The 72,089-nt window shown below is 46.0% G+C and overlaps 1 protein-coding gene across 1 annotated transcript; it reads right to left on the bottom strand.

The window, feature by feature from the left end:
• Nucleotides 1-20,804: 20,804 nt before the first annotated feature.
• Nucleotides 20,805-66,808, bottom strand: LOC106564811 (fumarate hydratase, mitochondrial-like). The gene is given in 11 exon segments (XM_045712425.1): nucleotides 20,805-21,027; nucleotides 23,558-23,711; nucleotides 31,103-31,230; nucleotides 35,598-35,801; nucleotides 36,393-36,558; nucleotides 56,373-56,418; nucleotides 56,592-56,749; nucleotides 57,117-57,293; nucleotides 61,166-61,276; nucleotides 62,046-62,174; nucleotides 66,651-66,808. Coding segments are annotated over 11 exon segments (1,536 nt in total). The 5' UTR covers nucleotides 66,771-66,808; the 3' UTR covers nucleotides 20,805-20,884.
• Between the last annotated feature and the right edge of the window lie 5,281 nt (nucleotides 66,809-72,089).

Genomic DNA, 72,089 nt, shown 5'->3' with positions numbered 1-72,089 from the left:
CAGACCAGAGAGGTAGTAGGATAATGGTGCTGATAGACAGGTCTATATCCCCATTAGTTAGTCCAGTCCAGACCAGAGAGGTAGTAGGATAATGGTGCTGACAGACAGGTCTATATCCCCATTAGTTAGTCCAGACCAGACCAGAGAGGTAGTAGGATAATTGTGCTGACAGACAGGTCTATATCCCCATTAGTTAGTCCAGACCAAACCAGAGAGCAAGTAGGATAATGGTGCTGATAGACAGGTCTATATCCCCATTAGTTAGTCCAGACCAGAGAGGTAGTAGGATAATGGTGCTGACAGACAGGTCTATATCCCCATTAGTTAGTCCAGACCAGACCAGAGAGGTAGTAGGATAATGGTGCTGACAGACAGGTCTATATCCCCATTAGTTAGTCATGACCAGAGAGGTAGTAGTTTAATGGTGCTGACAGACAGGTCTATATCCCCATTAGTTAGTCCAGACCAGAGAGGTAGTAGGATAATTTTGCTAACAGACAGGTCTATATCCCCATGAGTTAGTCCAGACCAGACTAGAGAGTTAGCAGGATAATGGTGCTGACAGACAGGTCTATATCCCAATTAGTTAGTCCAGTCCAGACCAGAGAGGTAGTAGGATAATGGTGCTGATAGACAGGTCTATATCCCCATTAGTTAGTCCAGTCCAGACCAGAGAGGTAGTAGGATAATGGTGCTGATAGACAGGTCTATATCCCCATTAGTTAGTCCAGTCCAGAGAGGTAGTAGGATAATGGTGCTGATAGACAGGTCTATATTGACATTAGTTAGACCAGTCCAGAGAGGTAGTAGGATAATGGTGCTGATAGACGGGTCTATATCCCCATTAGTTAGTCCAGTCCAGAGAGGTAGTAGGATAATGGTGCTGATAGACAGGTCTATATTCCCATTAGTTAGTCCAGTCCAGAGAGGTAGTAGGATAATGGTGCTGATAGACTGGTCTATATCCCCATTAGTTAGTCCAGACCAGAGAGGTAGTAGGATAATGGTGCTGATAGACAGGTCTATATCCCACATTAGTTAGTCCAGTCCAGAGCAGAGAGGTAGTACGATAATGGTGCTGACTGACAGGTCTATGTCCCCATTAGTCCAGTCCAGACCAGAGAGGTAGTAGGATAATGGTGCAGATAGACAGGTCTATATCCCCATTAGTTAGTCCAGACCAGACCAGAGAGGTAGTAGGATAATGGTGCTGACAGACAGGTCTATATTCCCATTAGTTAGTCCAGACCAGACCAGAGAGGTAGTAGAATAATGGTGCTGATAGACAGGTCTATATCCCCATTAGTTAGTCACGACCAGAGAGGTAGTAGTTTAATGGTGCTGACAGACAGGTCTATATCCCCATTAGTTAGTCCAGTCCAGAGAGGTAGTAGGATAATGGTGCTGACAGACAGCTCTATATCCCCATTAGTTAGTCCAGTCCAGACCAGAGAGGTAGTTGGATAATGGTGCTGATAGACAGGTCTATATCCCAATTAGTTAGTCCAGTCCAGAGAGGTAGTAGGATAATGGTGTTGATAGACAGGTCTATATCCCAATTAGTTAGTCCAGACCAGAGAGGTAGTAGGATAATGGTGCTGATAGACAGGTCTATATCCCCATTAGTTAGTCCAGTCCAGACCAGAGAGGTAGTAGGATAATGGTGCTGATAGACAGGTATATATCCCCATTAGTTAGTCCAGACCAGACCAAAGAGGTAGTAGGATAATGGTGCTGATAGACAGGAATATATCCCCATTAGTTGGTCCAGTCCAGACCAGACAGGTAGTAGGATAATGGTGCTGCTAGACAGGTCTATATCCCCATTAGTTAGTCCAGACCAGAGAGGTAGTAGGATAATGGTGCTGATAGACAGGTCTATATCCCCATTAGTTAGTCCAGACCAGACCAGAGAGGGAGCAGGATAATAGTGCTGACAGACAGGTCTATATCCCCATTAGTTAGTCCAGTCCAGAGAGGTAGTAGGATAATGGAGCTGATTGACAGGTCTATATCCCCATTAGTTAGTCCAGACCAGACCAGAGAGGTAGTAGGATGATGGTGCTGACAGACAGGTCTATATCCCCATTAGTTAGTCCAGACCAGACCAGAGAGGTAGTAGGATAATGATGCTGACAGACAGGTCTATATCCCCATTTGTTAGTCTAGACCAGAGAGGTAGTAGGATAATGTTGCTGACTGACAGGTCTATGTCCCCATTAGTCCAGTCCAGACCAGAGAGGTAGTAGGATAATGGTGCAGATAGACAGGTCTATATTCCCATTAGTTAGTCCAGACCAGAGAGATAGTAGGATAATGGTGCTGATAGACAGGTCTATATCCCTATTAGTTAGTCCAGACCAGAGAGGTAGTAGGATAATGGTGCTGATAGACAGGTCTATATCCCCATTAGTTAGTCCAGTCCAGACCAGAGAGGTAGTAGGATAATGGTGCTGACAGACAGGTCTATATCCCCATTAGTTAGTCCAGACCAGACCAGAGAGGTAGTAGGATAATTGTGCTGACAGACAGGTCTATATCCCCATTAGTTAGTCCAGACCAAACCAGAGAGCAAGTAGGATAATGGTGCTGATAGACAGGTCTATATCCCCATTAGTTAGTCCAGACCAGAGAGGTAGTAGGATAATGGTGCTGACAGACAGGTCTATATCCCCATTAGTTAGTCCAGACCAGACCAGAGAGGTAGTTGGATAATGGTGCTGATAGACAGGTCTATATCCCAATTAGTTAGTCCAGTCCAGAGAGGTAGTAGGATAATGGTGCTGATAGACAGGTCTATATCCCAATTAGTTAGTCCAGACCAGAGAGGTAGTAGAATAATGGTGCTGATAGACAGGTCTATATCCCCATTAGTTAGTCACGACCAGAGAGGTAGTAGTTTAATGGTGCTGACAGACAGGTCTATATCCCCATTAGTTAGTCCAGTCCAGAGAGGTAGTAGGATAATGGTGCTGACAGACAGCTCTATATCCCCATTAGTTAGTCCAGTCCAGACCAGAGAGGTAGTTGGATAATGGTGCTGATAGACAGGTCTATATCCCAATTAGTTAGTCCAGTCCAGAGAGGTAGTAGGATAATGGTGCTGATAGACAGGTCTATATCCCAATTAGTTAGTCCAGACCAGAGAGGTAGTAGGATAATGGTGCTGATAGACAGGTCTATATCCCCATTAGTTAGTCCAGTCCAGACCAGAGAGGTAGTAGGATAATGGTGCTGATAGACAGGTATATATCCCCATTAGTTAGTCCAGACCAGACCAAAGAGGTAGTAGGATAATGGTGCTGATAGACAGGAATATATCCCCATTAGTTAGTCCAGTCCAGACCAGACAGGTAGTAGGATAATGGTGCTGCTAGACAGGTCTATATCCCCATTAGTTAGTCCAGACCAGAGAGGTAGTAGGATAATGGTGCTGATAGACAGGTCTATATCCCCATTAGTTAGTCCAGACCAGACCAGAGAGGGAGCAGGATAATAGTGCTGACAGACTAGTCTATATCCCCATTAGTTAGTCCAGTCCAGAGAGGTAGTAGGATAATGGAGCTGATTGACAGGTCTATATCCCCATTAGTTAGTCCAGACCAGACCAGAGAGGTAGTAGGATGATGGTGCTGACAGACAGGTCTATATCCCCATTAGTTAGTCCAGACCAGACCAGAGAGGTAGTAGGATAATGATGCTGACAGACAGGTCTATATCCCCATTTGTTAGTCTAGACCAGAGAGGTAGTAGGATAATGTTGCTGACTGACAGGTCTATGTCCCCATTAGTCCAGTCCAGACCAGAGAGGTAGTAGGATAATGGTGCAGATAGACAGGTCTATATTCCCATTAGTTAGTCCAGACCAGAGAGATAGTAGGATAATGGTGCTGATAGACAGGTCTATATCCCTATTAGTTAGTCCAGACCAGAGAGGTAGTAGGATAATGGTGCTGATAGACAGGTCTATATCCCCATTAGTTAGTCCAGTCCAGACCAGAGAGGTAGTAGGATAATGGTGCTGACAGACAGGTCTATATCCCCATTAGTTAGTCCAGACCAGACCAGAGAGGTAGTAGGATAATTGTGCTGACAGACAGGTCTATATCCCCATTAGTTAGTCCAGACCAAACCAGAGAGCAAGTAGGATAATGGTGCTGATAGACAGGTCTATATCCCCATTAGTTAGTCCAGACCAGAGAGGTAGTAGGATAATGGTGCTGACAGACAGGTCTATATCCCCATTAGTTAGTCCAGACCAGACCAGAGAGGTAGTAGGATAATGGTGCTGACAGACAGGTCTATATCCCCATTAGTTAGTCATGACCAGAGAGGTAGTAGTTTAATGGTGCTGACAGACAGGTCTATATCCCCATTAGTTAGTCCAGACCAGAGAGGTAGTAGGATAATGGTGCTGATAGACAGGTCTATATCCCCATTAGTTAGTCCAGTCCAGACCAGAGAGGTAGTAGGATAATGGTGCTGATAGACAGGTATATATCCCCATTAGTTAGTCCAGACCAGACCAAAGAGGTAGTAGGATAATGGTGCTGATAGACAGGAATATATCCCCATTAGTTAGTCCAGTCCAGACCAGACAGGTAGTAGGATAATGGTGCTGCTAGACAGGTCTATATCCCCATTAGTTAGTCCAGACCAGAGAGGTAGTAGGATAATGGTGCTGATAGACAGGTCTATATCCCCATTAGTTAGTCCAGACCAGACCAGAGAGGGAGCAGGATAATAGTGCTGACAGACAGGTCTATATCCCCATTAGTTAGTCCAGTCCAGAGAGGTAGTAGGATAATGGAGCTGATTGACAGGTCTATATCCCCATTAGTTAGTCCAGACCAGACCAGAGAGGTAGTAGGATGATGGTGCTGACAGACAGGTCTATATCCCCATTAGTTAGTCCAGACCAGACCAGAGAGGTAGTAGGATAATGATGCTGACAGACAGGTCTATATCCCCATTTGTTAGTCTAGACCAGAGAGGTAGTAGGATAATGTTGCTGACTGACAGGTCTATGTCCCCATTAGTCCAGTCCAGACCAGAGAGGTAGTAGGATAATGGTGCAGATAGACAGGTCTATATTCCCATTAGTTAGTCCAGACCAGAGAGATAGTAGGATAATGGTGCTGATAGACAGGTCTATATCCCTATTAGTTAGTCCAGACCAGAGAGGTAGTAGGATAATGGTGCTGATAGACAGGTCTATATCCCCATTAGTTAGTCCAGTCCAGAACAGAGAGGTAGTAGGATAATGGTGCTGACAGACAGGTCTATATCCCCATTAGTTAGTCCAGACCAGACCAGAGAGGTAGTAGGATAATTGTGCTGACAGACAGGTCTATATCCCCATTAGTTAGTCCAGACCAAACCAGAGAGCAAGTAGGATAATGGTGCTGATAGACAGGTCTATATCCCCATTAGTTAGTCCAGACCAGAGAGGTAGTAGGATAATGGTGCTGACAGACAGGTCTATATCCCCATTAGTTAGTCCAGACCAGACCAGAGAGGTAGTAGGATAATGATGCTGACAGACAGGTCTATATCCCCATTTGTTAGTCTAGACCAGAGAGGTAGTAGGATAATGTTGCTGACTGACAGGTCTATGTCCCCATTAGTCCAGTCCAGACCAGAGAGGTAGTAGGATAATGGTGCAGATAGACAGGTCTATATTCCCATTAGTTAGTCCAGACCAGAGAGATAGTAGGATAATGGTGCTGATAGACAGGTCTATATCCCTATTAGTTAGTCCAGACCAGAGAGGTAGTAGGATAATGGTGCTGATAGACAGGTCTATATCCCCATTAGTTAGTCCAGTCCAGACCAGAGAGGTAGTAGGATAATGGTGCTGACAGACAGGTCTATATCCCCATTAGTTAGTCCAGACCAGACCAGAGAGGTAGTAGGATAATTGTGCTGACAGACAGGTCTATATCCCCATTAGTTAGTCCAGACCAAACCAGAGAGCAAGTAGGATAATGGTGCTGATAGACAGGTCTATATCCCCATTAGTTAGTCCAGACCAGAGAGGTAGTAGGATAATGGTGCTGACAGACAGGTCTATATCCCCATTAGTTAGTCCAGACCAGACCAGAGAGGTAGTTGGATAATGGTGCTGATAGACAGGTCTATATCCCAATTAGTTAGTCCAGTCCAGAGAGGTAGTAGGATAATGGTGCTGATAGACAGGTCTATATCCCAATTAGTTAGTCCAGACCAGAGAGGTAGTAGAATAATGGTGCTGATAGACAGGTCTATATCCCCATTAGTTAGTCACGACCAGAGAGGTAGTAGTTTAATGGTGCTGACAGACAGGTCTATATCCCCATTAGTTAGTCCAGTCCAGAGAGGTAGTAGGATAATGGTGCTGACAGACAGCTCTATATCCCCATTAGTTAGTCCAGTCCAGACCAGAGAGGTAGTTGGATAATGGTGCTGATAGACAGGTCTATATCCCAATTAGTTAGTCCAGTCCAGAGAGGTAGTAGGATAATGGTGCTGATAGACAGGTCTATATCCCAATTAGTTAGTCCAGACCAGAGAGGTAGTAGGATAATGGTGCTGATAGACAGGTCTATATCCCCATTAGTTAGTCCAGTCCAGACCAGAGAGGTAGTAGGATAATGGTGCTGATAGACAGGTATATATCCCCATTAGTTAGTCCAGACCAGACCAAAGAGGTAGTAGGATAATGGTGCTGATAGACAGGAATATATCCCCATTAGTTAGTCCAGTCCAGACCAGACAGGTAGTAGGATAATGGTGCTGCTAGACAGGTCTATATCCCCATTAGTTAGTCCAGACCAGAGAGGTAGTAGGATAATGGTGCTGATAGACAGGTCTATATCCCCATTAGTTAGTCCAGACCAGACCAGAGAGGGAGCAGGATAATAGTGCTGACAGACAGGTCTATATCCCCATTAGTTAGTCCAGTCCAGAGAGGTAGTAGGATAATGGAGCTGATTGACAGGTCTATATCCCCATTAGTTAGTCCAGACCAGACCAGAGAGGTAGTAGGATGATGGTGCTGACAGACAGGTCTATATCCCCATTAGTTAGTCCAGACCAGACCAGAGAGGTAGTAGGATAATGATGCTGACAGACAGGTCTATATCCCCATTTGTTAGTCTAGACCAGAGAGGTAGTAGGATAATGTTGCTGACTGACAGGTCTATGTCCCCATTAGTCCAGTCCAGACCAGAGAGGTAGTAGGATAATGGTGCAGATAGACAGGTCTATATTCCCATTAGTTAGTCCAGACCAGAGAGATAGTAGGATAATGGTGCTGATAGACAGGTCTATATCCCTATTAGTTAGTCCAGACCAGAGAGGTAGTAGGATAATGGTGCTGATAGACAGGTCTATATCCCCATTAGTTAGTCCAGTCCAGACCAGAGAGGTAGTAGGATAATGGTGCTGACAGACAGGTCTATATCCCCATTAGTTAGTCCAGACCAGACCAGAGAGGTAGTAGGATAATTGTGCTGACAGACAGGTCTATATCCCCATTAGTTAGTCATGACCAGAGAGGTAGTAGTTTAATGGTGCTGACAGACAGGTCTATATCCCCATTAGTTAGTCCAGACCAGAGAGGTAGTAGGATAATTTTGCTAACAGACAGGTCTATATCCCCATGAGTTAGTCCAGACCAGACTAGAGAGTTAGCAGGATAATGGTGCTGACAGACAGGTCTATATCCCAATTAGTTAGTCCAGTCCAGACCAGAGAGGTAGTAGGATAATGGTGCTGATAGACAGGTCTATATCCCCATTAGTTAGTCCAGTCCAGACCAGAGAGGTAGTAGGATAATGGTGCTGATAGACAGGTCTATATCCCCATTAGTTAGTCCAGTCCAGAGAGGTAGTAGGATAATGGTGCTGATAGACAGGTCTATATTGACATTAGTTAGACCAGTCCAGAGAGGTAGTAGGATAATGGTGCTGATAGACGGGTCTATATCCCCATTAGTTAGTCCAGTCCAGAGAGGTAGTAGGATAATGGTGCTGATAGACAGGTCTATATTCCCATTAGTTAGTCCAGTCCAGAGAGGTAGTAGGATAATGGTGCTGATAGACTGGTCTATATCCCCATTAGTTAGTCCAGACCATAGAGGTAGTAGGATAATGGTGCTGATAGACAGGTCTATATCCCACATTAGTTAGTCCAGTCCAGAGCAGAGAGGTAGTACGATAATGGTGCTGACTGACAGGTCTATGTCCCCATTAGTCCAGTCCAGACCAGAGAGGTAGTAGGATAATGGTGCAGATAGACAGGTCTATATCCCCATTAGTTAGTCCAGACCAGACCAGAGAGGTAGTAGGATAATGGTGCTGACAGACAGGTCTATATTCCCATTAGTTAGTCCAGACCAGACCAGAGAGGTAGTAGAATAATGGTGCTGATAGACAGGTCTATATCCCCATTAGTTAGTCACGACCAGAGAGGTAGTAGTTTAATGGTGCTGACAGACAGGTCTATATCCCCATTAGTTAGTCCAGTCCAGAGAGGTAGTAGGATAATGGTGCTGACAGACAGCTCTATATCCCCATTAGTTAGTCCAGTCCAGACCAGAGAGGTAGTTGGATAATGGTGCTGATAGACAGGTCTATATCCCAATTAGTTAGTCCAGTCCAGAGAGGTAGTAGGATAATGGTGTTGATAGACAGGTCTATATCCCAATTAGTTAGTCCAGACCAGAGAGGTAGTAGGATAATGGTGCTGATAGACAGGTCTATATCCCCATTAGTTAGTCCAGTCCAGACCAGAGAGGTAGTAGGATAATGGTGCTGATAGACAGGTATATATCCCCATTAGTTAGTCCAGACCAGACCAAAGAGGTAGTAGGATAATGGTGCTGATAGACAGGAATATATCCCCATTAGTTAGTCCAGTCCAGACCAGACAGGTAGTAGGATAATGGTGCTGCTAGACAGGTCTATATCCCCATTAGTTAGTCCAGACCAGAGAGGTAGTAGGATAATGGTGCTGATAGACAGGTCTATATCCCCATTAGTTAGTCCAGACCAGACCAGAGAGGGAGCAGGATAATAGTGCTGACAGACAGGTCTATATCCCCATTAGTTAGTCCAGTCCAGAGAGGTAGTAGGATAATGGAGCTGATTGACAGGTCTATATCCCCATTAGTTAGTCCAGACCAGACCAGAGAGGTAGTAGGATGATGGTGCTGACAGACAGGTCTATATCCCCATTAGTTAGTCCAGACCAGACCAGAGAGGTAGTAGGATAATGATGCTGACAGACAGGTCTATATCCCCATTTGTTAGTCTAGACCAGAGAGGTAGTAGGATAATGTTGCTGACTGACAGGTCTATGTCCCCATTAGTCCAGTCCAGACCAGAGAGGTAGTAGGATAATGGTGCAGATAGACAGGTCTATATTCCCATTAGTTAGTCCAGACCAGAGAGATAGTAGGATAATGGTGCTGATAGACAGGTCTATATCCCTATTAGTTAGTCCAGACCAGAGAGGTAGTAGGATAATGGTGCTGATAGACAGGTCTATATCCCCATTAGTTAGTCCAGTCCAGACCAGAGAGGTAGTAGGATAATGGTGCTGACAGACAGGTCTATATCCCCATTAGTTAGTCCAGACCAGACCAGAGAGGTAGTAGGATAATTGTGCTGACAGACAGGTCTATATCCCCATTAGTTAGTCCAGACCAAACCAGAGAGCAAGTAGGATAATGGTGCTGATAGACAGGTCTATATCCCCATTAGTTAGTCCAGACCAGAGAGGTAGTAGGATAATGGTGCTGACAGACAGGTCTATATCCCCATTAGTTAGTCCAGACCAGACCAGAGAGGTAGTAGGATAATGGTGCTGACAGACAGGTCTATATCCCCATTAGTTAGTCATGACCAGAGAGGTAGTAGTTTAATGGTGCTGACAGACAGGTCTATATCCCCATTAGTTAGTCCAGACCAGAGAGGTAGTAGGATAATTTTGCTAACAGACAGGTCTATATCCCCATGAGTTAGTCCAGACCAGACTAGAGAGTTAGCAGGATAATGGTGCTGACAGACAGGTCTATATCCCAATTAGTTAGTCCAGTCCAGACCAGAGAGGTAGTAGGATAATGGTGCTGATAGACAGGTCTATATCCCCATTAGTTAGTCCAGTCCAGACCAGAGAGGTAGTAGGATAATGGTGCTGATAGACAGGTCTATATCCCCATTAGTTAGTCCAGTCCAGAGAGGTAGTAGGATAATGGTGCTGATAGACAGGTCTATATTGACATTAGTTAGACCAGTCCAGAGAGGTAGTAGGATAATGGTGCTGATAGACGGGTCTATATCCCCATTAGTTAGTCCAGTCCAGAGAGGTAGTAGGATAATGGTGCTGATAGACAGGTCTATATTCCCATTAGTTAGTCCAGTCCAGAGAGGTAGTAGGATAATGGTGCTGATAGACTGGTCTATATCCCCATTAGTTAGTCCAGACCATAGAGGTAGTAGGATAATGGTGCTGATAGACAGGTCTATATCCCACATTAGTTAGTCCAGTCCAGAGCAGAGAGGTAGTACGATAATGGTGCTGACTGACAGGTCTATGTCCCCATTAGTCCAGTCCAGACCAGAGAGGTAGTAGGATAATGGTGCAGATAGACAGGTCTATATCCCCATTAGTTAGTCCAGACCAGACCAGAGAGGTAGTAGGATAATGGTGCTGACAGACAGGTCTATATTCCCATTAGTTAGTCCAGACCAGACCAGAGAGGTAGTAGAATAATGGTGCTGATAGACAGGTCTATATCCCCATTAGTTAGTCACGACCAGAGAGGTAGTAGTTTAATGGTGCTGACAGACAGGTCTATATCCCCATTAGTTAGTCCAGTCCAGAGAGGTAGTAGGATAATGGTGCTGACAGACAGCTCTATATCCCCATTAGTTAGTCCAGTCCAGACCAGAGAGGTAGTTGGATAATGGTGCTGATAGACAGGTCTATATCCCAATTAGTTAGTCCAGTCCAGAGAGGTAGTAGGATAATGGTGTTGATAGACAGGTCTATATCCCAATTAGTTAGTCCAGACCAGAGAGGTAGTAGGATAATGGTGCTGATAGACAGGTCTATATCCCCATTAGTTAGTCCAGTCCAGACCAGAGAGGTAGTAGGATAATGGTGCTGATAGACAGGTATATATCCCCATTAGTTAGTCCAGACCAGACCAAAGAGGTAGTAGGATAATGGTGCTGATAGACAGGAATATATCCCCATTAGTTAGTCCAGTCCAGACCAGACAGGTAGTAGGATAATGGTGCTGCTAGACAGGTCTATATCCCCATTAGTTAGTCCAGACCAGAGAGGTAGTAGGATAATGGTGCTGATAGACAGGTCTATATCCCCATTAGTTAGTCCAGACCAGACCAGAGAGGGAGCAGGATAATAGTGCTGACAGACAGGTCTATATCCCCATTAGTTAGTCCAGTCCAGAGAGGTAGTAGGATAATGGAGCTGATTGACAGGTCTATATCCCCATTAGTTAGTCCAGACCAGACCAGAGAGGTAGTAGGATGATGGTGCTGACAGACAGGTCTATATCCCCATTAGTTAGTCCAGACCAGACCAGAGAGGTAGTAGGATAATGATGCTGACAGACAGGTCTATATCCCCATTTGTTAGTCTAGACCAGAGAGGTAGTAGGATAATGTTGCTGACTGACAGGTCTATGTCCCCATTAGTCCAGTCCAGACCAGAGAGGTAGTAGGATAATGGTGCAGATAGACAGGTCTATATTCCCATTAGTTAGTCCAGACCAGAGAGATAGTAGGATAATGGTGCTGATAGACAGGTCTATATCCCTATTAGTTAGTCCAGACCAGAGAGGTAGTAGGATAATGGTGCTGATAGACAGGTCTATATCCCCATTAGTTAGTCCAGTCCAGACCAGAGAGGTAGTAGGATAATGGTGCTGACAGACAGGTCTATATCCCCATTAGTTAGTCCAGACCAGACCAGAGAGGTAGTAGGATAATTGTGCTGACAGACAGGTCTATATCCCCATTAGTTAGTCCAGACCAAACCAGAGAGCAAGTAGGATAATGGTGCTGATAGACAGGTCTATATCCCCATTAGTTAGTCCAGACCAGAGAGGTAGTAGGATAATGGTGCTGACAGACAGGTCTATATCCCCATTAGTTAGTCCAGACCAGACCAGAGAGGTAGTTGGATAATGGTGCTGATAGACAGGTCTATATCCCAATTAGTTAGTCCAGTCCAGAGAGGTAGTAGGATAATGGTGCTGATAGACAGGTCTATATCCCAATTAGTTAGTCCAGACCAGAGAGGTAGTAGAATAATGGTGCTGATAGACAGGTCTATATCCCCATTAGTTAGTCACGACCAGAGAGGTAGTAGTTTAATGGTGCTGACAGACAGGTCTATATCCCCATTAGTTAGTCCAGTCCAGAGAGGTAGTAGGATAATGGTGCTGACAGACAGCTCTATATCCCCATTAGTTAGTCCAGTCCAGACCAGAGAGGTAGTTGGATAATGGTGCTGATAGACAGGTCTATATCCCAATTAGTTAGTCCAGTCCAGAGAGGTAGTAGGATAATGGTGCTGATAGACAGGTCTATATCCCAATTAGTTAGTCCAGACCAGAGAGGTAGTAGGATAATGGTGCTGATAGACAGGTCTATATCCCCATTAGTTAGTCCAGTCCAGACCAGAGAGGTAGTAGGATAATGGTGCTGATAGACAGGTATATATCCCCATTAGTTAGTCCAGACCAGACCAAAGAGGTAGTAGGATAATGGTGCTGATAGACAGGAATATATCCCCATTAGTTAGTCCAGTCCAGACCAGACAGGTAGTAGGATAATGGTGCTGCTAGACAGGTCTATATCCCCATTAGTTAGTCCAGACCAGAGAGGTAGTAGGATAATGGTGCTGATAGACAGGTCTATATCCCCATTAGTTAGTCCAGACCAGACCAGAGAGGGAGCAGGATAATAGTGCTGACAGACAGGTCTATATCCCCATTAGTTAGTCCAGTCCAGAGAGGTAGTAGGATAATGGAGCTGATTGACAGGTCTATATCCCCATTAGTTAGTCCAGACCAGACCAGAGAGGTAGTAGGATGATGGTGCTGACAGACAGGTCTATATCCCCATTAGTTAGTCCAGACCAGACCAGAGAGGTAGTAGGATAATGATGCTGACAGACAGGTCTATATCCCCATTTGTTAGTCTAGACCAGAGAGGTAGTAGGATAATGTTGCTGACTGACAGGTCTATGTCCCCATTAGTCCAGTCCAGACCAGAGAGGTAGTAGGATAATGGTGCAGATAGACAGGTCTATATTCCCATTAGTTAGTCCAGACCAGAGAGATAGTAGGATAATGGTGCTGATAGACAGGTCTATATCCCTATTAGTTAGTCCAGACCAGAGAGGTAGTAGGATAATGGTGCTGATAGACAGGTCTATATCCCCATTAGTTAGTCCAGTCCAGACCAGAGAGGTAGTAGGATAATGGTGCTGACAGACAGGTCTATATCCCCATTAGTTAGTCCAGACCAGACCAGAGAGGTAGTAGGATAATTGTGCTGACAGACAGGTCTATATCCCCATTAGTTAGTCCAGACCAAACCAGAGAGCAAGTAGGATAATGGTGCTGATAGACAGGTCTATATCCCCATTAGTTAGTCCAGACCAGAGAGGTAGTAGGATAATGGTGCTGACAGACAGGTCTATATCCCCATTAGTTAGTCCAGACCAGACCAGAGAGGTAGTAGGATAATGGTGCTGACAGACAGGTCTATATCCCCATTAGTTAGTCATGACCAGAGAGGTAGTAGTTTAATGGTGCTGACAGACAGGTCTATATCCCCATTAGTTAGTCCAGACCAGAGAGGTAGTAGGATAATTTTGCTAACAGACAGGTCTATATCCCCATGAGTTAGTCCAGACCAGACTAGAGAGTTAGCAGGATAATGGTGCTGACAGACAGGTCTATATCCCAATTAGTTAGTCCAGTCCAGACCAGAGAGGTAGTAGGATAATGGTGCTGATAGACAGGTCTATATCCCCATTAGTTAGTCCAGTCCAGACCAGAGAGGTAGTAGGATAATGCTGCTGACAGACAGGTCTATATCCCCATTAGTTAGTCCAGTCCAGACCAGAGAGGTAGTAGAGTAATGGTTCTGATAGACAGGTCTATATCCCCATTAGTTAGTCTTGTCCAGAGAGGTAGTAGGATAATTGTGCAAACAGACAGGTCTATATCCCCATTAGTTAGTCCAGTCCAGACCAGAGAGGTAGTAGGATAATGGTGCTGACAGACAGGTCTATATCCCCATTAGTTAGTCCAGTCCAGACCATAGAGGTAGTAGGATAATGGTGAGGTAGACATCCCTATTAGGGACAGATCAAAATGTACTGAGGGGTAGGGTTGGTCCCAGATAGAGGAGTGTTGTGTTTTTTTGCAACACAGGGGAGGTACTGCGTTTTTCCCCCTGGTTAGAATTCGCTCTTCTCCTCGTACTGTCCTTAAAAACAACGGCTTGACTAACTTTTGCTATTACCCTAATAAAGTTTAGAAACATTTGTGAAGGTTTGTCTGTCATTAAGCCGTATCTACTGCAGGTATATGATATGAAGGCAGTACGCCCCGGTGCTACAACTGACTCTCACAGTTTAACTTTTGTTTTTGTTACCTTTATTTAACTAGGCAAGTCAGTTAAGAACACATTTTTATTTATAATGACGGCCTAGGAACAGTGGGTTAACTGCCTTGTTCAGGGGCAGAACGACAGATTTTTACCTTGTCAGCTCGGGGATTCGATCCAGAAACCTTTCGGATACTGGTCCAATGCTCTAACCACTAGGCTACCTGCCTCTGACCACTAGGCTACCTGCTGGTTACTGTCCCAACGCTCTAACCACTAGACAACCTGCTGGTTACTGTCACAACACTGTAAATGTATCTATGTAATTGTATATGTTTCTATGTAATTGTATAGGTATCTATGTAATTGTAAATGTATCTATGTAATTGTAATTATCTATGTAATTGTATCTATGTAGTTGTAAATGTATCTATGTAATTGTATATGTTTCTATGTAATTGTATAGGTATCTATGTAAATGTATATGTATCTATGTAATTGTATATGTATATATGCAATTGTAAATGTTTCTATGTAATTGTATATGTATATATGCAATTGTATAGGTATCTATGTAATTGTAAATGTATCTATGTAATTGTATAGGTATTTATCTATGTAATTGTATATGTATCTATGTAATTGTAAATGTATCTATGTAATTGTATATATGTAATTGTAAATGTATCTACGTAATTGCAAATGTTTTTATGTAATTGTAAATGTGTCTATGTAATTGTATCCGTATCTATGTGAAAAAATAGGGTATATACAGTATATATGTATTTATTACTGACAAATAAAATCAATCAATCCAAACTGTGCAGTAGCCAATTGATGAATAGAAAGAGAAAGCTGTTACAAAACACCAAAAAGTTTAATGACATTCAGAGATTGTCAAGCCAACCCTTAGATACTGGGTAAGTCTACGAGGTAGAGAGGGATGGATTTTCTGTTTATCCACATTTACATAGTCTATTTATTGTGGTGTTAAAAAAACACAAACCGTGATATTTGAAGTCAGTATGCTTTGTTGATTGGTTGTGTGGTGCATTGGCACAGAACCTGTTGGTGGGTAAAATATGTCATCAAAATGTGGAATTTAAATTCTCCCTCGCTGATCGTCTACAGCCGGCTCTGATTTATAGTGTAATGAGACAGATGGAGAGGGAGCTCGTCTGTGGTGGTCGTCGAACCCTCAACCTTCTGGCCCGTAGCCCTGCATGGCATCCACTGGGCCACAAAAGCATGCTGAAATGGCAAAGTTGATATCCACGTATATAAACAAAGGGTTGCGGTTGTTATTTGAGGTTAAACGTTTTAGTTGTAGCCCGTGATAAACACACCTCATTTAGCTCATTAAAGGCTTGATGATTAGTTGACCAGGTGTATTTTTTATTTAATTTATTTTACCTTTATTTAACCAGGTAGGCTAGTTGAGAACAAGTCCTTTGTTAAACCAGGTAGGCTAGTTGAGAACAAGTCCTTTATTTAACCAGGTAGGCCAGTTGAGAACAAGTTCTCATTTACAACTGCGACCTGGCCAAGATAAAGCAAAGCAGTTCGACACATACAACAACACAGAGTTACACATGGAATAAACAGACATAAAATCAATAACACAGTAGAAAAATCTATATAGAGTGTGTGCAAATGAGGTAGGATTAGGGAGGTAAGGCAATAAAAAGGCCACGGTGGCGAAGTAATTATAATATAGCAATTAAACACTGGAATGGTCGATGTGCGGAAGATTAATGTGCAAGTAGAGATACTGGGGTGCAAAGGAGCAAGATAAATAAATAAATACAGTATGGGGATGAGGTAGTTGGATGGGCTATTTACAGATGGGCTGTGTACAGGTGCAGTGATCTGCTCTGACAGCTGGTGCTTTAAAGTTAGTGAGGGAGATATGAGTCTCCAGCTTCAGAGATTTTTGCAGTTCGTTCCAGTCATTGGCAGCAGAGAACTGGAAGGAGAGGCAGCCAAAGGAGGAATTGGCTTTGGGGGTGACCAGTGAAATATACCTTCTGGAGCGCGTGCTACGGGTGGGTGTTGCTATGGTGACCAGTGAGCTGAGATAAGGCGGGGCTTTACCTAGCAGAGACTTGTAGATGACCTGGAGCCAGTGGGTTTGGCGACAAGTATGAAGCGAGGGCTAGCCAACGAGAGCATACAGGTCGCAGTGGTGGGTAGTATATGGGGCTTTGGTGACAAAATGGATGGCACTGTGATAGACTGCATCCAATTTGTTGAGTAGAGTGTTTTGTAAATGACATCGCCGAAGTCGAGGATCGGTAGGATGGTCAGTTTTATGAGGGTATGTTTGGCAGCATGAGTGAAGGATGCTTTGAGGCGAAATAGGAAGCCGATTCTAGATTTAATTTTGGATTGGAGATGTTTAATGTGAGTCTGGAAGGAGAGTTTACAGTCTAACCAGACACCCAGGTATTTGTAGTTGTCCACATATTCTAAGTCAGAACCGTCCAGAGTAGTGATGCTGGACGGGCGGGCAGGTGCGGGCAGCAATCGGTTGAAGAGCATGCATTTAGTTTTACTTGCATTTAAGAGCAGTTGGAGGCCACAGAAGGAGAGTTGTATGGCATTGAAGCTCGTCTGGAGGGTTGTTAACACAGTGTCCAAAGAAGGACCAGAGGTATACAGAATGGTGTCGTCTGCGTAGATGTGGCACAAAGAATCACCAGGAGCGAGAGCGACATCATTGATGTATACAGAGAAGAGAGTCGGCCTGAGAATTGAACCCTGTGGCACCCCCATAGAGACTGCCAGAGGTCCGGACAACAGGCCCTCTGATTTGACATACTGAACTCTATCAGAGAAGTAGTTGGTGAACCAAGCGAGGCAATCATTTGAGAAACCAAGGCTGTTGAGTCTGCCAATAAGAATGTTGTGATTGACAGAGTCGAAAGCCTTAGCCAGGTCGATGAATATGGCTGCACAGTAATGTCTCTTATCGATGGCGGTTATGATATAGTTTAGGATCTTAAGCGTGGCTGAGGTGCACCCATGACCAGCTCTGAAACCAGATTGCATAGCGGAGAAGGTACGGTGAGATTCGAAATGGTCGGTAATCTCTTTGTTAACTTGGCTTTCAAAGATCTTAGAAAGGCAGGGTAGAATAGATATAGGTCTGTAGCAGTTTGGGTCTAGAGTGCCTCCCCCTTTGAAGAGGGGGATGACCGCGGCAGCTTTCCAATCTATGGGAATCTCAGACGATACAAAAGAGAGGTTGAACAGGCTAGTAATAGGGGTTGCAACAATTTCGGCAGATAATTTTAGAAAGAGAGGGTCCAGATTGTCTAGCCCGGCTGATTTGTAGGGGTCCAGATTTTGCAGCTCTTTCAGAACATCAGCTATCTGGATTTGGGTGAAGGAGAAATGGTGGGGGCTTTGGCGGGTTGCTGTGGAGGGTGCAGGGCTGTTGACCGTGGTAGGGGTAGCCAGGTGGAAAGCATGGCCAGCCGTAGAAAAATGCTTATTGAAATTCACAATTATTGTGGATTTATCGGTAGTGACAGTGTTTCATAGCCTCACTGCAGTGGGCAGCTGGGAGGAGGTGCTCTTATTCTCCATGGACTTTACAGTGTCCCAGAACTTTTTCGAATTTGTACTACAAATTCTAGCCTTAGCTTTCCTAACTGCCTGTGTATATTTGTTCCTAACTTTCCTGAAAAGTTGCATATCACGGGGGCTATTCGATGCTAATGCAGAACGCCACAGGATGTTTTTGTGCTGGTTAAGGGCAGTCAGGTCTGGAGTGAACCAAGGGCTATCTATATCTGTTCCTGGTTCTACATTTTCTGAATGGAGCATGCTTATTTAAGATGGTGAGGAAGGCACTTTTAAAGAACAACCAGGCATCCTCTACTGACGGGATGAGGTCAATATCCTTCCAGGATACCCGGGCAAGGTTGATTAGAAAGGCCTGTTTGCAGAAGTGTTTTAGGGAGCGTTTGACAGTGATGAGGGGTGGTCATTTGATCGCAGACCCATTATGGATGCAGGCAATGATCGCTGAGATCTTCATTGAAAACAGCAGAGGTGTATTTGGAGGGCGAGTTAGTTAGGATGATATCTATGAGGGTGCCCGTGTTTACGGATTTAGGGTTGGACCTGGTAGGTTCATTGATAATTTGTGTGAGATTGAGGGCATCAAGCTTAGATTGTAGGATGGCCGGGGTGTTAAGCATGTCCCAGTTTAGGTCACCTAGCTGCACGAGCTCAGAAGATAGATGGGGGGGTAATCAATTCACATATGGTGTCCAGGGCACAGCTGGGAGCAGAGGGTGGTCTATAGCAAGCGCAACGGTGAGAGACTTTTTTCTGGAAAGGTGAAATTCTAGAAGTAGAACCTCAAATTGTTTTGGTACAGAACTCTGCAGGCTCTCTCTGCAGTAGATTGCAACGCTGCCCCCTTTGGCAGTTCTATCATGGCGGAAAATGTTATAGTTAGGGATGGAAATGTCAGGGTTTTTGGTGGTTTTCCTAAGCCAGGATTCAGACACGGCTAAGACATCCGGGTTGGCAGAATGTGCAAAAGCAGTGAATAAAGCAAACTTAGGGAGGAGGCTTCTAATGTTAACATGCATGAAACCAAGGCTTTTACGGTTACAGAAGTCAACAAATGAGAGCACCTGGGGAGTGGGAGTGGAGCTGGGCACTGCAGGTCCTGGATTAACCTCTACATCACCAGAGGAACAGAGGAGAAGTAGGATAAGGGTATGGCTAAAGGCTATAAGAACTGTCCGTCTAGCACGTTCGGAATAGAGAGTAAAGGGAGCAGGTTTCTGGGCACGATAGCATAGATTCAGACAGTTAGCTGGCCGGGGCTAGCAAGCTAGCAGTTAGCAGGCCGGGGCAAGTAAGTTAGCAGAAGGGCCTTAGAGGGAAGTCGCGATGGGGGAAAGCCTGTTTTTGCCACCTCGTGCGGTGACGTTGATAGACCAGTCGTGGAATTAGTAGGGTTCCAAGTAGCAGAGGGGTCCAAGTCCAATTTGCAAAATGGGTATAGTGGTCCAAGAAACTGGCCGATGGATCAGCTAACAGTCCAATATGCTCTAGATAGCTAGCAGGCCGCGGTTAGCAGAATGGGCCTTCAGGGGACGTCACACCTGAGGGGCCTGTTGGGATCCTCGGGCAGATTATGTCGGTATTCCAGTCGTGAAGGATCGACGGTAGAAGGGGTTCCGGATATTGTAGCCGAGGAGTGGGCTTCAGGAGTAGCCCAGGAGCCCTCATAATGCATGACGTAGATAAATGACCAAGATAAATGACCGAGATAATGCAATAAGGATATAAATGACCAGGATAATGCAGGAAGTAGATAAATGACCAAGATAATGCATGAAGTGGATAAATGACCAAGATAATGCATGAAGTGGATAAATGACCAAGATAATGCAGGAAGTGGATAAACGACCAAGATAATGCAGGAAGTGGATAAACGACCAAGATAATGCAGGAAGTGGATAAACAACCAAGATAATGCAGGAAGTGGATAAACGACCAAGATAATGCAGGAAGTGGATAAACGACAAAGATAATGCAGGAAGTGGATAAACGACCAAGATAATGCATGAAGTAGATAAATGACCAAGATAATGCAGGAAGTAGATAAATGACCAAGATAATGCAGGAAGTGGATAAATGTCCAAGATAATGCAGGAAGTAGATAAATGACCAAGATAATGCAGTAAGTAGATAAATGTCCAAGATAATGCAGGAAGTAGATAAATGACCAAGATAATGCAGGAAGTAGATAAATGACCAAGATAATGCATGAAGTGGATAAATTACCAAGATAATGCAGGAAGTAGATAAATGACCAAGATAATAGCTTGAACATCTTTCTAAAAGGAAACCACGTATCCTTATTTTATTTAGATGAGAAACCCTTTTTACCGTAACATCCACTGGCCTTCACTGAAAAGATTTAACTGGAAGTCCAATGTTGAACAAAATACAACAACAAAAAGGTGAAAGATAGTCACTTCCACGATCAGCAGTCATCTGTCCATAGATCAGGTCTGTTCCTGCACTGAGGAACGGAACATATAAATTGGCTCATCCCCCCCTCCTCCTCCTCTCCCCTGTAACTATACCCCAAAATAACGGTTTAAATAAAATACAACAACGCGTTTTCAAAAAAAAAAAATTAAAAAAAAAATTGTTTTATTTGTACAAAGACAAAGACATTTATAACCGTAGACATTCTGCAGCGTGTCGGTGTTCTACTTGGGTCCCAGCATCTCATGCGGCTTGACCCATGCGTCAAACTCTTCTGCTGTCAGGTATCCTAGCTTGATAGCAGTTTCCTTGAGGTTTCCTCCCTCTTTGTGAGCCATCTTGGCAATCTTAGCAGCTTTGTCATAACCTATTGAGAAGATAGAGAAGGGGCTGAATTCAGACGTTAAAATAATGAAGCGTCATTAAGACTGATGACTAACCATGACCTTTCTACTTCCTCAACTACCTCCACGTCTAAAACACTGAAGACCTGAGCCTCAGAGAACACAATTAAGCAACCAATAGCAGACCCTCGAAGACCACAGAGGAGGTGATGTATGTGGACGTGACGGTTGGCGGTCCCGACAGTGAACTCCTGGGTTCTGTAAATGTCCCTATTCAAAATGGAGTGCAAAATGTCTGACCAGGGCCAAGAGGGGGAAACGGGTGCTGCTGGGGCTGATGGGAACAAGAGGCATCTGGTGCTTCCTACGTCAAGCTACTCCTTCAACACCGCTGTTGCCCTCTGGGGGGGGGGGGAGGCATCTCACTAACTCCTGTTAACCACAGGGTCTGACAGGGGGGAGAGAACATGACACTACCTCCACTCCCACCAGGGGACTCCCTACACACTAAGCCACCAGACAGAGGGTGGACTCCCTACACACTAAGCCACCAGAGAGAGGGGACTCCCTACACACTAAGCCACCAGACAGAGGGGACTCCCTACACACTAAGCCACCAGACTCCCTACACACTAAGCCACCAGGTAGAGGGGGGACTCCCTACACACTAAGCCACCAGACTCCCTACACACTAAGCCACCAGACTCCCTACACACTATGCCACCAGACTCCCTACACACTATGCCACCAGACTCCCTACACACTATGCCACCAGACTCCCTACACACTAAGCCACCAGACTCCCTACACACTAAGCAACCAGACTCCCTACACACTAAGCCACCAGACAGAGGGTGGACTCCCTACACACTAAGCCACCAGACAGAGGAGACTCCCTACACACTAAGCCACCAGACTCCCTACACACTAAGCCACCAGACTCCCTACACACTAAGCCACCAGACAGAGGAGACTCCCTACACACTAAGCCACCAGACTCCCTACACACTAAGCCACCAGACAGAGGGGACTCCCTACACACCAAGCCACCAGACAGAGGCTGGACTCCCTACACACTAAGCCACCAGACAGAGGGTGGACTCCCTACACACTAAGCCACCAGACTCCCTACACACTAAGCCACCAGACAGAGGAGACTCCCTACACACTAAGCCACCAGACTCCCTACACACTAAGCCACCAGACAGAGGGGACTCCCTACACACTAAGCCACCAGACAGAGGGGACTCCCTACACACTAAGCCACCAGACAGATGGAACTCCCTACACACTAAGCCACCAGACTCCCAACACACTAAGCCACCAGACTCCCTACACACTAAGCCACCAGACTCCCAACACACTAAGCCACCAGACTCCCTACACACTAAGCCACCAGACTCCCTACACACTAAGCCACCAGACTCCCTACACACTAAGCCACCAGACTCCCTACACACTAAGCCACCAGACAGAGGGTGGACTCACTACACACTAAGCCACCAGACAGAGGGTGGACTCCCTACACACTAAGCCACCAGACAGAGGGTGGACTCCCTACACACTAAGCCACCAGACTCCCTACACACTAAGCCACCAGACAGAGGGTAGACTCCCTACACACTAAGCCACCAGACTCCCTACACACTAAGCCACCAGACAGAGGGGACTGTCCCAGTAGGACTCAATCTACTGCAGTAGACAGACTGACTGTGCTGTAGAGCAAAACATCTCATTTACAATACTCACATTACAGTCTGGTGAATCTCAGCACTGCTGAAACTTGGGACTGTGACTTACTGCCCTCTAGTGGTTATATGTGGTTACAGGCGAAAACAGATGGATAACTTGTTGATTTCTCCTGCAGGTGTATTCTGCACAGTAAATCAAATGTATTTATATAGCCCTTCTTACATCAGCTGATGTCTCAAAGCGCTGTACAGACACCCAGCCTAAAACCCCCAAACAGCAAGCAATGCAGGTGTAGAAGCACGGTGGCTAGGAAAAACCTCCCTGGAAAGGCCAAAACCTAGGAAGAAACCTAGAGAGGAACCAGGCTATGAGGGGTGGCCAGTCCTCTTCTGGCTGTGCCGGGTGGAGATTATAACAGAACATGGCCAAGATGTTCAAACGTTCATAAATGACCAGCAGGGTCAGATAATAATAATCAAAGTGGTTGTCGAGGGTGCAACAGGTCAGCACCTCAGGAGTAAATGTCAGTTGGCTTTTCATAGCCGATCTTTGAGAGTATCTCTACCGCTCCTGCTGTCTCTAGAGACTTGAAAACAGCAGGTCTAGGACAGGTAGCACGTCCGGTGAAACGGTGATGGTTCCATAGCCGCAGGCAGAACAGTTGAAACGGGAGCAGCAGCACTACCAGGTGGTTAGGGGAGTCATCATGCCAGGTAGGGTTCCATAGCCGATCATTCAGAGTATCTCTACTGCTCCTGCTGTCTCTAGAGAGCAGGTATCTAGATCTCGTTCATGACTTTTTGGTACCCTGCTGTATGTCCATACACTACTTTGAAGCACATGCTTTACTACGACACGTACCTATGTGTGGGTTGAGGGCGGTGACCAGCATCAAGGACTCGTTCATGAGTTTGTTGATCCTGTCGATGTTAGCTTCAATGCCCACCACACAGTTATTAGTGAAGGAGACTGAGGCATCCCCCAGCAGCCTCGCTGAGTTCAACACGTTCTTAATCTGGGAGGAAGAGGAGAGGTGGAGTTACAGTATGACTGAAGCATCCCCCAGCAGCCTCGCTGAGTTCAACAATTAATCTGGGAAGAGGAGGAGAGAGGTGGAGTTAAGGTATGACTGAGGCATCCCCCAGCAGTCTGGCTGAGTTCAACACTTAATCTGGGAGGAAGAGGAGGAGAGAGGTGGAGTTACAGTATGACTGAGGCATCCCCCAGCAGCCTCGCTGAGTTCAACACTTAATATGGGAAGGGTAGGAGAGGTGGAGTTACAGTATGACTGAGGCATCCCCCAGCAGCCTGGCTGAGTTCAACACTTAATCTGGGAAGAGGAGAGAGGTGGCGTTACAGTATGACTGAGACATCCCCCAGCAGCCTGGCTGAGTTCAAACACGTTCTTAATCTGGGAAGAAGAGAGGTGGAGTTACAGTATGACTGAGGCATCCCCCAGCTGCCTCGCTGAGTTCAACACGTAACCTGGGAGGAGGAGGAGAGAGGTGGAGTTACAGTATGACTGAGGCATCCCCCAGCAGCCTGGCTAAATTCGACACTTAATCTGTGAGGAAGAGGAGGAGAGACGTGGAGTTACAGTATGACTGAGGCATCCCCCAGCAGCCTGGCTGAGTTCAACACTTAATCTGGGAAGGAGGAGGAGAGAGGTGGCGTTACAGTATGACAGAGGCATCCCCCAGCAGCCTCGCTGAGTTCAACACCTAATCTGTGAGGAAGGAGGAGGAGAGGTGGAGTTACAGTATGACTGAGGCATCCCCCAGCAGCCTCGCTGAGTTCAACACTTAATCTGGGAGGAGGAGGAGAGAGGAGGTGTTAAGGCATCTGCATGCTTCCCATCCAAAACAGTTCTGAACAGTTTGTGCATACAGTACCAGTCAAATGTTTGGACACACCTACTCATTCCAGGTTTTTTTTTCCTTTATATTTACTATTTTCTACATTGTAGAATAATAGTGAAGACATCAAAACTATGAAATAACACATATATGAAATCAAGTAGTAACCAAAGAAAAGTGTTAAACAAATCAAAATATATTTTAGATTCTTCAAAGTAGCCACCCTTTGCCTTGATGACAGCTTTGCAAACCGTCGATGGCCAGTGGCACGTTGGAGAAGTGTGCTCTTCACGGATGAATCCCAGTTTCAACTGTACCGGGCAGATGACAGACAGCATGTATGGCTTTAGACATTATAGATCATAGTCTGCTGCTGGAAAAATGTATGTGTTATGGCTTTACACCCCCTGCTATAATGTGGATAAAGAGTTACTTGTCTAACAGAACACAGAGGGTGTTCTTTAATGGAAGCCTCTCCAACATATTCCTGGTAGAGTCAGGAATTCCCCAAGGCAGCTGTCTAGGCCCCCAGTCTGTCCAGGTAGAATCAGGAATTCCCCAGGGCAGCTGTCTAGTCCCCCAGTCTGTCCAGGTAGAATCAGGAATTCCCCACGGCAGCTGTCTAGGCCCCCAGTCTGTCCAGGCAGAATCAGGAATTCCCCAGGGCAGCTGTCTAGGCCCCTTACTTTTTTCAATTTTTACTAACATGCCACTGAATTTGACTAAAGCCAGTGTGTTTATGAATGTGGATGACTCAACACTATATACACGTCAGCTACTACAGTGACTGAAATGACTGCAGCACTCAACAAAGAGCTGCAGTTAGTGTCAGAGTGGGTGGCAAGGAATAAGTTAGTCCTAAATATTTCTAAAACTTAAAGCATTGTATTTGGGACAAAACATTCACTAAACCCTAAACCTCAACTAAATACTGAAATAAATTATATGAAAATTTAGCAAGTTGAGGTGACTAACCTGTTTGGAGTAACACTGGATTGTAAACTGTCATGGTCAAAACATATTGATACAACAGTAGCTAAGATGGGGAGAAGTCTGTCCATAATAAAGCCCTGCTCTACCTTCTTAACAACACTATCAATAAGGCAGGTCCTACAGGCCCTAGTTTCTACCTTCTTAACCTGTTATGGCTAGGGGGCAGTATTTTCACGGCCGGATAAAAAACGTACCCGATTTAATCTGATTATTACTCCTGCCCAGAAACTAGAATATGCATATAATTATTGGCTTTGGATAGAAAACACCCTAAAGTTTCTAAAACTGTTTGAATGGTGTCTGTGAGTATAACAGAACTCATATGGCAGGCAAAAACCTGAGAAGATTCCATACAGGAAGTGACCTGTCTGACAAGTTCTTGTTCATCTTGGCTCTTTTTATTGAAGACTGAGGATCTTTGCTGTAACGTGACACTTCCTACGGCTCCCATAGGCTCTCAGAACCCGGGAAAAAGCTGAATGATATCGAGGCAGCCCCAGGCTGAAACACATTATGCTAGCTTGAAAAATGGGTGTCTGATTATTTCTGGCTGGGTACTCTGCTGACATAATCTAATGTTTTTCTTTCGTTGTAAAGCCTTTTTGAAATCGGACAGTGTGGTTAGATAAAGGAGAGTCTTGTCTTTAAAATGGTGTAAAATAGTAATATGTTTGAAAAATTGAAGTTTTTGTATTTTTGAGGAATTTGTAATTCGCGCCACGCCCATCATTGGCTATTGGAGCAGGTGTTCCGCTAGCGGAACGTCTAGATGTAAGAGGTTAACAACACTATCAACAAGACAGGTCCCACAGGCCCTAGTTTCTACCTTCTTAACCTCTATGGGCTAGGTGGGACGCTTGCGTCCCACCTACGTAACAGCCACTGCCAGCCTGTGGCGCGATTTTCAAAACCTTAAAAATCCTATTACTTCAATTTCTCAAACATATGACTATTTTACAGCCATTTAAAGACACGACTCTGTTAATCTAACCACACTGTCCGATTTCAAAAAGGCTTTACAACGAAAGCAAAACATTAGATTATGTCAGCAGAGTACCAAGCCAGAAATAATCAGACACCCATTTTTCAAGCCAGCATATAATGTCACCAAAACCCAGAAGACAGCTAAATGCAGCACTCACCTTTGATGATCTTCATCAGATGACAACCCTAGGACATTATGTTATACAATACATGCATGTTTTGTTCAATCAAGTTCATATTTATATCAAAAACCAGCTTTTTACATTAGCATGTGACGTTCAGAACTAGCATACCCCCGCAAACTTCCGGGGAATTCGCTAACATTTTACTAAATTACTCACGATAAACGTTCACAAAAAGCATAACAATTATTTTAAGAATTATAGATACAGACCTCCTCTATGCACTCGATATGTCCGATTTTAAAATAGCTTTTGGTGAAAGCACATTTTGCAATATTCTAAGTACATAGCCCAGGCATCACGGGCTCGCTATTTAGACACCCGGCAAGTTTAGCACTCACCATAATCATATTTACTATTATAAAAGTTTGATTACCTTTTGTTGTCTTCGTCAGAATGCACACCCAGGACTGCTACTTCAAAAACAAATGTTGGTTTGGTCCAAAATAATCCATCGTTATATCCGAATAGCGGCGTTTTGTTCGTATGCGTTCCAGACACTATCCGAAATAGTAAAGAAGTGTCGCATGGCGCAATTCGTGACAAACTCCATTACCGTCGATTCACCGCTGTTCACATTCGTAAAGCGCACAGGGAATCTCCTTTTCGGCAAACAGAGGAAAAAAATCCCAAAGGCGGGGCGGTCGGGGTCACGAGCATAAGCCCAGTGTCCCTTGATCGGCCACTTGAGAAAGGCGATAATGTGTTTCAGCCTGGGGCTGGAATGACGACATTCTGTTTTTTCCCGGGCTCTGAGCGCCTATGGACGACGTGGGAAGTGTCACGTTAGAGCAGAGATCCTTAGTAAAAGATAGAGATGGAAAAGAAGTTCAAGAAATGGTCAGACAGGCCACTTCCTGTAAAGGAATCTCTCAGGTTTTGACCTGCCATTTGAGTTCTGTTATACTCACAGACACCATTCAAACAGTTTTAGAAAATTTAGGGTGTTTTATATCCATATGTAATAAGTATATGCATATTCTAGTTACTGGGTAGGAGTGGTAACCAGATTAAATCGGGTATGTTTTTTATCCAGCCGTGTCAATACTGCCCCCTAGCCCTAACAGGTTAACCTCTATGGGCTAGGTGGGATGCTTGCGTCCCACCTACTCAACAGCCAGTTGAATCCTGTGGCGCGTTATTCAAATCCTAAGATATGCTATTACTTCAATTTTTCAAAAATATTACTATTTTACACCATTTTAAAGATAAGACTCTCGTTAATCTAACCACACTGTCCGATTTCAAAAAGGCTTTACAACGAAAGCAAAACATTAGATTATGTCAGCAGAGTACCCAGCCAGAAATAATCAGACACCCATTTTTCAAGCTAGCATATAATGTCACATAAACCCAAACCACAGCTAAATGTAGCACTAACCTTTGATGATCTTCATCAGATGACAACCCTAGGACATTATGTTATACAATACATGCATGTTTTGTTCAATCAAGTTCATATTTATATCAAAAACCAGCTTTTTACATTAGCATGTGACTAGCATGTGACTAGCATTCCCACCGAACACTGCCGGTGAATTTACTAAATTACTCACGATAAACGTTCACAAAAAGCATAACAATTATTTTAAGAATTATAGATACAGAACTCCTCTATGCACTCGATATGTCCGATTTTAAAATAGCTTTTTGGTGAAAGTACATTTTGCAATATTCTCAGTAGATAGCCCGGCATCACAGGGCTAGCTATTTAGACACCCAGCAGGTTTAGCACTCATCAAAGTCAGATTTACTATAAGAAAAATGTTATTACCTTTGTTGTCTTCGTCAGAATGCACTCCCAGGACTTCTACTTCAATAACAAATGTTGGTTTGGTCCAAAATAATCCATCGTTATATCCAAACAGCGGCGTTTTGTTCGTGCGTTCTAGACACTATCCTAAAGGCTAAATAAGGGTGACGAGCATGGCGCAATTCATGACAAAAGAATTCTAAATATTCCATTACCGTACTTGAAGCATGTCAACCGCTGTTTAAAATCAATTTTTATGCCATTTTTCTCATAAAAAGCGATAATATTCCGACCGGGAATCTGCGTTTAGATAAACAGACAAAGGAAAAGAAACCATTCGGTCGAAGCGGGCATGCGCCTAAGCCCATAGTACTCTGAGTGGCCGCTTGCCAAAAGCGATAAAGTGTTTCAGCCAGAGCCCGCCTCGATATCGTTCAACGTTTTCCCGGGCTCTGAGACCCTATGGAAGACGTAGGAAGTGTCACGTTATTGCACAGATCCTGAGTCTTCAATAAAAAGAGCCAAGATGAAACACTACTTCTCAGACAGGCCACTTCCTGCTTGAAATCTTCTCAGGTTTTGGCCTGCCATAGGAGTTCTGTTATACTCACAGACACCATTCAAACAGTTTTAGAAACTTTAGGGTGTTTTCTATCCAAAGCCAATAATTATATGTATATTCTAGTTACTGGGCAGGAGTAGTAACCAGATTAAATCGGGTACGTTTTTTATCCAGCCGTGCAAATACTGCCCCCTATCCCCAACAGGTTAACAACACTATCAACAAGGCAGGTCCTACAGGCCTTAGTTTTGTCTGACCTGGACTACTTTTCAGTCGTGTGGTCAGGTGTCACAAAAAGGGACATAGGAAAATTGCAATTGTCTCAGAACAGGGCAGCACGGCTGACCCTTAAATATCCACAAAGAGCTAACATTAATAATATGCATGCCAATCTCTCCTTGCTGAAAGTGGAGGAGAGATTGACTTCATCACTACTTGTATTTGTGAGAGGTATTGACATGCTGAATGCACTGAGCTGTCTGTTTAAACTACTGGCACACAGCTCAGACACCCATGCATACCCCACAAGACATGCCACCAAGTCCAGAACAGACTATGGGAGGCACACAGTACTACACAGAGCCATGACTACATGGAACTCTATTCCACATCAGGTAACTGATGCAGCAGGAGAATCAGATTTAAAAAAAACAGATTAAAAAAACACCTTATGGAACAGTTGGGACTGTGAAGCAACACAAACATAGGCACAGACACAGACACACACACACGATAACATAGGCACACATGGACTTAGTACTGTAGATATGTGGTAGTGGTGGAGTAGGGGCCTGAGGGCACACAGTGTGTTGTGAAATCTGTGAATGTATTGTAATGTTTTTTTTTTATTATAAACTGCCTTAATTTTGCTGGACCCCAGGAAGAGTAGCTGCTGCCTTGGCAGGAACTAATGGGGATCCATAATAAACCCCAGGAAGAGTAGCCGCTGCCTTGGCAGGAACTAATGGGGATCCATAATAAACCCCAGGAAGAGTAGCTGCTGCCTTGGCAGGAACTAATGGGGATCCATAATAAACCCCAGGAAGAGTAGCCGCTGCCTTGGCAGGAACTAATGGGGATCCATAATAAACCTCAGGAAGAGTAGCTGCTGCCTTGGCAGGAACTAATGGGGATCCATAATAAACCCCAGGAAGAGTAGCTGCTGCCTCTACAGGAACTAATGGGGATCCATAATAAACCCCAGGAAGAGTAGCTGCTGCCTTGGCAGGAACTAATGGGGATCCATAATAAACCCCAGGAAGAGTAGCTACTGCCTTGGCCGGAACTAATGGGGATCCATAATAAACCCCAGGAAGAGTAGCTGCTGCCTTGGCAGGAACTAATAGGGATCCATAATAAACCCCAGGAAGAGTAGCTGCTGCCTTGGCAGGAACTAATGGGGATCCATAATAAACCCCAGGAAGAGTGGCTGCTGCCTTGGCAGGAACTAATGGGGATCCATAATAAACCCCAGGAAGAGTGGCTGTTGCCTTGGCAGGAACTAATGGGGATCCATAATAAACCCCAGGAAGAGTAGCTGCTGCCTTGGCAGGAACTAATGGGGATCCATAATAAACCCCAGGAAGAGCAGCTGCTGCCTTGGCAGGAACTAATGGGGATCCATAATAAACCCCAGGAAGAGTAGCCGTTGCCTTGGCAGGAACTAATGGGCATCCATAATAAATACAAAGCATTGTCTTAGTCCACGGTGAAACTGGCCTATTAGCATTGTCTTAGTCCACGGTGAAACTGGCCTATTAGCGTTGTCTTAGTCCACGGTGAAACTGGCTTATTGGCGTCGTCTTAGTCCACGGTGAAACTGGCCTATTGGCGTCGTCTTAGTCCACGGTGAAACTGGCCTATTAGCATCGTCTTAGTCCACGGTGAAACTGGCCTATTAGCATCGTCTTAGTCCACGGTGAAACTGGCCTATTAGCATCGTCTTAGTCCACGGTGAAACTGGCCTATTAGCATTGTCTTAGTCCACGGTGAAAGTGGCCTATTAGCATTGTCTTAGTCCACGGGGGAAACTGGCCTATTAGCATTGTCTTAGTCCACGGTGATATCAGTTCTTACCATCATTGGCTTGAAGACGTTCAGCTCAAAGTGTCCGTTGCTGCCTCCGATGGTCACAGCCACGTTGTTTCCCATAACCTGGGCTGCTACCATGGTCATGGCTTCACACTGGGTGGGGTTCACTTTCCCTGGAAGATATACATTCACACACAGTTCAAACCCCGCAGTTAAAACACAGTTAAAACCCCGTGGTTAAAACCCCGCAGTTAAAACACAGTTAAAACCCTGTGGTTAAAACACAGTTAAAACCCCGCGGTTAAAACACAGTTAAAACCCCGCGGTTAAAACACAGTTAAAACCCCGTGGTTAAAACACAGTTAAAACCCCATATTACTTAAAACACATATTGGTTGAAACACACGGTCGACGACCCCTTTTGGCCTTTTTCCCCCTGCTGGACATACTGTTGTTGTTTTACTGTTACAAACTGTTCTATTTGTGCAAATAAACTAAATCCAGTCCAAGGTAGAGCTGTAACGTTCCACTAGCTCCAATCACAACCTGTACCACAACAATACAGCTGAACAGAGGTCAACAACACGACTTCTGCAACCCGACCCACAACAATACAGCTGAACAGAGGTCAACAACCCTACTTCTGAAGGGAGGGTAAACACTGGACAGCACCACTTTCAAGGCTCTCGAAAAATGTCAAGGCCGTCTTCAGTAGAAAGAAGACTCTGTAATCATCCCATCAGCACGATCCCTTCATGTCAAGAACGTAGGTTCCTTACCCTTTGAAATCCTCCAGAAGTATTTGTCAAAATGTTCTTGTGGGGTAGTCTGACTAAAAGGCAGGTTGTGGGTAGCTAGAGAGGTAGTCTGACTAAAAGGCAGGTTGTGGGTAGCTAGAGAGGTAGTCTGACTAAAAGGCAGGTTGTGGGTAGCTAGAGAGGTTGTGTGAATAAAGTCAGGTTGTGGGTAGCTAGACAGTAGCCTGACTAAAGGCAGGTTGTGGGTAGCTAGAGAGGTAGTCTGACTAAAAGGCAGGTTGTGGGTAGCTGGACAGTAGTCTGACTAAAAGGCAGGTTGTGGGTAGCTAGAGAGGCAGTCTGAATAAAGGCAGGTTGTGGGTAGCTAGAGAGGTAGTCTGACTAAAGGCAGGTTGTGGGTAGCTAGAGAGGCAGTCTGACTAAAGGCAGGTTGTGGGTAGCTAGAGAGGCAGTCTGACTAAAGGCAGTTTGTGGGTAGCTAGAGAGGCAGTCTGACTAAAGGCAGGTTGTGGGTAGCTAGAGAGGTAGTCTGACTAAAAGGCAGGTTGTAGGTAGCTAGAGAGGTTGTCTGAATAAAGGCAGGTTGTGGGTAGCTGGACGGTATAAAGACGATCTCCTGCTGAAGAAGAGGTCAAGGAGGGGGAAGAAAAGGCCTGGACAAAAATACGTCTTGAAACCTGACCCACCCTAGATGTGGCATGGATGATTTCTGACAGCTGGGAGTTCGGTGGGGGTCATGTACAGTGAGGGAAAAAAGTATTTGATCCCCTGCTGATTTTGTACGTTTGCCCACTGACAAAGAAATGATCAGTCTATAATTTTAATGGTAGGTTTATTTGAAAATGAGAGACAGAATAACAACAAAAAATCCAGAAAAACACATGTCAAAAATGTTATAAATTGATTTGCATTTTAATGAGGGAAATAAGTATTTGACCCCTCTGCAAAACATGACTTAGTACTTGGTGGCAAAACCATTGTTGACAATCACAGAGGTCAGACGTTTCTTGTAGTTGGCCACCAGGTTTGCCCACATCTCAGGAGGGATTTTGTCCCACTCCTCTTTGCAGATCTTCTCCAAGTCATTAAGGTTTCGAGGCTGACGTTTGGCAACTCGAACCTTCAGCTCCCTCCACAGATTTTCTATGGGATTAAGGTCTGGAGACTGGCTAGGCCACTCCAGGACCTTAATGTGCTTCTTCTTGAGCCACTCCTTTGTTGCCTTGGCCGTGTATATTAGGTCATTGTCATGCTGGAATACCCATCCATGACCCATTTTCAATGCCCTGGCTGAGGGAAGGATGTTCTCACCCAAGATTTGACGGTACATGGCCCCATCCATCATCCCTTTGATGCGGTGAAGTTGATCTGTCACCTTAGCAGAAAAACACCCCCAAAGCATGTTTCCACCTACATGTTTGACGGTGGGGATGTGTTCTTGGGGTCATAGGCAGCATTCCTCCTCCTCCAAACACGGCGAGTTCAGTTGATGCCAAAGAGCTCCATTTTGGTCTCATCTGACCACAACACTTTCACCCAGTTGTCCTCTGAATCATTCAGATGTTCATTGGCAAACTTCAGACGGGCATGTATATGTGCTTTCTTGAGCAGGGGGACCTTGCGGGCGCTGCAGGATTTCAGGCCTTCACGGCGTAGTGTGTTACCAATTGTTTTCTTGGTGACTATGGTCCCAGCTGCCTTGAGATCATTGACAAGATCCTCCCGTGTAGTTCTGGGCTGATTCCTCACCGTTTTCATTATCATTGCAACTCCACGAGGTGAGATCTTGCATGGAGCCCCAGGCCGAGGGAGATTGACAGTTCTTTTGTGTTTCTTCCATTTGCGAATAATCGCACCAACTGTTGTCACCTTCTCACCAAGCTGCTTGGCGATGGTCTTGTAGCCCATTCCAGCCTTGTCTAGGTCTACGATCTTGTCCCTGACATCCTTGGAGAGCTCTTTGGTCTTGGCCATGGTGGAGAGTTTGGAATCTGATTGATTGATTGCTTCTGTGGACAGGTGTCTTTTTTACAGGTAACAAACTGAGATTAGGACCACTCCCTTTAAGAGTGTGCTCCTAATCTCAGCTCGTTACCTGTATAAAAAGACACCTGGGAGCCAGAAATCTTTCTGATTGAGAGGGGGTCAAATACTTATTTCCCTCATTAAAATGCAAATCAATTTATAACATTTTTGACATGCGTTTTTCAGGATTTTTATGGTTGTTGTTATTCTGTCTCTCACTGTTCAAATAAACCTACCATTAAAATTATAGACTGATCATTTCTTTGTCGGTGGGCAAACGTACAAAATCAGCAGGGGATCAAATACTTTTTCCCCCTCACTGCAGCTCTGTTCTGACAGCTGGGAGTTAGGGGTGGGGGGGGTCATGCAGCTCTGTTCTAACAGCTGGGAGTTAGGGTGGGGGGGTCATGCAGCTCTGTTCTAACAGCTGGGAGTTAGGGTGGGGGGGGTCATGCAGCTCTGTTCTAACAGCTGGGAGTTAGGGTGGCGGGGGGGTCATGCAGCTCTGTTCTAACAGCTGGGAGTTAGGGTGGGGGGGGTCATGCAGCTCTGTTCTAACAGCTGGGAGTTAGGGTGGGGGGGTCATTCAGCTCTGTTCTAACAGCTGGGAGTTAGGGTGGGGAGGGGGTCATGCAGCTCTGTTCTAACAGCTGGGAGTTAGGGTGGGGGGGTCATGCAGCTCTGTTCTAACAGCTGGGAGTTAGTGTGGGGGGGGTCATGCAGCTCTGTTCTAACAGCTGGGAGTTAGGGTGGGGGGGGTCATGCAGCTGGGAGTTAGGGTGGGGGGTCATGCAGCTGGGAGTTAGGTTGGGGGGGTCATGCAGCTCTGTTCTAACAGCTGGGAGTTAGGGTGGGGGGGTCATGCAGCTCTGTTCTAACAGCTGGGAGTTAGGGTGGGGAGGGGGTCATGCAGCTCTGTTCTAACAGCTGGGAGTTAGGGTGGGGGGGGTCATGCAGCTCTGTTCTAACAGCTGGGAGTTAGGGTGGGGGGGTCATGCAGCTCTGTTCTAACAGCTGGGAGTTAGGGTGGGGGGGGTCATGCATCTCTGTTCTAACAGCTGGGAGTTAGGGTGGGGGGGGTCATGCAGCTGGGAGTTAGGGTGGGGCAAGACCACTGGGACAGATAGATAGAACACAATAACTAAGGTACTATGCCATCTGTGGTATGTCCAAATACTGTTCACTCTTTCAGTGATCTCCTTCACTCCTTTCCTACTTTAATAATGTCTCCTTAATCATGTTTATATATCCTGCATTACTCATCTCATATGTATATACTGTATTCTATTCTACTGTATCTTAGTCTATGTATTACTCATCTCATATGTATATAGTGTATTCTATACTATCTACTGTATCTTAGTCTATGTATTACTCATCTCATATGTACATACTGTATTCTATCCTATTCTACTGTATCTTAGTCTATGTATTACTCATCTCATATGTATATACGGTATTCTATACTATCTACTGTATGTTAGTCTGTGCTGCTATGACATCGCTCATCCATACATTTATATATTCTTAACTCCATTCCTTTACTTAGATGTGTGTATTGGGTTTATGTTGTGAAATTGTTAGATTACATGTTAGATATTGCTGCACTGTCGGAGCTAGAAACACAAGCATTTCGCTACACTCGCAGTAACATCTGCAAAACACGTGTATGTAACCGATCGAATTTGATTTGACAGTGAACTATATCGTGTTATGCTTGACAACAAAACGGTGAAAACCAGACTACGGAAACTCACCAGGCATGATGCTGCTACCAGGCTCGTTCTCAGGCAGACTGAGTTCTCCCAGGCCAGAGCGGGGCCCGGACCCCAGGAAGCGGATATCGTTGGCGATCTTCATCATACTGACGGCCACCGTGTTCAACGCTCCGCTCAGCTCCACCAGAGCATCGTGGGCCGCCAGAGCCTCAAATTTGTTAGGAGCGGTCACGAAAGGCAGACCTGGAGACAGGATATGACTTCATGTAGACAGGTCATGATAACATTAGAAACGATTCAAGGTTGACAGAGTATGTAATGTCTGACTTACGCTAACAGCTGGGAGGGAAAACTGTAGCCACAATGCAAACCCTCTGACAGAACCAAGTGACTTGGTGTACAGAGAAAACAGGAGAGAGCCTAGTACAGAGCCCTGGGGGACACCAGTAGTGAGACATTAAAGAGGACCTAGTACAGAGCCCTGGGGGACACCAGTAGTGAGACATTAAAGAGGACCTAGAACAGAGCCCTTGGGGACACCAGTAGTGAGACATTAAAGAGGACCCAGTACAGAGCCCTGGGGTGACACCAGTAGTGAGACATTAAATAGGACCTAAAACAGAGCCCTGGGGGACACCAGTAGTGAGAAAACATGGACCCGACATGACTATGATAACCATTATGAAATGTGTGTGTGTGTGTGTGTGTGTGTGTGTGTGTGTGTGTGTGTGTGTGTGTGTATATGTGTGTGTGTATATGTGTGTATGTGTGTGTGTGTATGTATGTGTGTGTATATGTGTGTGTGTGTGTGTGTGCGCGTGTCCCCTCCTGTACCTGTGAGAGAGGCGACAGTAGCAGCTACTTTCTCAGCGAAGCCGATGCGCGTGTTGAGGCCTGTGCCCACGGCAGTGCCTCATGCTGCCAGCTCATATATTCTGGGCATGGCCGTCTTCACTCGCTCAATACTGTACTTCACCTGCTGCACGTACCCACCAAACTCCTGTAAAAACGAAGAGAAAACAGGACCGATAGTTGACTGGTAGAAATACAATTTTTTTTTTTTTATGGTTCATTAGGATAGTTTGACATCTAGCAGACTAGTGTTGTACGCACAGTACACCGAAAACATCTGTACTTTTTCCAATAAAATATGAAAAAAATATCAAAATGTGTCTCACGTTTGGAAATTAAGTAAAATGTATTGAAATTAATTAATTTGTCCCGAGTTTATCATAAACCATCAACAGTTATTCGTATTCCCTGCAACTTCCTCAAGAGGCAACGGCAAGGGAATGCCCGTCTGTGTGGTATGCTTATGTCTACCACTTTGTGTAGCCGTTAGCATGCTAATGACAACTGTCTGCTAGTTGCTGGAAAGGCTAATGAGGCGATAATGCTAATGACAAACGTCTGCTGGTAGCTGGAAAGGCTAATGAGGCGATAATGCTAATGACAAACGGCTGCTGGTAGCTGGAAAGGCTAATGAGGCGATGAGGCTAATGATAAACGTCTTCAGATAGCTGGAAAGGCTAATGAGGCGATAATGCTAATGAAAAATGTCTGCTGGAAAGGCTAATGAGGCGATAATGCTAATGACAACCGTCTGCTGGTAGCTGGAAAGGCTAATGAGGCGATAATGCTAATGACAACTGTCTGCTGGAAAGGCTAATGAGGCGATAATGGTAATGACAACTGTCTGCTGGTAGCTGGAAAGGCTAATGAGGCAATTGTCGTGACGTTGTATTAGTTAATGTGATGACTGTTGCTCATCGAATGATTAACAGTTTATAATTGCGTGATTAAATGAATTAAGCAATGAATCAAGCAATTATTAACCTCTATGGGCTAGGTGGGACGCTTGCGTTTCAATTTTTACTAACATGCCACTGAATTTGACTAAAGCCAGTGTGTTTATGAATGTGGATGACTCAACACTATATACACGTCAGCTACTACAGTGACTGAAATGACTGCAGCACTCAACAAAGAGCTGCAGTTAGTGTCAGAGTGGGTGGCAAGGAATAAGTTAGTCCTAAATATTTCTAAAACTTAAAGCATTGTATTTGGGACAAAACATTCACTAAACCCTAAACCTCAACTAAATACTGAAATAAATTATATGAAAATTTAGCAAGTTGAGGTGACTAACCTGTTTGGAGTAACACTGGATTGTAAACTGTCATGGTCAAAACATATTGATACAACAGTAGCTAAGATGGGGAGAAGTCTGTCCATAATAAAGCCCTGCTCTACCTTCTTAACAACACTATCAATAAGGCAGGTCCTACAGGCCCTAGTTTCTACCTTCTTAACCTGTTATGGCTAGGGGGCAGTATTTTCACGGCCGGATAAAAAACGTACCCGATTTAATCTGATTATTACTCCTGCCCAGAAACTAGAATATGCATATAATTATTGGCTTTGGATAGAAAACACCCTAAAGTTTCTAAAACTGTTTGAATGGTGTCTGTGAGTATAACAGAACTCATATGGCAGGCAAAAACCTGAGAAGATTCCATACAGGAAGTGACCTGTCTGACAAGTTCTTGTTCATCTTGGCTCTTTTTATTGAAGACTGAGGATCTTTGCTGTAACGTGACACTTCCTACGGCTCCCATAGGCTCTCAGAACCCGGGAAAAAGCTGAATGATATCGAGGCAGCCCCAGGCTGAAACACATTATGCTAGCTTGAAAAATGGGTGTCTGATTATTTCTGGCTGGGTACTCTGCTGACATAATCTAATGTTTTTCTTTCGTTGTAAAGCCTTTTGAAATCGGACAGTGTGGTTAGATAAAGGAGAGTCTTGTCTTTAAAATGGTGTAAAATAGTAATATGTTTGAAAAATTGAAGTTTTTGTATTTTTGAGGAATTTGTAATTCGCGCCACGCCCATCATTGGCTATTGGAGCAGGTGTTCCGCTAGCGGAACGTCTAGATGTAAGAGGTTAACAACACTATCAACAAGACAGGTCCCACAGGCCCTAGTTTCTACCTTCTTAACCTCTATGGGCTAGGTGGGACGCTTGCGTCCCACCTACGTAACAGCCACTGCCAGCCTGTGGCGCGATTTTCAAAACCTTAAAAATCCTATTACTTCAATTTCTCAAACATATGACTATTTTACAGCCATTTAAAGACACGACTCTCGTTAATCTAACCACACTGTCCGATTTCAAAAAGGCTTTACAACGAAAGCAAAACATTAGATTATGTCAGCAGAGTACCAAGCCAGAAATAATCAGACACCCATTTTTCAAGCCAGCATATAATGTCACCAAAACCCAGAAGACAGCTAAATGCAGCACTCACCTTTGATGATCTTCATCAGATGACAACCCTAGGACATTATGTTATACAATACATGCATGTTTTGTTCAATCAAGTTCATATTTATATCAAAAACCAGCTTTTTACATTAGCATGTGACGTTCAGAACTAGCATACCCCCCGCAAACTTCCGGGGAATTCGCTAACATTTTACTAAATTACTCACGATAAACGTTCACAAAAAGCATAACAATTATTTTAAGAATTATAGATACAGACCTCCTCTATGCACTCGATATGTCCGATTTTAAAATAGCTTTTTGGTGAAAGCACATTTTGCAATATTCTAAGTACATAGCCCAGGCATCACGGGCTCGCTATTTAGACACCCGGCAAGTTTAGCACTCACCATAATCATATTTACTATTATAAAAGTTTGATTACCTTTTGTTGTCTTCGTCAGAATGCACACCCAGGACTGCTACTTCAATAACAAATGTTGGTTTGGTCCAAAATAATCCATCGTTATATCCGAATAGCGGCGTTTTGTTCGTGCGTTCCAGACACTATCCGAAATGGTAAAGAAGTGTCGCGCGCAGGGAATCTCCTTTTCGGCAAACAGAGGAAAAAAATCACAAAGGCGGGGGCGGTCGGGTCACGCGGATAAGCACAGAGTCCCTTGATCGGCCACTTGAGAAAGACGATAATGTGTTTCAGCCTGGGGCTGGAATGACGACATTCTGTTTTTTCCCGGGCTCTGAGCGCCTATGGACGACGTGGGAAGTGTCACGTTAGAGCAGAGATCCTTAGTAAAAGATAGAGATGGAAAAGAAGTTCAAGAAATGGTCAGATGGGCCACTTCCTGTAAAGGAATCTCTCAGGTTTTGACCTGCCATTTGAGTTCTGTTATACTCACAGACACCATTCAAACAGTTTTAGAAACTTTAGGGTGTTTTCTATCCATATGTAATAAGTATATGCATATTCTAGTTACTGGGTAGGAGTGGTAACCAGATTAAATCGGGTATGTTTTTTATCCAGCCGTGTCAATACTGCCCCCTAGCCCTAACAGGTTAACTCATCAACCTGGGGCACCATGGGAACAGTATTTTGATTGAGTTTCTATTTCCCAAATTAACTCAAACGATATCAGAATATCGATTTTACAACAGTCGCTAAATTAATCAATTTCCTCTACAGTCTCATTCTGAACGTCGCATAATCCGGGAATCTGCACGGACCCGGGCTTCACCAATGAGTTTACCACACCAATCTTAGTTGATTATTTATTTACTAGCAAGCTAAAATGATGATAAAAAATACACATACACAAAACAGTCTAGCTATTGATTAGGACTTAGTATAACGGGCCAACACACTATGGCGCGTGTTACCCAAAATGGGGATTTAAAAGAGAGAGAAACCAAGAAAGTACACGAGAGAAATATACATTTGGGTTCATTTGTCAGCCATGGTTATTTAAACCTAGCCTTGCCCCGAACTGCCGCTCTTATGGGTCAGAATATAATGATGTAATTACGTGTTGGAGGTCTCAGGTGGGAAGCTCCGCGTGTGTCGTTTAGGCTTCTCAATGACGCACTTCTCCGGCGCAACTCTCTGGTTGTCCTCACGATGTCAGTGTCCTTCTTGGCTAAGTGGTCTGATCCCTCGTCCTTGATCTGAAAGGGGTCTTCTGAGGACAGACAGCTCTGTAGCTCAGAGCTCACAGCTTCGGACTCGAACGGTGTATATACCACGATTCAATGGAGAGTGGAGGCTGGGTGGTTCGGCTTGAATTCACCCGCTTAGACACAGCTACTCGTCCGTAGCTCGTGTAGAAAAAGATTTCTTTGTCTTCAACCTTGGGGTTCGTTGACTTTGTTAGACCTTCGCTGCAGCTTGGGGTCAATTAGTCTCATATGTTAATTCTTCACTCTCCTGTCTTATACCCTAGGGTCAGAAGTGGGCGTAACCGCCTTTAGGGCAATTCTCTGGGCGGACCAAGTTAAGGGGCAAGGCCTAGATTTGACTAAAATCCTATTTTAGACACTACCTTCACATCTCATCTTTACCAAAACATTCTCTTTGATTTGGATATTTTCCACACAACGTACAATGTATAAACATCAGGCATATACTGGGAAAACTCTTAAAGGTACAATGTTTTCATAACGTCATCTCTTAACCTTTAATAACAATTCAAAAGTTACATACATTTTCATATTCCACCTCTCGTCATGACCACCGTTGTGGCTGACGGAAACCATTGTTCCAAAGTCCCTTTATTGCATGTTTAATGTTCTGAGGCCAGAATTCCATTGTGAGGACAAAGGAATTTCTCTGTGGCCTAAGGTTTATTATGGCGTGAGGGGTCATAAAACCCCCACATCTTCAGACACCTAGATCTCTCCTCCTCTGTTGGGGTTTTGGGAGATAATCTGTAGGGTGGTGGTCTCCTGTACCCTGACCTGATCAGGACAGTCATGGCAGTCCCACTCTGGTAGGTTCAACTTGGAATGATTCTGCATGTTGCAACCCACCATAAGAATGACCATCGGATGTCCTGGTCTGTGGATCATCAGAGCAGCCCCCCCCCCCTTGGTGGTTCACCCTGGTAGGCTTTCCGCAAGCTGTGGATCACCACCAGAATGGACCTAGGAGGTCTGGCAGTGGCTCTGTGTTCCGGCCCGTCGTCCGGTTATCCCGGCTAGTGGACCTAGGCAGTAACTTGGCAGACGTTAATAATGCACAACACTCAGGCAATACATCATTACATTTCCTCCCCAAACGAGCGGCGTCTTGGCACTAAGGCTTCCTAAGTGTCAAAGGTAATGAAACGAAAAATTTGAATAAAAACATAAAAGTATACAAAATATGTCTACCACACCTTAATCATCTAATATGGACTATGTTCTATATATGTCCAAGGTCTTGGCTAAATAGCTCTATCATGGCATTGTCTCTAATGTCATGTCTAGGGTGATCCTACTTGCAGGCACTTGGAAAAACTTGGCCCCTGAAGGCCAAAGCTTACATTAGGGACATTACTGGGCTGACCTAGCGAGTTCGGGAGAGGAGGCTGGGACTGGGCCCTGTAAGAGGGTTTCCGGATCCATTGCCAACTTTCCAAACATCGGGATCGCTTCCGTCCCACGGGTGATCCTAGTATAAGACCTCATTAGGTCTTCCATTGCACGTGTGCGCCTGTGTACGTAGTAGGTGCACACGCCAAGGGAAATGAGACCAAGGATCATAGTCACAGTCAGGATACTGTCCGGCACCGTCCAAGAGCGGGCGACAGACCAATCTTTTGGTCTGTAGTCAGTCGGGTCGACTAACTGTGCCTCATCCAGTACGCTAAGATCAACAGTCATGGGTCCCTCGTACTGGATTTGGTATTGAATGGCTTGTGGTAACTCAAGGGAACGTTTAGCAAAAGCGTCCGGCATTTCAATCTCTGTGTCTATCCGGTCGTCGGGAAGGTAGTATAGAGCGAGGTCGTCTACGTGAATAATCGCCCCCTCTGGTACCGTAACAAAAACAGTCTGGTTGGGGAGGTTCAATTGGGTGATGGAGTCATGGCGTTCGTAAGTCATAGTGGCGGACGCGAACAGTGTGTTGACCAACCATCGGTTCCCTACCACCTCCACTTGTGTGGTGGTGGCCCCATCCCTGGCTGTTAGTTTGGCTCTACAGCGTTCTTCGCTGGTGATAGCTTTAATACCACAAAGACGCTCGGTGTTATCCCTGACAAATGGTTTGCTAGGACAAAGGTAGTGGACATCTTTGGTTAGAGTACACATTAGCAGGTTAGGGGTGAGATAGAAATCTGGGTTGTTTTCCTGGTAAGCTACAACTGGGGGCGTGGCAATCTTTACGTGGGTACTGTCGCGCCAAAATCCTACATTGAGAACCGTTTTCAATCTATAGATATTCTCCAGTTCAACAACCGGCAGCGTCAGTAGAAAACCCACTTCATTACGATCAACATCAACGTGTATTGGGATGGCCGACTCCAGACTATAGGCCAAATGTGACTGTAACGGCCTGATCGTGGTTGAAGTAGCTGAGGTCAATATGTCGTGCACCATTGAGAGGGGCACTAGATATGAGGGGATTCTATTCATGGCCAAGTGGTCCATAGAAGAGCTAACTTCACGGAGAAAATCCTCCAGTAACAATCGAACCAATTGGACATGGGCATAGTCATGGTTCATGACCTCTGCTAGCTTTCCTACAGACAGGATAGTTTTGTTCAGGAGAGTAGCGTGTGTGTTGACCACCAGAATAGTGTCCTGGAGAGACTTTCCCACATGTTGCAACCTAAGGGCCTGTGCCTTCATCTGTTGCTGGATAAGTGGCATCTCTTCAGTAATCTCCCTAACATTCCTCTTGACTGTGGCTAGACTGACTGCGTTGACGGCAGTGGTACCTAGGGCAAATAGTGACCCTACGGCTGCCCCTATCGATAGTAGCGCCCCGACGAATCGTTTTTCTCGCCTGGGCTCAGCTAGTTCTGACTGTGTTACTGTGAACTTTTGGAGTTGGGCCAACATATGGGCAGTGTCTAGCTGGGCGTGCTTAATTGCCTGGCTGGTCCAGTCAGCCCCGGCCCAACTCAAATGCGCCGCAGGTGGAATGTGTTGGCGGTACACATTCTCTGCATCTAGGCGGACATATACCCTCTGCGTGTGTACTCTGCAGTTAGTTATGAGGAGTCCTGGATCGTCGCGGAGAACGATTCCCGTAGGGGGTCCGTTCGTGATTACGTCTGCTGGGTTGGTTTTGACCAGGGCGCAGAGTGTCAGGATCATCCAAAGGAACTCCATCCTACAGAAGCGCATAATCAGAGATTGTTGGATTATTTCAGTTATTTGTATTCGTAAATAAAAATTGTTTTGACAACTATTTTTCTGTTTTTCTTATTTTTAATCAGTACAGCGCAGGACGATATCACTAGTGACAACAGATGTATATCTGGTAGCTGGGAAGAGAATAAAAGATATTAGGTGCAACGTACTGGTCTCCTGGAAGGGATCAGCTGAGGGTACTTAAGAATTTTCTTAGTACCTCTGGTTTTGCTAGGGTTTTTATCTATTCGGTGCTGGCTAGCACCCCTTCTATTCCCATGGGGGAGTGTACAACTTGATTTGGTTCCGGTGGACCCACTTTAATGTGGCGTTTTGTCGACCTTTGCTGATTTTGATCTGGTAAGCTACAGGTGATAGCTTCACCACAATCTCGTGTGGCCCCGTCCAGTGGGGCAGGAACTTTGTTGCGACGCCCGCGGGTTTGGTGTATATGTAGTACCACACCTTATCTCCGACCTCGAACACCTGGTGTGAGGCTTTTTTGTCGTAATAGGTCTTGTCACCTTCTGCACTTCTTTCCAATTGTCCTTGAGCGTACGCAAAGGTAGTCTGGAGATGGTTCCGCAAGTCGGTCACGTATCGATGAGCCGTGTAGGCGGTGGCTGCGGCGACATCTCCCGGTTGGTACAGGAGATGCAGTGGAAGGGTCATTTGCCGGCCCGTCATCATCTCAAAGGGTGTCATTCCCGTAGACCTGTTGCGTGTGGCTCTGATTGCCATCAGTACCAATGGGAGTTTGAGGTCCCAATCTTTGTGGTTGGCTGCCACATATTTCCTCAAGATTCTGACAATTGATTGGTTGCTCCTTTCTACCCCCCCCCGAGCTCCTAGGGTGGTACGCGATGTGGAGTTTAGCTTTGACTCCCAGGAGTTTCCACAGTTCGGTCATTACAGCTGCCGAAAAGTGGGTTCCTCTGTCGCTGTCCACGGTTTCTCCTGGCAGGCCGAAACGACTGAAAACGTGGTTTAGCAAAAGAACGGCAGTGGTTTCCACTGTGTCATTGGTCGCCGGCAGGCACTCCACCCACTTTATGAATGCGCAAGTCACTGTGAGGAGGTACTTGTTGCCTCTGGCCGACCTGGCAACTGGGCCGACCCAGTCGATCTGGATCGAGCTCCAGGGGTAAGACACAACCTTGCGTTGCAGGGGTGCTCTGTGAAGTGGCTTGGTGGGATGAAACTGGCAGCAAACTAGACACCCCCTCACGTATCGTGCCACGTCTTGTTCCATGTGAGGCCAGTGGGCCACCTGTCGCAATGTTTCACATGTAGCCTTGACCCCCCTATGGCCTCCACATGGCTCGTCGTGGGCATGAGCTATCATTATCCCCCTCTGTGTTTTAGGAACCACCCACCTTCGAGCAGTGTCGGTTTCTGAAACATACACCAATAGGTCATCTACAAGTGTGAGGTGCTGTTTAGTTGCGTACAGCGAACGCAAAGTCGTGTGAACCTGCCAAAGCCAGTTCGGACACTGGGTGGTTGACAGGATCCGACAGGAATGCCATCAAAGTGGCGAGGGACTCATCTTGGTGTTGCATTGCTACCAGGTCGCCATTCATGAATGAATGCGTTAGCAGCACATTATGTTCGTGCGAAGACGTTTTCCGTGGTGCTACATGGCTACGCGCGTTACCGCAGACACCATAGCTTCCTCAGTGGGTTTCTCGTCTCGAGCATCAAACACCCAAGGGGTGCCGTGAATTGCACCAGATTTCGCCATGCTGTCAGCATGGTCGCTGTTAACTTTGTCACGACCAGGTGATTTGGAGTGTCCCTTGACTTTCTTCCAATACACCTGTATGTCGTGTTTGGTCATGAGGTCATCACAAGCTAGAATGAGCTCTTTGTTTTTCACCTCTTTACCACTTGAAGTAGTCATGTGCTTTTGTTTCCAAAATGGCAAGTGGCATAAGAAGGTGAGTCTCGCGTAGTTTGAGTCGGTGCAGATCGCCAGTTCTGCCAATTCGTGTTTTACCGCTGTTTGCAGGGTGATCAGCACGCCAGCCACTTCTGCAAACTGGCTGGTCTTGTTGCCGAGCTGAAATTGAAGTGGTTTGCACGGAATGTCGTTGTGCCATACCAATCCCACCCCAGCTTGCAAGTGGTCTAGATGGCGGTAAGAACAGCCATCTACAAATGCCATCGGCATGTCGAGACACACGATCTCTTCGAAATAGTGATGGTTCGAAGGCAATGGCGGAGCGATGTCACGCGGGGGTGGTCCGGAGTCGGTTTCATCGTCACCACAGTGTTGACACACCGCCAAGGCACTGCCCAAAGGCAGGTTTTTTGCTTTTGCGTAGTTGATTACTACATCATGGCTCTGCAGCGTCATGAGCCAAGCCGCTATCCTGCTGTTGTGTACAGCACCCTCACGGATTCGTTGGCTTTTCAGAAAAGTCACAGGCTGGTGACATGTTTCTATGATCACCTTTTGTCCGCCGACATAACTGGTGAAGTGTTTGATTGCCCAGACTGTCGACAGCAGCGCTTTTTCGCAGTCTGAGTATTTGTGTTCGGCAGGGTTGAGTGTTTTGCTCGCGTAAGCAACCACACGTTTGTCTTGGTCGTATTTTTGGTACAACCCAGCGCTAAGGCAGTGCTCTGAGAAACCGACTTCCAAAAAGAATGTCTTGTCTTTGTTGGGGTATACCAGGCAGGGTGCCTCGCAAAGCAGGTTTTTCAAGGAAGCCACCGCTTCGTTGTGAGTGGCATCCCAAACGAATGGGGTGTCTTTCTGAAGAAGGTGAGTCAACGGTTTTGACAAGTCGGCGTAGTTTTCGATGAATTGACGGGAGTAATTACATACTCCCAAGAAGCTGCGCACCTCGTAAAGGTTTGTAGGTGTTTTGATGTTGCGGACTGCTTGGATTCGGTTAGACTGTGGCAGGATGCCCTCGGCACCCGCCAGAAGCCCAACGTAGTTTACCTTGGTCCTGCACCATTGTCCTTTCATGATGGCCAACTTAGCCCCTGCAGTCCCGAGTTGGGTGAGAACGTGGTCCATTTCATTGAGGTGATGTGACCAAGTCTCACTTCTCATGAGAACGTCGTCCACGTAAATTATCGTCCCCCTAGAGGCTGCGTCTGGCATCGCCTTGTGCAGGAAGATGTTGAACTCTGAGGGGGAGTTCGCATACCCGAATGGGCAACGATTGAAGGTGAAGAGCTTGTTCGAGAAAGAGAAAGCCAACTTGTGTTGGTCACGCGGGTCGACTGTCATGGTCCAGAAACCATTTGCCACGTCGACGGTGGAGAAGTACTTGGCGTTTGCCACCTTTGGCAACTCTTGGTCGAGCTGTGTCATTGGCCAACGAGACAACGGAACCAGTTTGTTGAGTTGTCTATAGTCAATGGTAAGACGCCATTTACCCGTTGGTTTCAGAACGGGCCACACGGGAGCGCTGTACGTACTTTTACATTCCCTGATTATCCGTTTAGCTAATAAGGAATCGATAATCTCTTGTACTGCTGCGTATGCTGCGAGCGGAATTTTGTATTGTCTAACAAACGTAGGAGTTGCTCCGGGTGGCGTAGGAATACGCACCACATGGATACCCGTAACCCCGCAATCCAGCGAGTCTGTCGACCAGATCTCACTGTGTTTATTAAACAATTCTCTCAACTGATGGCGTTCAGTGTCATTGACAAGAGCATCAGCCTCCGACAGTAGTTGTATTACCTGTGCATGGAAACCAGGATATGGTTCGGCGACATTGTACAGGTCTTCATCGGGTGGTGACGACATGTCACTTTTGGAAGAGTCATCGGTTGTTACCTCACAAGAGTGTACTTCGCATGCCGGAGGAGACGCAATATCATCCTCCGTGACGATGGAGTATATTAACAGGTTGCTGTCAGGATCGACATCCAGCCGGAACGCCGATGTGTCGTCCAGTGGAAATACGGGAGTTAGTGCTATTGCTTTTGACTGACAAGTAAACAGTGTACCTCCCTCACCATCTAGGTCTAGGGAGGACGGAAGAGGCCCAATCACGGGAACAACTAGTTCATAATCATGGAAGGCGTAATCGATCAATGTTCCTAGCTGAGTGTGCCGAGGAATGGAAATATCCGCTTGAGTCAGATTTTGTACCAGGAGGTAAGTGGATCTAGCGGTTAGTTCCAACAGTGGGTTGCCATTGATAGTTAGCCCCAAGTCGAATAGTTTTGGAGAGGGTTGGAAGAACGCAGTGGTGCCTTCCATCCGGTATCCGGGCGCCAGGTTCAGTCTTACAGAAACCTCTGTGGTTCTTGCCGGTATCAACATGGCGGACTCAGTTATCGCCTTGCAAGCTTCAGGAATAGTCTGCCCGGAAGCCATTCGCACCGGGTCGAAAGACAAGGCATGTTGGTTTGGCTGCGCCAAAGACCAAAGAACTTGGTGTATGGTATCAAGTTTAACACCCAATCTTACCAAGATATCCGCTCCCACATAGACTGTATGTGGGAGGTCCGCGACAACCAGTAGGTAGTGGGATAATTCCTTGGTTCCAATGCGGATTGATAGCGCACACACCCCTATTGCGGTGAGTGTTGTCTGGGGAGTTGTTCCCAGTGGAAATCTAAAAGTTTTCGGCACAAGGGGATGGCAGTTAGCTGTTTTCGAAATTTCGTTGAACATTTCCAAACTGATTGCGGATTTTTCTGACCAGGTGGCCAGCCTGGTATCCTCAGCCATAGTGCCGTTCAGGCACACGCCCCCTATCAGAGGAGGGCGGTAAGTGTCGGCTGGTGAATCACCCAAGCCGCACAAGAAAACCTCATGTTCGGTTAAGTTCCGAGTCGAACTCACATTGTCATTTGCCACAAATGGCGGGCTCATGGCCAAGTTCACCGGGTTTGCGTCAGATGCTGACGTCGGACCCACGTCGTTGCACAATGTACGGCAGGTAGCCTTGGAAGAATGCGGCGAAGTCAACGGAGTTGGCATAGGTATTTGTGACCAGATTTGATTGGTTTTCCAATCCATTAGTGGTACCAAACGGTCAATTAAATCACTCCCAATCAGCATCCGTTCGATTTCGATGCTAGTCACATACACGGGGTGTATCAGTGACACGCTTTCGAAGTTGAGTTTAAGTAGGAGACGTTTGGTTAGGGGCAAGGTAGCTTGAGTGAAACCTCGAAGATTCGTATCGCAATGTTCCGTTTTCAACCAACGTTTTGTTGGGTCCACTGCCCTTTTTAGTTCATCCAGCAAGGTTTCGGATATGAGGGAAATTGTCGAACCCGAATCTATCAGAGCGTGACAGGTCACACAGTCCTCCAGGACTGTTCTAAGGTATGGCCTGTTCGAGTTGGTTTTTCTCGTCATATCCCCAACAAAATGGAGTGGGTTGGGAGAACGGAGCGGTTTGTAATCTGCGGCGATTTCCAAGACAGATAAGTCACCTACGTGACCCAGTGGGTCCTCTATCGGAATGGGAGAGGAATCATCTGTTGCAAAGCTGCTTATCTCGTGCATCTCCACCTCCGTGTCCAAGTCTGTAGACAAAACCTGCGGGCTTGTGTCTAGAACGGGCGGTACCTGGACAGGGATTTGAGTGGGGGTGGGGGTAATGGAAATGTTTGCGTCCTCTTGAATTGCATGAATTTCGGCGGACTCGGTTTCCAACAATTTTACGCCTAGTCATGAGGACTTATCCTTCTCCTCTTTCTCAAATTTCTTACGATGCAGTACATCTTTTATCAGAGCTTCTATATCATTTCGGTTAGCGTTTAAATCATTGTTGAACACTTTGTTGCCCTTGTTACGCTTGTTACCCTTGTGTCCTGACCCTTTGTGAGAGTTAGGCGGAGGGGCATGTCGGCTAGGTTGATCTCTACGGGACCTGTTAGATTGGGGACGTTCATCGTAGCTATTGTTACGGCGGTGGTTGTCGGGGTGGTGGTTACTTGGTTGCCACCCCCTTTGATCGTCATCTTTTACCGCATATGTCCCTGATGCAGCCCCTTCTAATTCGAGTGATGGTTCCCGCCTAAGCTCGAAAGTCGAGGGGTCCGGGCTCTTAGCCCGGCTTGCTTTTGATGCTTCAAAAGCGGTGCTTGCCAGCTCTCGGAGCGTCGAGATTGGCAACCCGACGTGGGCAGTAGGGCCCAAGTAGTTAATGAAGTTGGGAGACATGTTTGACAGAAAAAGTTTTTTGAACGGTAATAGGTCTTCCATTCCTGTTTCAGTGAGCATGCCAAAGTAAGCTGAACGAAGCCGGTGATAGTAGGCTTGTGGGTGTTCATTTCGAGCTTGTCTGATATTGTTAGCCAACGAACTATCGTGTTTGCGAGTCGCAGAACCACTGAATTCTATTTTCAAAACCGTGGCAAGTTTAGCATAGTCGTTTTGCACGTGTTGCTCTTGTAGACGGATGAACCTTGTCACGTGTCGGACGTTCGCTTCAAAAGATAGGCTCTATCTGCATTCATAGCGTTTGGGTAGCCATCCAAGGCGTCCTCTATGTCTGCTAAGAATGTCTCAAGTGACGTTTGGCTTTCCCGGAACGGGGTCGAAGAGGCGGAAGTTTTTGACGATTTTGTCAAGGCGATCCCCGCCAAGTGTCGGGGAGCCTCTGCACTCTCCCGTGGAGAATTGTGGGCCGAGAGGCCAAGAGGAAAAGTCAAGCTGTGGTTGTGTTGGCGAGGAGGCCCCAATTCACTGTGGGCCGAATGGCCAAGAGAAAGGGGCTGAAATCTCCTGTCATCTACCTTCCCTCGTTCTCTTAGCTCCGGATGTGAGCTAGGTTGCTTGGTTTGGGTGTCCCGCGATAGCGCGTGACTGTTCTGGAGTTCCTCCAGATGATACCTAAGGGTGGTGTTATGCTGCATCGCAGAGTCCACCTGGGAGTTGAGGGTGTTTATTTTCGACACGTAGGTGTCGCCCTTGCTTCGCTCGGCCTCATACTTATCTGTCATGGTTTGCAGGGAGAGGTCGCGAGTGTGGAGTGAGAGATCCAGTGATGCGATGTCCTCCTTTTGTTTAGAGGTCACATTTTCCAACTTTCTCACCTGGTCTTTCTCATCCTTCATTAAATCAGCGACTTCAATGAGTTCTGCTGTTTTGTCCTCCAACTTGGTCATTGTGTTCATTAACTAATCGTCTTTGGTCTGCAGCTTTTGGAATAGAGCATTATTGCTTTGAGTGGATTCATTCACAACCGCTTGCAGGGCATCAATTTGCTCGCCCCGTTTTCTAGCTAGCGCGTCCGACTCATCTAGTTTCGCGTGGACTTCATCGTATTTAGTTTTAGCTAAACCGAGTTGTTCTTTTATAATACGGACTTGGTCAAGAGTTTGTTCGCGTTCTTTGTTATAAGTGTTAGACAGATCTTCCAATGTATCTGTTCTCACACACAGTTCCTCGGCTAGCAGTAGCTTATCTTTTTCAGCTTTCGATGCCAGCTCCCTGGTTCTCTCCACCTGTACCTTGAACTCCCCAGCTTCCTGCTCGTGCCTCTGCTGGGCACTGAGGTAGTGGTGCACTGTCCATCTCTGCTGGTGGGCATAGTTGAGGGCTAAACTGGAGAGAACCTTCACAAGGCCTCCGCCTGATGGTCTATTTTGAAGAGCGTCTGTCGCAATGTCTGCATTTTTCTCGCTTATGGCATTGAAATCTAACATTTTCAGCCCCTCGGCATAGTTAGGATTTGCATCGTTGCTGAGGTCCGCGATCAATCTTTCCGTGGGTGAAGGTCCGCAGATTAGAGGGGAAATGGGTGGAAACCCATCTGATGGATTGCTCATTATTATGATTGTCAGTTATTTCAATTTACGTAATGTTTGGGTTTTTTAGTTGGAGGCCGCAAACACGATTTAACTCAGTTTGTAAACGTCAATGAATCATCAAGACTGGGTCAGTAATGTGAGTTGGTTATTACTTAACTTGCCAAAACAGGTTTAATTGATTAAATCGATTTTAATTATAAATCTAACCTGTATAGGCTATTTGGGAATTTTAATTTTAATACACCTGAAAGAGTTGCTATCTCTAAGTTAACGTTGAGAAGTTTAACTATGTCTCATTGGTTAGAACACATTAGTTTGCGTATTATTCCAATAACCAACCTGGACAGGTAGTGTAGCAATTTAATGTATATTAAATTGAACGAGACAATGATATCCAATCAGTTGAGACTGGTTAGATATCGTACAGCATAACCTGAATTATTTAAAAATAATTACTGGTGATTCTTCACCACCGGAGGTCACTGTTAACCTGTAAGGGCTAGGGGGCAGTATTTGCACGGCTGGATAAAAAAAATGTACCCGATTTAATCTGGTTACTAATCCTACCCAGTAACTAGAATATGCATATACTTATTATATATGGATAGAAAACACCCTAAAGTTTCTAAAACTGTTTGAATGGTGTCTGTGAGTATAACAGAACTCATTTGGCAGGCAAAACCCTGAGACAGATTCTGACAGGAAGTGGATACCTGATGTGTTGTATTACCTTTAAACCTATGCCATTGAAAAACACAGGGGCTGAGGAATATTTTTGGCACTTCCTATTGCTTCCACTAGATGTCACCAGCCTTTACAAAGTGTTTTGAGTCTTCTGGAGGGAGATCTGACCGAACAAGAGCCATGGAACGATGATGGCCCATTAGACACCTGGCGCGCGAGTTCATGTTGGGTACCCTCGTTCCAATACTTTATAAAAGAGAATGCATTCGTCCACCTTGAATATTATTCATGTTCTGGTTAAAAAAGGCCCTAATGATTTATGCTATACAACGTTTGACATGTTTGAACAAACGTAAATATATTTTTTCCCCTCGTTCATGAAGTGAAGTCCGGCGGGCTTAGATCATGTGCTAACAAGACGGAGATTTTTGGACATAAATTATGAGCTTTTTTGAACAAAACTACATTCGTTATGGACCTGTGATACCTGGAAGTGACATCTGATGAAGAGAATCAAAGGTAATGGATTATTTACATAGTATTTTCGATTTTAGATCTCCCCAACATGGCGGCTAGTCTGTATCGCAACGCGTATTTTTCTGGGCGCAGTGCTCAGATTATTGCAAAGTGTGATTTCCCAGTAAGGTTATTTTTAAATCTGGCAAGTTGATTGCGTTCAAGAGATGTAAATCTATAATTCTTTAAATGACAATATAATATTTTACCAATGTTTTATAATTTTAATTATTTAATTTGTGGTGCTGACTTGAATGCCGGTTATTGGAGGGAAACGATTTCCTGAACATCAACGCCACAGTAAAACGCTGTTTTTGGATATAAATATGAACTTGATAGAACTAAAAATGCATGCATTGTCTAACATAATGTCCTAGGAGTGTCATCTGTTGGAGATTGTAAAAGGTTAGTGCATAATTTTAGCTGATTTTATGGTTTTGGTGACACCTGTCTTTGAATTGGCACAACATTACACACAACTCTTGTAAATGTACTGTCCTAACATACTCTAAATTTATGCTTTCGCCGTAAAACCTTTTTGAAATCGTAAAACGTGGTTAGATTAAGGAGATGTTTATCTTTCAAAGGGTGTAAAATAGTTGTATGTTTGAAAAATTTTAATTTTGACATTTATTTGGATTCAAATTTGCCGCTCTTGAAATGCACCTGCTGTTGATGGAGTGCACCACGGGTGGGACGCTTGCGTCCCACCTAGCCCATAGAGGTTAACACAAGCTAAAATCGACAGGGTACCAGTGAAAATAGAATTTTACAATACTGTTAAAAAGTCTACCTAAACACCATTAAGCTAGTAAAACAGCTTTAATCTATTAATCAATTTGAATGATTAGTCAACCCCGTATAGGCTAAAGGAATTAGCTTTAATTAACCTGAAATAGTTGCTATATCTAAGTTAACGTGGAACAGTTTAATAATGTCTCATTGGTTATGGCACATTCATGTGTGTATTATTCCCATAACCAACCTGGAAAGGTAGTGTATCAATTTAATGTATGTATAAAATTGAACAAGACAATGATATCTAATCAGTTAAGACTGGTTTGATATCCTACAGCGTAACCTGACTTATTTCACAAAAAATGACTGGCGATTCTTCGCCAGAGGTTACGGATAGCCCCAGCTGAGATCTCACAGGATTCCTGCCTAACGCGGGAATTCACTATGAACAAAGAGGAAAACAAAAATGGCTGCTCCCCTTTGTTAGCCTAGCATCTGGCGCAATGCTTAGCTTTCCTTGCGCGGGGTTTCCCCCTCGCCGCACAAGGGAAGTTCCCTCCAACAAGGGAACAGGTTTACTTGGTGACGTCTCACGTTCAACCCTTAACCTCTTCCCGTTTACCAAACGCGAGAGGTAGAGAGATAATAACTTTGCTTCGGTCAAACGAATAGATCTACTCTAATTTCCGTAATGGCTGGCTCATATGTCCTCTGCTCTAGGAATTACTTATGACCGAGTCAGATCACTCCTGAAAGCGATCGACAGAAATAACACTACGTTAGGCCCAACGAGTATTATTTCTCAGAATGCCTACATCGGCTGGTACATATGTCCTAGCTCGTAGCATTCAGTAGACCCCCCTTCACACTGCTTTGGTCAGATATACAACCGGGGTCGTTCTATTCCGACCAGTATCTGGGTGAAATGGAACGACACACACACTTCTCTCCCACACTAGTCCTGCCTATAGCTATTAATGGAATGTATGTATCTTGCTACACAATTGATATGGAATAACCCAACAGTGCGGCCTAGTCCTATCTTAGACGCCTCACACGGGGCGCCATATGTCGTGACGTTGTATTAGTTAATGTGACGACTGTTGCTTATCGAATGATTAACGGTTTATAATTGCGTGATTAAATGAATTAAGCAATGAATCAAGCAATTATTAACTCATCAACCTGGGGCACCATGGGAACAGTATTTTGATTGAGTTTCTATTTCCCAAATTAACTCAAAGGATATCAGAATATCGATTTTACAACAGTCGCTAAATTAATCAATTTCCTCTACAGTCTCATTCTGAACGTCGCATAATCCGGGGAATCTGCACGGACCCGGGCTTCACCAATGAGTTTACCACACCAATCTTAGTTGATTATTTATTTACTAGCAAGCTAAAATGATGATAAAAATACACATACACAAAACACAGTCTAGCTATTGATTAGGACTTGGTATAACGGGCCAACACACTATGGCGCGTGTTACCCAAAATGGGGATTTAAAAGAGAGAGAAACCAAGAAAGTACACGAGAGAAATATACATTTGGGTTCATTTGTCAGCCATGCTTATTTAAACCTAGCCTTGCCCCGAACTGCTGCTCTTATGGGTCAGAATATAATGATGTAATTACGTGTTGGAGGTCTCAGGTGGGAAGCTCCGCGTGTGTCGTTTAGGCTTCTCAATGACGCACTTCTCCGGCGCAACTCTCTGGTTGTCCTCACGATGTCAGTGTCCTTCTTGGCTAAGTGGTCTGATCCCTCGCCCTTGATCTGAAAGGGGTCTTCTGAGGACAGACAGCTCTGTAGCTCAGAGCTCACAGCTTCGGACTCGAACGGTGTATATACCACGATTCAATGGAGAGTGGAGGCTGGGTGGTTCGGCTTGAATTCACCCGCTTAGACACAGCTACTCGTCCGTAGCTCGTGTAGAAAAAGATTTCTTTGTCTTCAACCTTGGGGTTCGTTGACTTTGTTAGACCTTCGCTGCAGCTTGGGGTCAATTAGTCTCATATGTTAATTCTTCACTCTCCTGTCTTATACCCTAGGGTCAGAAGTGGGCGTAACCGCCTTTAGGGCAATTCTCTGGGCGGACCAAGTTAAGGGGCAAGGCCTAGATTTGACTAAAATCCTATTTTAGACACTACCTTCACATCTCATCTTTACCAAAACATTCTCTTTGATTTGGATATTTTCCACACAACGTACAATGTATAAACATCAGGCATATACTGGGAAAACTCTTAAAGGTACAATGTTTTCATAACGTCATCTCTTAACCTTTAATAACAATTCAAAAGTTACATACATTTTCATATTCCACCTCTCGTCATGACCACCGTTGTGGCTGACGGAAACCATTGTTCCAAAGTCCCTTTATTGCATGTTTAATGTTCTGAGGCCAGAATTCCATTGTGAGGACAAAGGAATTTCTCTGTGGCCTAAGGTTTATTATGGCGTGAGGGGTCATAAAACCCCCACATCTTCAGACCCCTAGATCTCTCCTCCTCTGTTGGGGTTTTGGGAGATACTCTGTAGGGTGGTGGTCTCCTGTACCCTGACCTGATCAGGACAGTCATGACACAATAATGCTGATGACAACTGTCTGCTGGTAGCTGGAAAGGCTAATGAGGTGATAATGCTAATGATAACCATCTTCTGGTAGATGGAAAGGCTTTACCAAAACCTTCTCAATTAAAAGTTAACTACAACGTGGCCCATGCCTACCTGGCAGAATGACATCATGATTATTATTTACATCAATCCAGTGGCCATTTGTTCTGTAAAACTAAATACAGTGTGACTGAGAGCGAAACGCTGCTTTCTCTGCCATGGTATCATTTCTGGTATTGAGTATCGTGACAACACCATGTCACAGAGACAGGCACAAAGACTATCACATTCTCACTGGCGTCCCAGAGACGACGGCACAGCGTCCCGTCCCTGTCCCAGAGACAACGGCACAGCGTCCCGTACCTGTCCCAGAGACAACGGCACAGCGTCCCGTACCTGTCCCAGAGACAACGGCACAGCGTCCTGTACCTGTCCCAGCGTCCTGTACCTGTCCCAGAAACAACGGCACAGCATCCCTACCTGTCCCAGCATCCTGTCCCTGGCCCAGCGTCCTGTCCCTGGCCCAGAGACGACGGCACAGCGTCCTGTGTGTGTGTGTGTGTGTGTGTGTGTGTGTGTGTGTGTGTACTGTACCTGTCCCAGAGACAACGGCACAGCGTCCTGTGTGTGCGTCCGATCTTGATGATGTCTTTAAACTCCACAGCCTTGGCGTGCAGGGCGTCGTGGAGGTGTTGTAGACCAGGCAGCAGAACCTCGTGGACCTCTTTGGCTGCTGCGATGTGCATGGCTGTGGGGAACGTATCGTTGGAGCTCTGCAAGAGTAGACAACTACAAGTCCATTCAAATGCTCTGCAAGACCCAACTATTTACATTAATTACAGATCGATTGATATTTAAAAACTCTTTACCTGAGCTTTTCAGATACCCATAAATACAAACATTTAACTAAACGCTGCCGCCCGTTACCCTTCCGAGGGCAAACGCTGCCGCCCGTTACCCTTCCGAGGGCAAACGCTGCCGCCCGTTACCCTTCCGAGGGCAAACGCTGCCGCCCGTTACCCTTCTGAGGCGCCAAATAAAACACGGTCACTAGCTACTTCAATCTGGGTGAAAAACAGTTTATTTCCTTCTTCAACATTTTGTATGAAATGAGAAAGCGTTTCTGAATGGTTAGCCTACCTGGCTTTTGTTGACGTGGTCGTTGGGGTGAACAGGGTCCTTGCTCCCCAGCTTCCCTCCGAGGATCTCGATGGCCCTGTTGCTGATCACCTCGTTGACGTTCATGTTGGACTGAGTTCCTGAACCGGTCTGCCACACCACCAGAGGGAAGTGGTCATCCAGCTTACCAGCTGCCACCTGGTCCAAGGGACATGGACATCAGACCAGAGAGGACAACATGCCTTAGTCTGGTCCAAGGAACATGGACATCAGTTAGTACAGAGAGGACAACATGCCTTAGTCTGGTCCAAGGAACATGGACATCAGTTAGTACAGAGAGGACAACATGGTCCAAGGAACATGGACATCAGTTAGTACAGAGAGGACAACATGCCTTAGTCTGGTCCAAGGGACATGGACATCAGTTAGTACAGAGAGGTCAACATGCCTTAGTCTGGTCCAAGGGACATGGACATCAGTTAGTACAGAGAGGACAACATGCCTTAGTCTGGTCCAAGGGACATGGACATCAGTTAGTACAGAGAGGTCAACATGCCTTAGTCTGGTCCAAGGGACATCAGACCAGAGAGGACAACATGCCTTAGTCTGGTCCAAGGAACATGGACATCAGTTAGTACAGAGAGGACAACATGCCTTAGTCTGGTCCAAGGAACATGGACATCAGTTAGTACAGAGAGGACAACATGGTCCAAGGAAAATGGACATCAGTTAGTACAGAGAGGACAACATGGTCCAAGGAAAATGGACATCAGTTAGTACAGAGAGGACAACATGGTCCAAGGAACATGGACATCAGTTAGTACAGAGAGGACAACATGGTCCAAGGAAAATGGACATCAGTTAGTACAGAGAGGACAACATGCCTTAGTCCGAGACCAGTACCAAGTACCACCTGAGCAGTACCAAGACATTCATCAGTAGAATGAGGGCACCATGGCTAAAGGTAACTAGTAGGTTTAATGTAGCTAGCGAATAGCTTGATCCCAGATCTGTTTGTGCCGTCTTGCCAACAACACAAACAGGTCTGGGACCAAGCTAGGTAACAAGGTCTAAGTGCTCTGCTTTTTGCTCAGTACTGTATCAAACGCTATAGCTATTCTCTACAGCAGTGTAGCCTAATGTTTAGAACGAGACAGGTACCCAGGCTGATCTGTCTAATCTGTGAACTCACAACGTTGACAGTTCTCTCTCTGTCTCTGTCTCCCTCCCTCTCTCCCTCCCTCTCTCTCTCTCCCTCTCCCTCCCTCCGTCTCTCTCTCCCTCCCTCCCCCCCTCCCTCTCTCTGTCTCTCTTCCTCCCTCTCCCCCTCTGTCTCTCCCCCTGTCTCTCCCTCTGTCTCTCTCACTCCCTCCCTCCCCCCCTGTCTCCCCCCTCTCTCCCTGTCTCTCTCCCTCCCTCTCCCCTCCCTCTCTCCCTCCCTCTCTCCCTCCCTCCCTCTGTCTGTCTGTCTCCCTCTCTCTCTCTCTCTCTCTCTCCCTCCCCTCTCTCCCCCTCTGTCTCTCTCCCTCCCTGTCTCTCTCCCTCCCTGTCTGTCTCTCTCCCTCCCTCTGTCTGTCTGTCTCTCTCCCTCCCTCTGTCTGTCTGTCTGTCTCTCTCCCTCCCTCTGTCTGTCTGTCTGTCTCTCTCCCTCCCTCTGTCTGTCTCTCTCCCTCCCTCTGTCTGTCTCTCTGTCTGTCTGTCTGTCTCTCTCCCTCTCCCTCTCTCCCTCTCCCCCCTCCCTCCGTCTCTCTCCCTCTGTCTCTCTCTCCCTCTGTCTCTCTCTCCCTCCCTCCCCTCCTCTCTCTCTCCCTCCCTCCCCCCTCTCCCTGTCTCTCTCCCTCCCTCTGTCTCTCTCCCTCCCTCTGTCTGTCTCTCCCCCTGTCTGTCTCTCTCCCTCCCCCCCTCTCTCCCTCTCTCCCTGTTTCTCTCCCTCCCCTGTCTCTCTCCCTCCCTCTCTCTCCCTCCATCTCCCTCTCTCTCCCTCCATCTCCCTCTCTCTCCCTCCATCTCCCTCTGTCTCTCTCCCTCCCTCTGTCTCTCTCCCTCCCTCTGTCTGTCTCTCTCCCTCCCCCCTCTCTCCATCTCCCTCCCCCCTCTCTCCATCTCCCTCCCTCCCTCTCCCTCTCTCCCCTGTCTCTCTCCCTCCCTCCCTCCATATCTCTCCCCCTCTGTCTCTCTCTCTCCCTCCCTCTCCCTCCCTCCATCTTCCTCCCTCTCTCTCCCTGTCTCTCTCCCTCCCTCCCTCTGTCTCTCTCCCTCCATCTCTCCCCCTCCCTCTCCCCCTCTGTCTCTCTCCCTCCCTCTGTCTGTCTCTCTCCCTCCCCCCTCTCTCCATCTCCCTCCCCCCTCTCTCCATCTCCCTCCCCCCTCTCTCCATCTCCCTCCCTCCCTCTCTCCCTCTCCCTCTCTCCCCTGTCTCTCTCCCTCCCTCCCTCCATATCTCTCCCCCTCTGTCTCTCTCTCTCCCTCCCTCTCCCTCCCTCCATCTTCCTCCCTCTCTCTCCCTGTCTCTCTCCCTCCCTCCCTCTGTCTCTCTCCCTCCCTCTGTCTCTCTCCCTCTCTGTCTCTCTCCCCCTCTGTCTCTCTCTCCCTCTGTCTCTCTCACTCCCTCCCCCTCTCTCCCTGTCTCCCCCTCTCTCTCTCTCTCCCTCTGTCTCTCTCTCCCTCTGTCTCTCTCACTACCTCCCTCCCCCCTCTCTCCCTCCCTCTCCCCCTCTCTCTCTCCCTCCCCTCTCCCTCTCCCCTCTCCCTCTCTCCCTCCCCTCTCCATCTCTTTCCCCTCCTTCTCCCTCCCTCCCTCTCCCCCTCTGTCTCTCTCCCTCCCTCCCTCTCCCTCCCTCTCTCTCTCTCCCTCACTCCCTCTCCCTCTGTCTCTCTCCCTCCGTCTCTCTCCCTCCCTCTCTCCCTCCCTCTCTCCGTCTCTCTCTCTGTCTCTCTCCCTCCCTCTCTCTCTCTGTCTCTCTCCCTCCCTCTCTCTGTCTGTCTCTCTCCATCTCTCTCCCCTTCCTTCTCTCCCTCTCCCCCTCTGTCTCTCTCCCTCCCTCCCTCTCCCTCCCCTCCCTCTCTCCCTCTGTCTCTCTCCTTTCGCTCTCTCCCTCCCTCCCCCTCCCTCCCTCTCTCCTTCTGTCTCTCTCCCTCTCTCCCTCTGTCTCTCTCCCTCCCTCTCCCTCCGTCTCTCCGTCCCTCTCCCTCCCTCTCTCTCCCTCCCTCCCTCCACCTCCCCCTCTCCCTCCGTCACTCTCCCTCCCTCCCTCTCCCCCTCTGTCTCTCCCCCTCTGTCTCTCTCCCTCTGTCTCTCTCCCTCCCTCCCCCTCTCCCTCTCTCCCTCCCTCCTCTCCCTCTCCTCTCCCTCTCTCTGTCTCTCTCCCTCCCTCTCCCTCCTCTCTCCGTCCCTCTCCCTCCCTCTCCCTCCCTCCCTCCACCTCCCCTCTCTCCCCTCTCCCTCTACCTCCCCCTCTCTCCCTCCCTCTGTCTCTCTCCCTCCCTCCCCCCTCCCTCTCTCTCCCTCCCTCTGTCTCTCTTCCTCCCTCTCCCCCTCTGTCTCTCCCCCTGTCTCTCCCTCTGTCTCTCTCCCTCCCTCCCTCCCCCTCTCCCCCTCTCCTCTCCCTCTCCCTCTCTCCCTCCCTCCTCTCCCTCCCTCTCTCTCTCTCTCCCCTCCCCTCCCTCCCTCCCTCTCCCTCTCTCCCTCCCTCCCTCCTCTGTCTCTCTCCCTCCCTCTCTCTCCCTCCCTCTCTGTCTCTCTCCCTCCCTCCCTCCCTCTCCCTCCCTCTCTGTCCCTCTCCCTCCCTCCCTCCCCCTCCCCCTCTCCCTCCCCTCCCTCCCCTCTCTCACACCCTCCCCTCTCTCTCCCTCCCTCCCTCTCCTCTCCCTCAACCCCCTCCCTCCCTCCCTCCCCTCTCTCCCTCCCTTTCCTCTCTCCCTCTCTCTCCCCTTCCTTCTCCCCCTCTCTGTCTGTTTCTCTCCCTCCCTCCCTCTCCCTCTCCCTCCCCCTCTCTCTCTCCCTCTCCCCCTCCCTCCCTCCCCTGTAGTGTTGTTGTTGTTAGTGTCGCTGTTCACCCTGTATTAGGCACCTCATCAGCAGCCTGCACGATGGCATCAGCCAGCTTCGGGTCCAGTCCATAGTCCTTGTTGACCTCTGCAGCAGCCCTCTTCAGAATCCCGAAGGCTTTGATCACCTGGATCTGTTGGGACGAGGAAAGGAAGCGGTAGTGACGACGTGTGGAGCGAAGATGATTTTACTGTTACACAAGGATACACAAGGATACGTAAAGTAACCTTTAGTCTGATCTGAATCTGGGATAATAGGACAGGAAACGTTGCAAGGATGTGTGTCCAATTTGTAGTGAGAGCTAGCCACAGCCAGCGGGACTGGCGACCCACAGCCAGCGGGACTGGTGACCCACAGCCACAGGAACCCTCAGCCAGCGCGACTGGTGACCCACAGCCACAGGAACCCTCAGCCAGCGCGACTGGTGACCCACAGCCTGCGGGACTGGTGACCCACAGCCTGCGGGACTGGTGACCCACAGCCTGCGGGACTGGTGACCCACAGCCTGCGGGACTGGTGACCCACAGCCTGCGGGACTGGTGACCCACAGCCTGCGGGACTGGTGACCCACAGCCTGCGGGACTGGTGACCCACAGCCTGCGGGACTGGTGACCCACAGCCAGCGGGACTGGTGACCCACAGCCAGCGGGACTGGTGACCCACAGCCAGCGGGACTGGTGACCCACAGCCAGCGGGACTGGTGACCCACAGCCAGCGGGACTGGTGACCCACAGCCAGCGGGACTGGTGACCCACAGCCAGCGGGACTGGTGACCCACAGCCAGCGGGACTGGTAACCCACAGCCAGCGGGATTGGTGACCCACAGCCTGCGGGACTGGTAACCCACAGCCATGTCTCAAGCTACAACTTGATAGATGAAGTAACATTTAGTCTGAACTTACTGGCATTCTCTCCGACGGTCCTCCGATCTTGAAGTTCGTGGTGGACCGGACTGTCTGAGCCCCATAATACTTGTCAACTGGCACCTTCAGCTCTCCAAAGGTGTCTGCTTCAATTCTGTACTCTGAAGACTGAACAACAACATTGAGACAGTCAAATAGCAAAGATGAAAAGTTAGTCGGGGTTACTTGACGGCGGCTAGCTACGTGGGCTACTTGGCGGCGGCTAGCTACGTGGGCGACTTGGCGGCGGCTAGCTACGTGGGCGACTTGGCGGCGGCTAGCTACGTGGGCGACTTGGCGGCGGCTAGCTACGCGGGACACTTGACGGCGGCTAGCTACGCGGGCGACTTGACGGCGGCTAGCTATGTGGGTTACTTGACGGCGGCTAGCTACGTGGGTTACTTGACGGCAGCTAGCTACGTGGGTTACTTGACGGCGGCTAGCTACGTGGGTTACTTGACGGCGGCTAGCTACGTGGGTTACTTGACGGCGGCTAGCTACGTGGGTTACTTGACGGCGGCTAGCTACATAGTTATTTGGTTAGAGAGGCATAATCTCAACAACAAAAAGGTAGTTGCTAGCTTATAGACTTGCTTTGTTGACATTTGAAAGCTAGCTCTCTCTCAAGACTAAACAAACAAAACGGTTGTTTCTCAGGCTGACCTATCAGGGGTTTAGATACGGAACTCCTAGCTAAAATTGTAGGTAAAACAAAATAATTAAGCAGCCATTTCCACTGAGCTCTGTGCCAGCGGTAGTGTTGGTGTGCAGTTTGCCAAGTACCTCGACTCCTCCACGGAGTTGAGAGAAAACATTTTTTTTTTTTTTTAAATGAACCTCTAGGGCTGTGGAGGTCATAACATTTTGGCAGCAGGTTATTGTCATGCAAAAAGTATGCCGGTCTAACAGTAATTTATCGTTAATTAAAACGTTTAGCATCTCCAGGCCTCCAGCATACAAGCCGCTGATGAGCGCCGTTGGAACATCTACAGTTAAAATAGTCTAATAAATTAATTTAAAATATACACCATCACAACACAGCCATTATATATTTTAGTCAGAAACATTATGATATGTAGAAAATGTATTTCAGAAGAACAGAATATATGTGTTGGTCTACTGTATGTTATCTGGCTATTCTCCATGATATAGACTGTAGGCTTGTTCATCACACAGAGTTACACATGGAGTAGATTTAGAAAGGTCCACTATGTAACGTGCAAAAACAGGTGCAGGGGGAAAGACATGTCGTCTGTATACACTGGAATAGAGAATGGAGACTGTGCACATTCCCTCCCTGTCCGTTTCCTAGGTTACTTGGGTTTTATAAAAAGAGCATTTCCCTCCATGCATCAACCACTGTTTGAGGAGCTCTCGCTGCCCGACAGGAGATATTCCACCCAAACTCTGTATGCCATGGGCTCTCAGACCTTCCATCAGCTACCCAGTACTCTGTATGCCATGGCCTCTCAGACCTTCCTGCAGCTACCCAGTACTCTGTATGCCATGGGCTCTCAGACCTTCCCATCAGCTACCCAGTACTCTGTATGCCATGGCCTCTCAGACCTTCCCATCAGCACCCAGTACTCTGAATGCCATGGGCTCTCAGACCTTCCTGCAGCTACCCAGTACTCTGTATGCCATGGCCTCTCAGACCTTCCTGCAGCTACCCAGTACTCTGTATGCCATGGCCTCTCAGACCTTCCTGCAGCTACCCAGTACTCTGTATGCCATGGCCTCTCAGACCTTCCTGCAGCTACCCAGTACTCTGTATGCCATGGCCTCTCAGACCTTCCTGCAGCTACCCAGTACTCTGTATGCCATGGCCTCTCAGACCTTCCTGCAGCTACCCAGTACTCTGTATGCCATGGCCTCTCAGACCTTCCTGCAGCTACCCAGTACTCTGTATGCCATGGCCTCTCAGACCTTCCCATCAGCTACCCAGTACTCTGTATGCCATGGGCTCTCAGACCTTCCCATCAGCTACCCAGTACTCTGTATGCCATGGGCTCTCAGACCTTCCTGCAGCTACCCAGTACTCTGTATGCCATGGCCTCTCAGACCTTCCTGCAGCTACCCAGTACTCTGTATGCCATGGGCTCTCAGACCTTCCCATCAGCTACCCAGTACTCTGTATGCCATGGGCTCTCAGACCTTCCCATCAGCTACCCAGTACTCTGTATGCCATGGGCTCTCAGACCTTCCATCAGCTACCCAGTACTCTGTATGCCATGGGCTCTCAGACCTTCCCATCAGCTACCCAGTACTCTGTATGCCATGGGCTCTCAGACCTTCCTTCAGCTACCCAGTACTCTGTATGCCATGGGCTCTCAGACCTTCCGTCAGCTACCCAGTACGTAATTTGGATAATCAAGTGAAATCTGTACGGTAACATCGACAGTAAGATGTTTTCAAGACAAAACATATTTCACTAAACTGTTGACAGCCAGTCTGCCCGCTCAAGTAAAATTTGACTCATACTTAAGTCAAATTAAAGATAACTTAATAGAAAATGACTCAGGTAAAAGTGAAAGACACCCAGTTAAATACTACTAGAGTTAGTCTAAAACTATTTGGTTTTAAAATGTACTTAAGTATCAAAAGTAAAAGTATAAATTAATTTTAATTCCTTATATTAAAGCAAAACAGTCGACACGATTGTTGATCTTATTTTTTTTTTTAAATTTATTTTTTTTTTTACAATTTTCCTGTCCTGCTAAGCATTCAAAATGTACTTTTGGGTGTCAGGGAAAATGTAAGGAGTAAAAATTACATTATGTTATATAGGAATGTAGTGGAGTAAAATGACATTATTCTATATAGGAATGTAGTGGAGTAAAATGACATTATGTTATATAGGAATGTAGTGGAGTAAAATGACATTATGTTATATAGGAATGTAGTGGAGTAAAATTAAAAGTTGTCAAAAATATAAATAAAGTAAAGTACAGATACTAAAAAAAAAAAATACTTAAGTAGTACTTTAATTATTTTTACGCAAGTACTTTACGCCACTGAGCACAGGGTAACCAGTCCATCCACTACGCATAATAAAGGTTTATACTCAAAAGGCGATTGCTGGAATGTGTTTAATTTTGGAGTATAGGCTAGACCAATGACGTACCAAAGACATCTTAAAATCAGTTTTGTTTTATGTTTTTCCTGCACTTGGTAATATGTGGTAGGTTATGTTTTGTATAAGGTCACAATCTTTTTAATTCAGCTGTTTCTTTCGGCTTGGCTCATAAGCTCTATGGATAAGCATAAGCTCTATGTCTATGGCTGTTTTGAACTAATCATCACAATCCCCAAGTCCAGACTATGGGAGGCGCACAGTACTACATAGAGCCATGACTACATGGAACTCTATTCCACATCAGATAACTGGTGCAGCAGTAGAATCAGATTTAAGAAATACACCTTATGGAACAGTGGGGACTCTGAAGCAACACAAGACATGCCACCAGAGGTCTCTTCACAGTCCCCAAGTCCAGAACAGACTATGGGAGGTGCACAGTACTACATAGAGCCATGACTACATGGAACTCCATTCCACATCAGGTAACTGATGCAGCAGTAGAATCAGATTTAAGAAACAGATTAAAAACACACCTTACTGGACAGTGAGGACTTTAGACACACACACACACACACACACACACACACACACACACACACACACACACACACACACAGTGTTGTAGTATAGTAGTGGCCGGAGGGCACACAATGTATTGTGAAATCTGTTGTAAAATGTATTTTAATATTAAAATAATAATAATAATAATAATAATAATAATAATGGTATTATAATGTATATTACTGCCTTCATTTTTGCTGGACCACAGGAAGGGCTGCCTCCTTGTATGTTGAAATTCAACAGCGTGACTTGTGATGGGACTGTTCACAGAAAGGGAGCCTAGATGTTAGAGAGGAGAGAGAGGAGTCTTCCACTCTCTGGTTCCTAGGGGATACTGTTACCCCTGACGCTACCTCGTACCCTCGTATAGCCTCGTTATTGCTATTTTATTGAGGAACGTTAACTATTTGCTTTTTATTTATTTTTTTAATTTAGGACATTTTTCTTGCGTTTGCTCTCTGTATTGTTGGGATAAATAAATAGAATTGTTGGGATAAATAAACTTTGATTTGAACTCCATGTTACTTGGCTAGTAAGTTAGGTAGTGAAAATTAGCCCATTAGCACGCTAGCTAGCAGATAAAGTTGTAAACAGACTTTGACCTTCTGCTAGCTTGACAAGATAACATTAGCCAAATTACATGCTAGCTTACTGCTTGCTACCAGAATATTGCTGTGAATACTCGTTGTTTCTTGTTTGAAAGACTACGGTTGTCCTAAAACGCACAATTACTACATTCGTGTAACGCTAGATAGCAAAGTGGCTAACTATTCATTAATTATGAGCTAATACGGCTAACTAGCCAGTTAGCTATAGCCAGTCTAGCTATAGCCAGTCTAGCTATAGCCAGTTAGCTATAGCCAGTTAGCTAGCCAGTTAGCTTGGCTAACTAATAAGGTAATTTTTGCGGGCCTGCGATGGCCCTAAACAACGGACTCTAATCTCCGAAAAGACAAAACACGTACCATTCTGGAAGATATGAGGATAACTCCTGCTACAGGACTGTACTTTGTGTTGTCTATGTTCCTCTGTAACGCCTGGAGGTTACAGTTAAATCGCTGGACGTTTCTCAAACAGCGAAACATTGCGTCTGATCAGCTGTCACTTCAGACCAGGGAGCAGAGCGGAACCAAAATGAGCAAACCACAAGCCTGTGTTACGGGGGCGGAAACATATATTTGCAACATTTCTTGTGCATGGGGGATCATTTAAAGCAGCACACCGAATTTAAAAAAAGCAGTATAAAATGTTATTTTACATTTGACTGTCTTCGTGCCGTTAAAACAATTGACGTTGTTTGATAGTGTAACGACCCTGGGTTTATAAGCGCGGAAATCGACTCTGCCGTTCGAGCATGCTTTTGCGGCACAGTCGATAGCGCGCCGGACTTCGGGCTTTGAAGGTCGAGGGTTCGAGACCTGGGGCCTGTTGCACAAAAGTAGAATTAAGACATCCGGGATAAATGACTCAGCTGAGCTCAATGAAGCCAAAACATGTGCGTCCAGGCTTAATTGGTTGCACAAAGACCAAGCCAGGATGAGCAGACACGGATTCATTAAGCCAGGTGAAACCAATCCTGGATAGGTGCGCGCTCACGGCTCACTCAAATAGACCCCGCCACAGATCACAGATTAACTGATTTACCATGGCAACTAGAGCCGCGTACTTTTCCCCGTCGGAAGCACAAATCCTCATGGAGGCATACGAGGAGGTAAAATATATAATTAAGAAGAAAGGCAACACCGCCACAGTGATAAAGCAAAGAGAAAAAGCGTGGCAAAGTATTGCAGACCGCCTGAATGCGTAAGTAGTGCACAATTACACAGTCACCGCTCCGCTGAAACATCACAATTACAATTCAAATATTTAATTCACATCTCCAAAAATGCAGTTGTACTGTAATTATGAAACGGTTAAATTTTTAATTGAAATGCACTGCAGATATGAGTGAAATTGTGTAAAGTAACTCCATCACACTGTATAAAGCTATGATAGATTTTTTGATATTTTTACTGAAAACAAGACAAAAATACCAAGTAATTTTTTGCAGTGTGACTCCATTAAATGTGTGTGTGTGTGTGTGTGTGTGTGTGTGTGTGTGTGTGTGTAGATTAAACATGAACGGGCCAAAACGGACATGGCAGCAGGTCAAAATCAAATACAAGAACATTCTGCAGAATGGTATGGTCCCTGACTAATATTTAACAAAGCACAAGCATATATTGTACCCAGAAGGTGCCTGCTCACACATTGTCTGTACTGTTTTAGCAGTGAAAAAGAATACCCACAGACAAGGCACGGGTGGTGGGTCACCAAAGGCTGACCTTACCCCAGCAGAGGACATGGCCTTGGAGCTAAATAAAGGCAGGCCCGTCTTAGAGGGGATCCCTGGGGGAAAGAGACGAGCATAGGTTCCTCCCAAGATGCCACCCGCTTCATTCAAGGTATGTCCTTCCATCTCTACATGGGATACAACCACATTCATATTGAATCAATTTGGACTGTCTGACTTTGGTTTACCTATTGCCTTGCAGTGTCTGGCAGCACTGTGTTCCTGTTAGAGCCACCAGCACAAGCACCAGACGATGCTGATCCAGTGAGTACTCCATCAAAGGCATACTGTAGGCCTGGCATGTCTTGTCTACTAGCTTCAATATGAATCCGATTAAATGTGATAGGGTGAAGGCCCCAGTGCAGCAGCAACAGCACATGATGGAGACGATGATGAGGAGGAGACCATCTCTCTGGATTCCAGAAGGCATGAGGTATCATGTTAAGACTGTGAAAGTACTATTTACTCTACAATGGTGAGGAGTCCTCATCAAAATCAAAAAATCTAATTTCTTTTACAGGACCCAGATGCTATACAGTGGGAAAACCAGCCTGGCAACATAGTGCGTATTAATAAAAGGACACCACATCCTGCCAAATTCCAGCTGCGCTAATTGTATTGTGTTCACAGAGCTCACAAGCTATCAGAAAGTTGTATGGCAACCACCTCCGGCGCCAAATAGAACTGGCAGACATAGACATTCAGTACAAGAAGAAAAAGATGGAAAATCTTGCACTGGAGTCCGAAATAAAAAAGAGGACAATTAGGAAACTGGACCTTGAAATAAAAAAACTTGAGAGGGAGGTGAGATATGCCTTCAATGTACACTGTATGCTAACTGTAACACAAATGTATTAATCATTATTTTTCTTTCCTCCCCCAGCTCCAAGAAGATGACACAGCTCAAAATAAAAATTAGGTATATTCTCGTAAAGTCAAGTGAGCCATGGCATATGAGCTCTTATTGTGAGCACACAGGACGGTGGCATCTTTCTAAGGTTTTTTTATTTTCCCAGCAATCAGTACAACCAAGTCATCGTTATAAGGCATCGCCCTCTTTTGCCCACCCCCCAGCACCAGGTGTGGCCACTAGCCTATATGAAGGCCCAAAATTGTGTGTTCCTTTCTGCTCTGACAATGGCATGCCCATTCGTGCGAGATGTGGTGGATGAAGAAGCACTTGTGCTGAGGAGAGCCTTCAGGCGAGAAAGGGTCTTCAGGGACCGGTTGGACCCACTGGCCTTCCCTGATGACCATCTATATGAAAGATACAGGTTTTCTGCAGATGGCATCAGGTATCTATGCAGACTACTGGGTCCCAGGATTAAGCACCGCACTGCACGGAGCCATGCACTGAGTGTGGAGCAAATGGTTTGTGTGGCCTTGCGCTTTTTTTCTAGTGGAGCCTTCCTGTACTCAGTGGGGGATGCAGAACAGCTGAACAAGGCCACAATTTGCCGCACAATAAGGAGTGTGTGTCTGGCTATCAAAGCATTAGCAGATGTCTTCATCTCCTTCCCTGGCCACAGAAGACTCTGTGACATCAAAGAGGAGTTCTATAGGATTGCAGGTAAGAGGATCTACAAATTACAGGACAACTGTTAACACATAGTAGGATACTCATTACTTTGTGTGACAGGTTTCCCCAATGTCATTGGTGCAGTGGACTGCACACACATAAGGATAAAAGCCCCCTCAGGTGCCCATGAGGCCGATTTTGTGAATAGGAAATCCTTTCACAGCATTAATGTTCAGGTGAACATAACTTTTTGATATTGTCCATTGACGAACACTCTGCATTGCCAGTGATGTGCATTGATTGGTGTAATATTCCTCATCTTATGATTTCAGATGGTCTGCAATGCTGACTGTGTGATCAGCAATGTTGTGGCAAAATGGCCTGGCTCAGTCCATGACTCCAGAATCTTTCGGGCCTCTGAAATCTATCAGTGCCTATCACAAGGTAAGCCACACAACCCCTATTTATAACCATCATGGCTGTGTCAAGAATATCACTGTGTTTATGAGGTAGTAATGATGAGATTTTGTGTTGACAGGTGAATTCTCTGGTGTGCTGCTGGGAGACAGGGGGTATGGCTGCCAGCCTTTTCTCCTGACACCTTTCACAGACCCCCAGGAAGCACAGCAGGCCTACAACCATGCCCATGCCAGGACCAGGGCCAGAGTTGAAATGACCTTTGGCCTCCTGAAGGCACGCTTTCACTGCCTTCACAAATTAAGGGTCAGCCCTGTTAGGGCATGTGATATTACTGTGGCTTGTGCTGTCCTCCACAATGTGGCCTGCCTGAGGAAGGAGAGGGCCCCCAGAGTGCCACCAGCCATGGACTGGGACAATCCGGCAATCTTCCCTGATGACGACAGTGGTCGGCTGCTGAGGGACCAATATGTGTTGAATTATTTTAGTTAGTATGTGTGCTTTCAATTTTGGTTAAATATGTCCTGCGGTGGCAGAGGAATTGGGTTTTTTTGGGGTTCGTTTTTTTACGAATTTGGCCTCTTATGATGTTTGTGCGGTATACTGTGTGTAATACAAGGCTGCAGGGAGGCTACTGCATCCATTCATTTGTCTGTTCAGTTGATGTGTATGGATTTGTCCTGCATTTATTTTAGTGTGCAGACATGCAGGGTGTGTTATATACAGACCTTTGAATGTGTATGTATCATTTTGTATAATATGCTTGGATTCTGTGCTTTCCATCTTGTAGTCACTGTGACTTCAGTTTCGAAAGGAGCTGATGGTTTACCTGCTTTGTTTTGTCCTTATTCAATAAAGGAACATAATGTTACACATTGTGTTTTTATATTCATATGGAATGTGTATTTGTTTATATGACAGAGTACTAGGGCCACACTGAAGAAAAAGGATAAAGTCATAAATTTATGAGGCTGGTTCTTTCTGCAGAAAAGCTACATATTGTTTTTACAGTTTTGATACTTATGACAATGTGATACTTAATATTCTGGCACATCAGCATGTCTTTGTTTATGAAACCATACTGAAGTACAATTTCACGAAATGCCCCACATCTGTCATTTTAACAACTGTCCTCCTTTAAAACAACCGGTTACAATATTATTACTTGTGTTTTTTTCCCCTCTGTGGCCCTAATATTCTATCATTTTATATATAGCCTTATAGTCTATGGGAAACTGTAAATTATCTAATGATAGCAACATAATCTAAAAATTATTTTTTATCCAAAATCATTGAAATTAATGATCACAAACGTTTAAATAATGACAGTGGGTCTAGTTATGTGATAACAATGTATAGTGAGCAGTGAAATAACTATTGGTTTCCATTTGTGGTGACTGCTGACTGACATTAGGGATGAGATTAAATAGATCCTGGAATTTAGCCTGGTCTGGAGCAGGCTAGCTCCACAGAATAAATCTCCATGGTAATTTATACCATAACATATCCTCCTGCCCCCTATCCATCTTTAGTGCAACCGGATTACGGATCAATTGAGCCAGGATCACCAAGATATCCTGGCTTAATCCCTTATCCTAGTTTTGTGCAACAGGCCCCTGCTCCTTGCTGTTTCATTACATTGGTGTCGGAAGTGATCGGACCTTGCATCCACGACAGTGAGTGTGCTTGGCCGGTGAGCGCGTTCCTGTAAGACGTTGAGTCGCAAGCTAGCGCGAGGACGCGCTCTTTGAAAGGAGGGAATAGTGTAACGACCCTGGGTTTATAAGCGCGGAAATCGACTCTGCCGTTCGAGCATGCTTTTGCTGCACAGTCGATAGCGCGCCGGACTTCGGACTTGAACCCTCGACCTGCTCCCTGCCTGCTGTTTCATTACAATATTATAGTATTTGTCATTACATTTTTAGGCCTTTTGGTTTGTTCAAACTAGTGTTGGGTAAATGCAAATGTGTAAAGCAATCATGTAGCCTGTATAGCAGCTAGTGGGCACTATTTACGTCTTTTAACAAATCTCCAAGACAGGTAAGTAAATAGCGGACACTAGCGGATTTCCAGGCTAGAAATCATGCAATGTTGAGTCCTAAAATACTATCTCTAATAACTGATAGGCACAGAGGG

Source organism: Salmo salar, unplaced genomic scaffold (genome assembly GCF_905237065.1).
Source record: "Salmo salar unplaced genomic scaffold, Ssal_v3.1, whole genome shotgun sequence".
NCBI lineage: Eukaryota > Metazoa > Chordata > Actinopteri > Salmoniformes > Salmonidae > Salmo > Salmo salar.
Note: the sequence above shows the minus strand (reverse complement) of the source record. Positions and strands in the feature narration are given on the sequence as shown.